The 72,089-nt window shown below is 36.0% G+C and overlaps 1 protein-coding gene and 1 long non-coding RNA gene across 5 annotated transcripts; one reads left to right on the top strand and one right to left on the bottom strand.

The window, feature by feature from the left end:
- The first annotated feature begins 14,003 nt into the window (after positions 1–14,003).
- LOC110803819 (inositol hexakisphosphate and diphosphoinositol-pentakisphosphate kinase VIP2) lies at positions 14,004–38,199 on the top strand. Of its 2 annotated transcripts, none has more exons than XM_022009349.2 (30): positions 14,004–14,417; positions 14,595–14,654; positions 14,775–14,821; positions 17,827–17,910; positions 18,469–18,532; positions 18,757–18,910; positions 20,259–20,329; positions 20,905–21,009; positions 22,697–22,789; positions 24,428–24,502; positions 24,644–24,729; positions 25,544–25,750; positions 26,103–26,202; positions 26,279–26,349; positions 28,804–28,885; positions 29,617–29,775; positions 29,904–29,946; positions 30,736–30,818; positions 30,933–30,995; positions 31,081–31,155; positions 31,730–31,855; positions 32,754–32,995; positions 33,251–33,295; positions 33,863–33,929; positions 34,349–34,420; positions 35,445–35,746; positions 35,875–35,932; positions 36,091–36,258; positions 36,954–37,028; positions 37,780–38,199. In XM_022009349.2, the coding sequence occupies exons 1-30, from the start codon at positions 14,316–14,318 to the stop codon at positions 38,041–38,043; spliced, it is 3,243 nt and encodes a 1,080-aa protein (XP_021865041.1). In that variant the 5' UTR covers positions 14,004–14,315; the 3' UTR covers positions 38,044–38,199. The 2 variants fall into 2 exon arrangements, with proteins under 2 accessions (XP_021865041.1, XP_021865040.1); XM_022009348.2 differs by having other exon boundaries at positions 14,024–14,435.
- Positions 38,200–44,085: 5,886 nt separating this feature from the next.
- On the bottom strand, positions 44,086–48,331 carry LOC110803815 (uncharacterized). 3 transcript variants are annotated; one of them, XR_002537582.2, is made up of 5 exons: positions 47,926–48,331; positions 46,152–46,487; positions 44,783–45,009; positions 44,506–44,703; positions 44,086–44,427 (listed from the first exon to the last, which is right to left on the bottom strand). It is a non-coding gene; the product is annotated as an uncharacterized lncRNA (long non-coding RNA). The 3 variants fall into 3 exon arrangements; XR_002537581.2 differs by adding an exon at positions 47,298–47,509 and having other exon boundaries at positions 44,506–45,009; positions 47,926–48,291; XR_002537580.2 differs by having other exon boundaries at positions 44,506–45,009; positions 47,926–48,284.
- Between the last annotated feature and the right edge of the window lie 23,758 nt (positions 48,332–72,089).

Here is a 72,089-nt window from a genome sequence, read left to right as displayed (position 1 = left end):
CGCTCGCTTTATGCGGGCCAGCGCTCGCTGCGCGCGCTATCGACGCTGGGCGTAGCACTCGTGGCACGCGAGCTTGTGCTCGCTGCGCGCGAGGCTCCGCGCGCTTGCGCGAGGCAGTGCGCGTTGTGGCGCAGCTCGCTTGCTGTCCACACGCGACTGATGTGCCTTGCATTCGCCCTCGCCCATTCGTCCATTGCTCATAGCCCACGACACAAGGCAGGGCTGCTGCCTTGTGCTCGTGCACCATGGCCTTGCTCATTGCATTCGTGCCGCATGGGCGACGAGCTCCCTTGCTCGTCGTCACATGCCCGCACTATACAACACCCCTTAAGGGTAACACGTAGCGTCCATTGCTTTGTGCGTGCAAGTTATATGAACAAATCGCATAAAATTTAAAAAATTTATATTTAAAATTAATGACAAAATAATAAATAATATTAATTTCATAATTTTAGGGCGAAAAATCGAAAATTTATTATTCAATTGATTTCCGATTAACATGGATTCAAGTCTAGGTCATAAAAATTTAAAATTTATCATAAATTTACAATTTTTATGGTGGTTTTTAATCATAGGTATCTAATTAAATTATAATTAATTATGAAAATCAAATTAATTCTAAATTATTCTAATTTTCAACAAATTAATCATAATTACAAATTAGATTGCATAATTAACAAGGCTAGGCATTCAAACTTGTTAAACATATACAGTAGGTCAATCAAAAATTCAAGATTTATCAACAAGAATCGCAAATATTTAATTTAACATCTTAAATTTACGAAATTTTGCATTCGAAAAACTAAAACCTTCGAAAAGTCATAGTTAGGCTTCGAATTTGAGAATTCTGGGTTCGGCAGAAAAATACTCTTTTTGTCAAAATTTTAGAATGCCTTTTACATGCGGAATTGACACAAAAATCACTCGATTTGGATGAGTAACGAAGAAACTGCCGAAAAACTGCGTACGTATAATTAAATAAACGCAATTTGCAATTAATTAACAATTACGAAAATTAATCCCCCTTTTAATTCTTGCAAATTTGTAATATTTAACCATGTTCATGCAATTTAGATTATGAAAATAATAAGAGGCTCGTGATATTTTCACTGTTAGGTTATGATACATATGACAATTCATAAATCATGCGGAAAAACCATAAAGCCAGGAAAACATATTATTTACACATAATCATTTAGCATAGTTTAGATGCATACTCTTTGTTGCGTGCCTTCCCTAGCTGCGCCCGAACCGAACAAGAACAAGTCTTTAGGACTCCAAGTGTCGTCCCTCCGTAGATAGTCCACAGCACGTCCGGATCCGCCTTAAGATTGACCAACTAGAATCGCCCTTAAGGTACTATTATTTTCGGCACTTTATAGGCAAATGTATGACTGAATTTTGCTCTCAAAAACTCACTTTGAATACTTGAATAATCTATGTAAATATGTGACCCTAGGCACCTATTTATAGAGTTATGGAAAAGGATTTGGAATCCTATTAGGATACTAATTTATTTAATTATAATCCTACTAGGACTCTAATTAAATAATCATTATCTAATAGTTTTAGGATTTAATCATATTTCGAATCCCGATTTCTTTAGGATTCCCGCACAAGCATTGCACGAGCACCGTACACCCGCGCAAGCCTTGCGGCCCACGCTAGGCGCACAGCGCTCGGCCCACTGCCGCTGTGCTCTCGCGCGCGCGCCCCAGGCCTTGGTTGGGCCTGGCCTTGCGCTGGGCCTGGTCGAGGCTTGGCATGCGATGGTGCGTGTTGGCTCGCTGGGCGATGGCCTGGCTTCGTGCTGGGCCTTCGTCTAGCGGGCCTCGTCCGATGCTAATTCGTACGATATACTTCCGATTAAATTCCCGATTCCGGAATTCATTTCCGATACGAACAATATTTAATATTTCCGATTCCGGAATCAATTTCCGTTTCGAACAAATATTTAATATTTCCGTTTCCGGAATTATTTTCCGATTCCGATAATATTTCCGATTCTGACAATATTTCCGTTTCCGGCAATATTTCCGATTCCGGCAATATTTCCATTTCCGATAATATTTTCCGATACGTACCATGTTTCCGTTTCCGGCAACATCTACGACTTGGATAATATTTATATTTCCGATACGATCCATATTTCCGTTTCCGGCAATATCATCGTTTCCGGAGTATTCATTTCTTGCCTGTGACGATCTCAGCTCCCACTGAAACCAAGATCCGTCGATTCCGAATATCCATAGATGGAGTATTTAATGCCATTAAATACTTGATCCGTTTACGTACTATTTGTGTGACCCTACGGGTTCAGTCAAGAGTAAGCTGTGGATTAATATCATTAATTCCACTTGAACTGAAGCGGCCTCTAGCTAGGCATTCAGCTCACTTGATCTCACTGAATTATTAACTTGTTAATTAATACTGAACCGCATTTATTAGACTTAAAATTGAATGCATACTTGGACCAAGTGCATTATTTCCTTCACAGCACCCTTCCTGGTTTACTTACCCCACAGAGGGGTACGGAGCCCCCGGTTCCATGGGCACCTTCACGCCTACCCACTACGGGGGGTTTGGAGCGGGCAGTAGCGGCTATGGTGGCCAAGGTGGTGATGGTGATGATGGTGATGATGGTGATGATGGCCAAGGCCATCAGTGATGCTGTTGATGATGATGATGGTTCGGTACCCCTTGAGCCAATGAGGACATTGTCTGATTTAGTTTGGGGGGTTCACATTACCTGTATATATTAGATATGTTTTTCTTTTCTTTTCGCATTTCTTTATTTTGGTGTGTTTCTTTGGTGTGTTTAATGCTTTCTAGATTAGTTTATTGCTTTGAAAAAAAAAATATACAAAAATACGTTCCGATGAATACAATATCATGCTTCCCTGTGCCCCTTGAGCGGAAATTGTTTTGATTCTTGGTATTTGATGATGGGCAATGTTGATGTGTTAGCCATGATTTGATATTCGATTGCTTTGATGCCTAAACATGAGTCAACTCCGACTAACTACTTGTGGACTTGGTGCTTGACTAGTTGACTTGGTTAGGATGTGTGATAGCTTCCTGGTGTGTCGTTGATTTTGAGTATTGGTTTGCAACTATTAGTAGTGTTTTATGACTCATATACATGCACATTGTGGAGGACGAAGACACTTTTCTATTTAGGTAGCCTTCAGATGAAATTAGATACATTTGTTCCCTCTTTTTCTACCCATGTTGTGCTTGTGCCCTTTATTCGGTGACTAACCACATTACAAACCCGTGAATTCCCCATTGGTTACTAGTCCCAAGCCTAGCTTGGGGGAGCTAATAGTAGTGAGGTGAGGGAGTTGTAGTGTGGTACATTTTGAGCACATTGAGTATTGAAAAGGGAATTTCTTCTTATCATGATTGTTGTTGAAAAAATGAGCTGAAAAATGAATGAGATGAGGAGAATAAAAAAAAATTGTGAAGGTTCCAAAAGAAGAAAAAAAAAATTGAGATTGAGCAAGAAAAAAAAAGGAAGAAAAAAATCGTTATTCTCAAGTCGATTCAAGCTTTTGTCACTCCGGTATTACAATTTCTTATCTTCATGAGTGATTGGTTACAATTGTGAAATCAAGGCAAGAAAGTATAGTGTGGTTGTTTGTTGTTTTTATTCATGTGTCGAGTGGGAGATTATGGTCATTGTGTTGATTGATCACGGTTGTTTTTAGGATTTATGCTCCCCAAAGCCAAGGCTTTAAGCTCACATTTTACCCAAACTTACCACACCCTTACCTAAGCCTATCATTACAAGCTTGAAAGACCTTCCGACCTTTGTGCATAGAGTTGTATTAATGTGAAAGTAGTTGTTTATCAATGCAAGTTATGACATGACACATTCCGAGTCGACTACTAGGTTGAGTGTATGTTTTTCTAGACACACGAGTGTGTGAGTTTGGGAGGGCATTGTTCACTTATATGTTGGGAGGGGAGCGAACGGGTACATCTTTTATCCGCCACATAAATGAGTGACGAGTGTGTGAGCACTAGTCTTGAATTCCATTGTGCATTTGTGGTTCGCTTTGCGTGACGATTGTTAAGGAGGATTAGCGATTGAATGGACTTGATTGGTTGACATTGATGCATACTTGTTAGATTTTACCTTGGATTATGTTTTCATTTTGAAATCTGTTGGGGGTGAAGTTGGTCTTGTGTTCATCGATGATTTCCTTGCTTAGGGACAAGCAAGGATCTAGCTTGGGGAGGTTTGATATGTGCGTTTTATATATTGTTTTCACCCCCGTCCCTTAGTACTTTTATGCGTCAAATGAGCTCCTAGGAGCCATTTTAGTACTAATCTGTGTATTTTAGTGTGCCTTGAGTTTCAGGAATACTTAGTGAGAAATTGGTCTTTTTAGGCCCGTTTCTTGATGATTTAGGCCACCACATGATCCCGAGGGAGTTCGGGACGACTTTTGTCGACTTACGGGAGCCCTAGATGTTCATGATCGAGCCCCGGAAGTTAGACTCGGTGTTGCGGACGAAGGGCGGATCACTTAGCCCTCCGCCCGGTGGATTTCCCCTCGCCCATCGGGCGAGCAAGCATAAAGGAGCAAGCAGCAGGCGCCCGACGGGCGGATCTTCGCCCGGTGCCCATCGGGCGCCAGTCAAAGGCAGCAGCAGCAAGTTCTCCCTCCGCCCGACGGGCGAGTGGCACTCGACCGGGCGCGTGCAGATGTTTTCAGAAGTTTCTCTCTTCGCCCGCCGGGCAGCCTTGCGCCCGTCGGGCGGGTTTCGAGCTGGTCGCCCGTCGGGCGGTTGGCCGCCCGACCGGGCGACGACAACCCTGGAGCCTTTAGCGCGCGGTTTATTTTAGTTTTATTCCGGTTTTCTCTTGTGTTTTTGGGCTAAACTATAAATACAGCCCTTAGTTAATTTAGTTGGACATCTTATTATATCATATTCTACATTCAAACACTTAGTTTTATTTGCTCTTAATCTAGTTTTCTCTCAAATTTGTTCCAAGCACTTATTTTTGGTTTCAATCAAAGTTACAATTTTTAGTTCATCCTTTTGTTCTACATTTAGGTATTGCTTTCTATTTTGCTTAATTAATTATTTTTGATCATGTTTTCCATTATGTTGATTACCTTGTTATTTGTTATTATGCTTGAGTAATTTATTTTCTAGGGTTTGGGGATCCTTGAATAGTATGAAGGGACGTTGAATAATTGTGATTGTTGGCATTGTAATTAATTCCTATTGATTGGTTTATTTCACTATGCAATTAGATTTGCGCAGGTTTAATTGTGGTAGTTATGCAATATCAGATTAAGATTCGAGAGATGCAATTTGATGTTTAGGCTTGTGTCAATAGGTGGAATTAGAGTTAATACGTAGCGAGAGCCCGTTAATTCTAAATCTATGATTAGTACCGACTTGAGAGAGCATGCTAGACTAATTGATTACTATGTTTACTATCGCGATTGTTATTTGTCATGGATTGTTATTTGTTGGTGAACCTACACCCTAGATTCCTTAGTTTATTGATTCTTTGTCGTTTAATTGTCGTAGTAGTTTTAGCAAACCATCAAACCAACTCTTGTTCCCAATAGTCTAGTCTGATTGATTAATAATAGAAAGAACACTGTTTCCCTGTGGATTCGATCCTGACTTCCCTTGCTACCTAGCTAGTGGACTTAGGTTATTTTTGATTAGGTGATACGACTTTAGCCTGTCAGCTGTCCATAAAACATGGGGCCTTGGCCCGAAAACATGAGAGCCTTGGCTCAATGGGCGGATGCCCCATGGGTACATGCATGACCGAGAATCGTAACCTGTGAACATATACTGCCAAACAGACTAGGTCTTTCACTTTCCTTTATCATGTTTCGTTTAATTTTACATTTTAGCCTTTTACTTCAGTTGAAGTAACATCATTGCTTTAGATCATGTGATCAATAAAATATCATTTCTTTCATGGCATCATATAAACATCATTTCTTTCATGGTTTCTTATACATATTATTTTATAAGAATTTCAATCAATCATATTATAAGAAATAATCAAATCATATTATAATAAATAATTCAATCAAATCATATTTCATTTCCCGCAACTCTTAAAACATTCAGTTCATAAATCAATCATAACGTTGTAATTTCATAATCGCATTTATAAGGGAATTGCGGGTACTAGCAATAGCCGTTACCTCACTTTCGCGATTTACTAGGGATTTTCCTTGGTTAGTTAGTCCTGAGCTCCGAGTCCGAATTCTTTCAAAATATTAAATTATTGAATTAATATTAAAACGAGAAATGTTGTAAAATTAATATTTCTTTAAATAATATTATTAGTTTATAATTCATAAATCAATTTAATATGAAATAATTAAAAATGTAAAATTAAATTTAAGGTTTACGTGAGTACATATATTTGAAATTTTAAATCTAGAATAATTACTATAAACAACAATATTAGAGTGAATAATCAAAACATTCATTTTAATAAAGAGTGTTGGGCCAAAATAAAATTGGGCTTACTTGGAGTTATAATAAAACCAAGGCTCCAAGATGGGAACTTGGTTCCTGAAATTTTCACGCACAAACAGAACAGAGAGAAAAGCAGGGGAGAGCAGAAACGACGAGGGAGGAAACGGAGGGAGGAGGAAGAGGTGGCGGCCTAGTCTGGGCGGTTCTGCGCGCCGGAGGTAGGCGGCAGAGGTGGCCGCAGCTGCGGTGGAAGAGAGGGGGGTTGAGCGCGGAGCCACGGAGGGAGAGGGAGACAGGGGACTGCGCGGAGGAGAGGGACGACGAAGGGGAGGTTGGGCGCGGGGGAAGGGACGTCGAAGGGTGGTGGTGGTTCTGGGTTGTTGTGGTTGTGGTGGAGGCGGTCAGTGGTGGTGGCGACTGGCGGCAGTCACGGTGGTGGTGGTTATGATGTTTCCAAAATCTTGAATTTATTTTAAAGGAATTTCAATGGTGAATTATAAATTGGTGATTAATCTGACTTGTGTTTCATTTGGGATGATTGAGCAGCTATTTATAGTTGTCATGGGGCTCCATGGATGCAACAACTCAGCTTGATTGCATTGACAAGTGGAAGAGATTGAATCAAGGAAATTGATGATTAAGATGAGCTATTCTAGTTCTAGATTTCCAGATATTCAAGTAGGTTTGATGAGTAAGGTTTGAATTGCAATGTGGTGGTGACAAGTAGATTGAGTTGCCTTAAGGTGGTGACAAGTAGAAAGTGAAGGTTTTGACTTCCATGGCCAAAGTGACGTGAAGAAGAAGGAGGAAAAATAAACTAATTTTGGTTTCTTTAGTGAAAATAAGGGCAAATTAGTAAATATTGAGTTCATTTTCAGAATTTAATTACTAATAACTAAAATTAAAATAACGATCTTGACTAAACTAATTTCCGAAAATAATATTTATAAAGTGCAAGTAATTAAATTTAGTTCCCGAATAAGTCGTTAATGAAAATGTTATTTTAAAATCTTTTATAAGTTACGAAGTATTTAAAACGTAATTATTCTCGAAAATACGAGAATAAATTTTTATATTCTGAAAAAATAAATCGTGAAGTAATATTAAAATTTATAAATAAAACTTTTGTTAATAAAATATGAAATTACGATTTAAAACGAAATTTAAGCAAATAAAATAATTAAATTTAATTAATCGAGCTTTGAAATATATTTTGGGATATTACATCCTCACCCCCTTAGAAAAAGTTTCGTCCTCGAAACTGGAGCTCAGTTGAACTTGCCATTCTTAGAAATCATACTTAATCGTCCTATCCGTCATACATGTCATAACAATCATTTGATCTCACGCCTAACCATGGTTGATACATTACATTTTCACGGAAAACATAGTGGTTCGTACATAATATCGTTCTTAGGTGATTATTTGAAGATGTTTCGCTTTCATTTGTTATTGGGCTCCTTTGCTGCAGGAATCTTGTCGTTGACTTTCATTACTTGGTTCGTTTTGGTTTCGATCTTCGATCTTTTTTTCTGCGTCAGATAACTTTGTTGACTACATTTGTTGCAAGGGTTCGAGTCCAATCATGTGACTAGGAATACATCGTTAGACATATGACTTTGTTACTTATCCTTTATATTCTAAGTCGACAAAACCTCGAATTTTGCGGATAATGTTAAGCCATAGCGTGCCTTTATCAGAAACAATCTAACTCCCAAAAACTTAGTTCAGACTACCTGGTCCTATAGACATGTCATTTGTTGCTTTTTTCTAATCTCAATTCCATTGCATTCCTCAATCATTCTTTTCGAATTTCTAACATTCAAAGATATCACCAACCTTATTGATAGATTAATTCTTGATAACTTATTTTGGTAGAATTCCTCAAAATCTTATTCATGTGTCAACTCATAACATTTCTGTTTAACTTCTTAGCTTCCTCAATAGAGGCATATTAATCATCTTTTAGTCCTTCAGCATGTGTTTCTTTGATTTCACTTCAAAACAATGGTGTTCAACATATTCTATCCTAAGTCAAATTCCTTCAACAATGGAGGCTCAGCCCAAATTACGTGACTCGATCCTTGAACATAGCCTGGTTGAGGTCTCTACATATACTCAAAATATGCGGTAAATACTTTAGCATAGATTAGTCTAGGTTGTTCACTCTATATTGCCATTCCATAGCCTTCGAAACTACTTTCTTGCCAACTTGACATATTTCGAAACTTCCTGAACTCCTGTATTTTCCTCAAATTTGTTCCTTAGGGTTCTCCATAATTCTTAAACTGTCCATAGGTAGGTTTACTAAATGTATCAAAGCACGGGCCTTAATTGTGATTCATCAAGATCTCACATACAATTGATAATCCCAAAATAACTTCAGGTAACTTTATGGTATTTGGTTTACAACCTCTAGTATATTCTTAATAGCTCAACGAACATTCAAACATACTTTTGTACCAATTACATTGATACCAGATATATGACGCATAATGGTAAGTTATCTTGATCCTCTATAATACTCATACATTATCGTTTCTTGCACATAAGATCGGGGTTCCCAAGTGACTTCTTCATGTAATCGTTCTTCAAATGATTACCCCAAATTAACTCATCTTACGACATAATGATAGGGTGAAACCTAAAATCGTATTCGCTCTAAAGGGGTCTATCATATATCCTCTTTGAAATATATTCGTGCACTTACTATAGGTAACCAAAATTTTACTTTCCTTAGTTGTCTGATAAACTTTCAATTTCGACCTTTTGTCTCTTAGTCATCGGAGTAATTTACTCCTATTCTTTCATACGCATAAATGTCAATCTTCTTCATAATATCCAACCTATCATCCTTTCATTACATCCTTTAAATATGTCTGAACTTTCAGGTTACCTAGTACTCACTATCCTACTCATGTCAACCTAATTGGTATAAACTCGAAACATGTTAATAAATGAAGGAATACCAACGAGTATCATATAGAATAATTAGAAAATAGAATTACAAGGACCATTAGTAACATTTCTGCCTTTTCATGTGGTTTTGCCGTAGAATCTACTCCAATCATGGGTTTCTGAGGAATGCTAACAATTTCATTGGTTCTATGTTCATTGTCAATAGACGATCTTTTAGTACGTGTAGCTGATGGTGGTAGCTCAGAATAATCTCGAACCTAATGGATGACTTCCACAACGATCATTAATTTGTTCCTATCGCAAATCCTTATTAATTCACAGTTGGTCTCGTTAGTAACGCACTTAAACATTTCCTTTATTCTTAATGAACACGGATTTCATGTCTTACATATCATCTTGGTTGGCTCAGAAAAAGGTAGGATCAAATTTAGGTAAGACTTTTGACTCAAAGCATCTACAATAACATTAGCCTTTCATGTAGGTTATTTGTATATCAAGATCATAAGTAAGGTAGTTCTATTCAGGGACTTTGAGTTGGCGAGAAGCATCATCTAAGACCTTCCTTTTCCATTTTGACACATCCTATTCCATGTTTTAGAAGTATTACTATAACTAACAAATCTCTTAGTTCCGGAGGGAAGGCAAGGATATAGGCAATTGTGATACGTCTCTTAAGTTCTGGAATTGCAGATTCACAATCATCATTCCCTATAAATTTGATATTCTTTCTAACTAGTCGGGTCATAGGTAAGGCAATTTTAGAAAGGACTTGACCTTCGATAATATCCATCTAAACCCAATAAAACTTCATACTTCAGGGACATTGGTTGGTCTAGGTCATTCCACAAGTGCTTTTATTTCCACAAGATCAATAGATACACCTTTATCTGACATACTCTGACCCAAAATGACATTATCTTAAATCAAGATTCACACTTTGACAACTTGGCATCCAACTGGTTTTCAATCAATGTATCTAACACTTTTCTCAATTGCTCCTCATGTTCCTCATTACTCTCTGAATATACCAAGATATCATCAATGAAAACAACTACAAACTTATCAAGGTATGGTTTAAAAATGCGGTTCGTTAAATCCATAAATACAGTTGATGCATTAGTTAACCCAAAAGGTATTGCATGTTGTCAACACACTCATGGTAACCATAGTTGGTTCTAAAGGTTGTCCTTGGAATATCCTCAAGTTTATTGTAAAGTTTATAATAAATAATTCAATCAAATCATATTTCATTTCCCGCAACTCATAAAACATGTTAAAACATTCAGTTCATAAATCAATCATAACGTTGTAATTTCATAATCGCATTTATAAGGGAATTGCGGGTACTAGCAATAGTCGTTACCTCACTTCGCGATTTGCTAGGGATTTTCCTTGGTTAGTTCGTCCTGAGCTCCGAGTCCGAATTCTTTCAAAAGATTAAATTATTGAATTAATATTAAAACGAGAAATGTTGTAAAATTAATATTTTTAAATAATATTATTAGTTTATAGTTCATAAATAAATTCATCATGAAATAATTAAAAATGTAAAATTAAATTTAAGTTTTACGTGAGTACATATATTTGAAATTTCAAATCTAGAATAATTACTATAAACAACAATATTAGAGTGAATAATCAAAACATTCATTTTAATAAAGAGTGTTGGGCCAAAATAAAATTGGGCTTACTTGGAGTTATAATAAAACCAAGGCTCCAAGATGGGAACTTGGTTCCTGAAATTTTCACGCACAAACGGAACAGAGAGAAAAGCAGGGGAGAGCAGAAACGACGAGGGAGGAAACTGAGGGAGGAGGAAGAGGTGGCGGCCTAGTTTGGGCGGTTCTGCGCGCCGGAGGTAGGCGGCAGAGGTGGCCGCAGCTGCGGTGGAAGAGAGGGGGGTTGAGCGCGGAGCCACGGAGGAAGAGGGAGACAGGGGACTGCGCGGAGGAGAGGGACGACGAAGGGGAGGTTGGGCGCGGGGGAAGGGACGTCGAAGGGTGGTGGTGGTTCTGGGTTGTTGTGGTTGTGGTGGAGGCGGTCAGTGGTGGTGGCGACTGGCGGCAGTCACGGTGGTGGTGGTTATGATGTTTCCAAAATCTTGAATTTATTTTAAAGGAATTTCAATGGTGAATTATAAATTGGTGATTAATCTGACTTGTGTTTCATTTGGGATGATTGAGCAGCTATTTATAGTTGTCATGAGGCTCCATGGATGCAACAACTCAGCTTGATTGCATTGACAAGTGGAAGAGATTGAATCAAGGAAATTGATGATTAAGATGAGCTATTCTAGTTCTAGATTTCCAGATATTCAAGTAGGTTTGATGAGTAAGGTTTGAATTGTAATGTGGTGGTGACAAGTAGATTGAGTTGCCTTGAGGTGGTGACAAGTAGAAAGTGAAGGTTTTGACTTCCATGGCCAAAGTGACGTGAAGAAGAAGGAGGAAAAATAAACTGATTTTGGTTTCTTTAGTGAAAATAAGGGCAAATTAGTAAATATTGAGTTCATTTTCAGAATTTAATTACTAATAACTAAAATTAAAATAACGATCTTGACTAAACTAATTTCCGAAAATAATATTTATAAAGTGCAAGTAATTAAATTTAGTTCCCGAATAAGTCGTTAACGAAAATGTTATTTTAAAATCTTTTATAAGTTACGAAGTATTTAAAACGTAATTATTCTCGAAAATACGAGATTAAATTTTTATATTCTGAAAAAATAAATCGTGAAGTAATATTAAAATTTATAAATAAAACTTTTGTTAATAAACTATGAAATTACGATTTAAAACGAATTTTAAGCAAATAAAATAATTAAATTTAATTAATCGAGCTTTGAAATTTCGGGATATTACAGTTACTATATTATTTATATAGTTACTATATGTTTGAAATATGTATTATGTTTATTTTATAATGATTTGTTACCATATGTTTATTTTCTTTAATAGTTATTGTATGTAGTTATTATATGTTTGAAACAAGTACTATGTTGGTTTATTATGTTATGTGCATGTTTTTTATGTTTATTCTACATTTTTAGTGATGTAGTTACTATATTATGGATCGAGTTACTATATTATTATCACACCAACTATGTCTGCAACTTTGTGACTAAATGATCATCAATAATATTTATAGGTACTATATCTTGTATTATAGTAACTATATGTTTGGTATAGTTTTTTATGTATATTATGATGTTATTTTTATGTTGTTTGTTGTCCTCTATGTTATTAGTAATAAGAGTTATTATGTAATGCAATAACTATATGATCATAACAATAACTTTATCTACAACCCTGCTCGTATATGACTATCATTAATATTAAGAGATACTATATCATGTATAATAGTAACTATATGTTTTTAATAGTTACTATGTTATCATTATGTTCTTTTTATGTTCTTTCTTTGTACTCTATGTTATTAGTAATAAAAGTGACTATATTATTATGACAGTAACTACATGACTATAACAATAACAATAACTATATCTGCAATTCTGCGAGTATCTTACCATCGTTAATTCTAAGAGTTACTATATGCTGCATAATATAAACTATATGTTTTACATAGTTACTATGTTATTTTTTTTATATTTAAACGTTACGGAGTAAATCATTAACTTAGTTTAAATATTATTGATTCAGAAATACAAAGATGATGCACCCAGAATTGAAGTCGTGCAAAGAATAAATTTTGCTAGGAAAACAAAAGGAAGAGAAGAAGAAAATCCTGACAACAATGGAAACCAATGACGTGGTAGAGGAAGGAGAGGACGTGCTGGTGGAAAAAAGAGACATGGACGTGTCGATTAGTATTTTTTAGTTCAAAAAATATTTGATTTTAACCTGGTTTATTTAATAGATGCAAATAATTAGAATGTCGTAGCTAAAACAACTAACCAAGTAGTTAATGTTTTCTTTATTACTGTTCAGGAGTTGTAATTACTGTTACTTTTTATATAGTTACTCTTTTTTATTTCAGTAATTATGTGATGTACAATAGTAACTATATAATAGTAAAAGTTACCATATGACCTCTAAAGCGTCTATATATCATATTGTTTATTTTATAATATAGTAATTGTTCTACAGCTAAAGTTATTTTTCTATATGATTTTTTTTTGACGGGACTTTTCTATATGATATAGTTACTTTTTGGATAGAATAATTATTCTGATCGAAATGACTATATTATTACTTCATAGTTACTATTTTGAAAATATAGTTACTTCAGAACCTATAGTTCATATAATTTACTATTTTTGTCTGCAAGAATGAATATATAATTATTCTTATTTTTATAGTAATTGTTTTATAGTTAAATTACATTTCTATATGATATAGTTACTCTTTGCATAGAATAATTATTCTTATATTATTATTATTTTTTCATAGTTACTATTTTGAAAATATAGTTACTTTACAGAATCTATAGTTTTTATAATAGAAGACGCCAATTACCCGGTTCACAATAATTTACAAAAACACCCTGGTCCAGGTCCACACAAGTGGGATTGAGGGAGATGGGGCTAATTTTATTTAAAAAGGTAAAATTATCCTTTCACCATAAATACAAGTGCGTTTTTAACAATTGAAGACGTCGAATAGCATACAATAATTACTGTCTGTTCTGCAGTGCCAACGCGTGATACTCTGCCTTTTTTCAAGTAACGAAAACTTCAAGCGTTTCTTTCCCTTTTTTTTTTTTCCTTTTAAATTTTAACTCGGACTTCTTCTTCCCCAATCTCCACTTTTTCTTCTCTCTCCTCTTGCTTTTATAATCCTCATCATCATATACATATAAATACTGCAAACCCCAAAAAACTTGGCGGTGACACCTCCCATATTTTCTCATTTCTGATTGAATTATAGCGTCCGAAGAGAGAGAAACTTGGTCAGAGAGATAGAGAAATGGCGGTGGGTTCGTCGCCGAAGGTGGATAATGGCGGCGGCGCCGGTGGCGAAGATGTGGATTGGAAGATTAAACTTGGTGTTTGTGTGATGGAAAAGAAGGTGAAATGTGATTTTGAGGTTGTTTCTGCTTTGTTTTTCCAGTCCCTCCCCTTGCCAGAATCATAATCACATTTTTTGCAATATTTTTTTTTGTTAATTGTTTCAAAAATCGCGTTCGTCTAATTGTTGAACATTTGATTTTTGGAAAAAAATATTTGAAAAAATAATAATCTGTAGGCATCTTCGGCTCCGATGAAGCAAATACTGGAGAGATTGGACGCATTTGGCGAATTTGAGGTATTTTTGGAACATTTGTTTTTGTGAATTTACGCATATTCATTGATTACGATTACATGGAGTACAGTTTTTTTTTTTTTTTTTAATAGTTTAATCCGTATTTATTTGCTCTGTTTCTAGGTAATACTTTTTGGCGACAAAGTAATACTTGAAGATCCAATTGAGAGGTACATATCACACCTTTTCTGGTAGAATCCAGTAATATTCTGAAAAGTGCGACTATATTGTTTAGCTGTTTGCTTTTAGGTTCATTTACTATGAGCTTTTTGCTTTTGATTGAGTTTCTTTTTTCTTTTTGAGGGTAAAGAATAGAAAAAGGGGAATATTGAATCGGTGGCCGTTATTATTTGTTAATCGTAGCTACTCCGTATTTGAAGTTGACCTGGGAAAATAACAGTTGGTGTAGTTGATACATGAATATTACGTGGTTGACTGGTTTGTAAATTATTGTTAAATAGTAGTCAAATATCGAGTGTGGATGTACTATTAGTGAGCATGATAGCTATCGAGCATCGTCCAACTCTGTACTAACAGCAGGTAACTTTTTGTACCATTTTATATTTGTGCATGAGATGGAAGAATATACTACTCCGTCCGTCCTTAAATGAATTTTACACTGGGTGTTATGCAGTAGGCGATTACGAATATTTTGCACCGGGTTGTTATGCACTAGTAGTCAAATATTGGGTGTCGATGTACATGATAGTTCAGTAGGAACACTTGACAAGAGGGGGGGTGAATTGTTTCTTGGGAACTTGAGTAAGTTTCTTGCGGAATTTAAACAATAAAGAGACTGAGAACAATGAGCGAAGAAAGATATAAAACGGAGGAACCTTCTTGACCCTAATCAAGAAGAACCTCACTACTCTTTTGTATTAATGCAATAACTCTATTACAAATACACTCTTTAACTCGAGTTCCTCTCGAACACGAGTTCCCCACAGCAATCCCCTTCGATTACTGTGCTACTCTTTCTCTCTCTTAACTCTAAGTCGCTCCTTTTCTCTTTGACTTAACTCTAAGTCACAGTTTTTCTCTTTGACTAAACTCTTAGTCGCTCTTTCTCTCTTTGACTTAACTCTAAGTCACTCAAGGATCACTCAATCCTTAAACCCAAAATACAATATGATAGATAGATTCTAGTACGTAATAAAGCTCAAAGTAATAAGGAACTCAAGGGACACTCTTTTGAAAACTGATTCTCTTTTAAAACGTTTAAGCTCTTAAGATATATTTTACAAAGATCAGTTGTGTGTTTTGAAAAGCTAAAACTCTTCTCCTTTTATAGGAGAGTTTATTTAGGGTTGGGTACCCATGTTCTCCTCAACTTCCCACTAATAGTTACTGCTCAGTAACATGGGCATAGTTGGAGAGAAACAAGGGAGACCAAATCAAAACACTAAATGTACGTTAAACAGAAATACGTGGGGAGAGTTTCAAGGAACATGGAAAATCTTTTACTTGAGAAACAAGGAGAATAAATCAGAATCCTATGTTTCATTTATTAATTAAATTCATTTTATTTATTAAAAAGATTTTCCAAGTTAAAACTCTTTTATAATTACAGTTAACATATTTCATTTAAAACGTACCAAAATACTATGTCCCTTTCATACCAAATTACTTATAAACCTTATTAAATACTTACATAAATCCTAAAACATAAACTCATATGTTGTAGTCTTCATGTTGCACCTTTAGAAGCTTCACTCGAAGACTTCCCAATTTGTTCCTTCTCTGGAACGTCGAGGATCCACATAATATATGAGGATCTCGCCTTAGGAACTCGCCTAAGGATCTCGCCTTGCTTAATGATTATTTCTTCAATGTAGTGTCTGACATGGATCAATTACTTGCTTATATTCCACGTTGCTTAGTTTATCCAACCCAAGATCTCCTTAACTTAGCATTATCCCTCTAAGGATCTCGGAACCTATTATGCAACATAACTTAACCAATTGTCAGGAGTTTGCTTTGTCATCATCAAAACTTTAGGGTCAACAGTACAAGTAATTGAACTCGGTACTCTTAGTGAGCATGATAGCTATCGAGCATCGTCTGAGTTTGTACTTACAAGATCTAAATTGTTGAACCATTGTACATATATTGTACATCAGATAGAGGAATATATACTACTCCCTTTCTGTCAGTCCCTAAATGAATTTTACATTGGGGTGGGTTTGAAGATTTAAAAGTATTTATAGATGCAGAATAAAAAAAAATTTAAGGTCGATAAGAAAATAAAGTAAGAGAAAGCATTCAGATGAACCGATGAAGACTGAATAATGATTTCTAGCTCGAAATAGAAGGGTGGAAACTTTTTGGGACTAAAAAGAAAGACAAAAATATACTGAGATTAAGGTCTGGAGGGAGCGCACTTTATGCACCATTGATTTTTTTATTTTATTTTATTGCATAAGTATTTCTGGTTCACATACTTTCATTGGCTAGTGATACACCGATGCTAAGTAGAGATGTTATGATTAGTAATTTAGTACTAATTTCTGATGTGTTTACAGTTTATTTCTAGTTTTAAAAATGTTTTGGGAGTATTTTTAAGACTATTTGGCAGTGGAGTTAATGTTTTCCTTGGGTCATACGGAGTAGTTTTGGAAGAGGTAATACGTGCATTAAAGATTGAATATTTTTGGTAAGGATTTATTTTATCCTTCTACGATATCAACCCCCCCCTCTAAAATTTAAAAATCTTGTTCATTTTAGTTTGCTGGGTACTTACCGTTTTCCTACATTATTGTAGCAACATAAATAAGGAGAACTCTGATGAAAATTCGCCAACATAATTACTTCTTACTTAGTTATCTCTTTAATATTTCTATGAACAGCAACACTTACCTGTATGCCGTATTTTTTGTAAATGGTACGGAAAATGAATGCGATCCAAAAAAATTGTTGAATTGTTTGCATTTTTAGAAAAAGATAATAGGAAATCCTCCAGATTGGCAATGCCTGTTATGGTCGTTCCATGGCCTCTTGGATTTGATTAACGATTGCTATTAGTTCACATATGGCCTTTTCATTCTCAAATATATTTCTGTTTGTATCTTGCAATAATTAATTTTACTAATCTCATTATCTCTAGCATCTATAGCACCACTATTACGAAGTTTATTATTTTTATCTTATTTTATCACTGATGTATATTCTTATGCAGTTGGCCTCTGTGCGACTGTCTTATAGCTTTCTATTCGACTGGCTATCCTCTTGAAAAGGTTGAGTCTTATGCAGCTTTAAGAAAGTAAGTTCCTAACTTTCCATGATCTCTTTCCTTCGTCTCTCATCATTGCGAACTGTTTAGTTAACTATTTCATGGATGCCTTGCGTTTTGTGTTAAGATAAACTGTTATTGTTTGTAATGATCGTTCTGTTATAGCTGACTAGATTTGATGGCTTATGATAATGAGTTAGGGGAATGCTCTTGTTTTTTGGGTGGAATTTGGCATGAAATGTCCCATATGGATGTTTTTTTACTTAGTTTTCGCTCCCACTACAGTAACCTCATTAATTAAGACACTTGTTTTCAAGTAGAGAAGCACTACCTTTGACGACCATGTGGGACCTTTCATGCCAAAATTTGCGTTAAGATCCCTACATTCTATAACCTCATAGCATTCCTTATGCGAGTATGGGTAGGTGCAGTAGTTGCATTATATTGTGGTTAGAGTATATTTAATTGCTAAGAGCATGCTTATTTTTGCTAATTAATCTTTCATGCATTCAAACAATTTCTTCTCTTGTCTTGTATATAGGATGTAGTATATATGCTTTTGTTCTGAGAGTTTTTATTGTGTTTTAGGCCCTTTTTGATCAACGAACTGGAGCCACAACACTTGCTGCACGACAGAAGGAAGGTGTATGATGTATGTATTACAATGTTAAATAAGCCATCATATGTTGTTAATGGAGACGGAAAATATATTAACATTCACACTGTCTGTTTTTATGGATTTTTTGGTATTCATTTCTATGCTAAAAACTAAAACTTAAGAATAAATCAAAAGCAGTGCAGGTGTCATTTGCACTAGGATCAGTTAGGCTTATTGCTGTGGATTGATGCTGTCTTTCCTTGTTTTGCATATGTTAGCGTCTGGAGATGTTTGGTATTCCTGTTCCTAGATATGCTCTTGTGAATAGAGAATTTCCATTTCAAGAAGTGGATTATTTTTCTGAAGATGATGATTTTGTAGAAGTCCATGGTGAGCGTTTCTCGAAGCCGTTTGTGGAGAAACCTGTTGATGGTAAGCCAGTTAATTGTTTGTGTACTTTGGCGTGTAGGGGTTCTTTTTCTTTTGTTCATAGTTGGACTCTTTTTTTTTTTTTTCTTCAAGTCAATAGAATATTATAGTTTTCATAATTATTTTTCTTGTTATATATTGTGTTCATTGTTTTATTTTTTCTTTCATTTACCAAAATGTTTTTGTTAAATTTGATGATTATGTTTTATGGAACATGAAGTGACTTTTATGAGTGACCTGTTTGGGGGAGTGGTTACTTTTTGTGGAGTATTTGGTGACCTGTTATAGGATCTTTATAGGATGACATGACAGTGGAGCCTTGTTGAAGATATTTGCAACTTTATTGTTTGGCTACTTTGGATCCAGAATTTAAGTTTATGGTCCAGTTGTGTAGGGATATAGCATTAAATTAGCTTACATGGAGAACTGGAGTTGAACTTAATTAGCTTACTCATGAAGCTCATGAAAGTAAGCTCATGGTAACTTTTCAAGCTGGTATCGAGGATGTATGAATCCAATTCAGGTGAAGGAGTCTGGAATTTCGACTCCTTGAAGTTGATACGAAATATGGCATATCATCTCATAATTTTCTTCCGCTGTTCCAGACCTTTCACTCCAACTTTTAATGATCTCCTGATATTGTTTCCAAGTGTAGCATCTTTGTATAGGACTTCTGCAATCATTCTGCTCAACTCCTTGATATTTGTTTTTTCCACCGAAGAAAAAAGACTGAAAAGGGCGCCCCAATCATTAATTGCTTCAAGATTAAGTGATTGTAGTTAAGAATGCTATTTTAGTTTTTAAATGATTTAGAGACTCAGCGGAACATCCAAAAAAGTTCTATTCTCTCATTTGTGTTCAAGTTCATTGAATTTTGTTATCATCTTGCTTATCTGTTTCTCCCCCCTTTTTTTTTTCTTTTTTTAAAATTTTTTTAAACTTGTTTTAGTATCTAGGAACTTCTATTTTCGTTTTTTCTTCAGTCAATCACCTGTAAGTGGATAACCTGGAGATGTTATTCATATAACCATACCTTAACGTAATGATTATATTCAACCGCTCTTCAATCTTATTCCATCTTCTCATAGGCACCCCTTGAATCCAGGGTGACTATGAGAAGACGAAATAAGTCTCAAGGGTGGTTAGTTACAAAAATTATAGTTAGGGGTGGTTATGATAATATTTCCTCCTTTAATGAGTGGTTATTATCAAAATATTCTTTTATTTATGGAAACCTCTGTGAATGATTCAGAGATATGCGCCTCCTTTAGTTGATAGTGTTGTATACTTGTATAATTAACTATTTCTCAAAGTAATATTATGCTAACAGTTTTTATTTGCATATAATTAGGTGATAATCACAGCGTAATGATATATTATCCCAGTTCTGCCGGTGGGGGTATGAAGGAGCTATTCCGAAAGGTGGTCTATTTAATTTCATGGCATTTGGTCCTCTTCTTTATGAATTCAGCTTAAGATCACATATAGGTTACTAGGACACGGTCCAAATGAATTGATTGTTAGAATTAATAGGTCTTCTGATCAACAAATTTGTGAAAAGTGAAAGCATTCTTATTGGATGATCATGATCTATGTTACTCAGACTCGGGTACGAGTCCAAGTGTCCAACACGGCTAAATTGTGTAACATTTCTTGATTTTAGACCAAAATGAAGTGTCAGTGTCCATGTCTATGTCGAAGTGTCAAGGTATATATCACGATACTTTCAAAGAATCAAACATTTGATCGGTGGATCCATGAATGGTTGGCTAAAAGTCTTCCTTGGATACCTCAAGACTTGTATTTTTTAATTTTTTTTTATAGTGATGGAAAGTAGAGATGAAACAGATGATTATCAGATACATGGCTGGCAATTATAATTGTCAAATATCTGAATTGTTAAAGCGGTAAAAGGAATATGTTACTTCGTATTATCCAGGTAGGCTGGTATTGTCAAATAGTTTATGATGATACTTATTTGTTTTGGTATTGTTTAGGTTGGGAATCGTTCCAGTGAGTTCCATCCCGATGTCCGAAATGTGAGACGTGATAGCTCGTATATATATGAAGAATTCATGCACACAGGTGGAACAGATGTTAAGGTGGGTTAACAAACAACAGCAAAAAACTTGCCTAGCCGTGCATTTAGTTTTCTGAAGTTTATTCCAATGGTTTTACTGATCTTGTTGCGCATGTACATAGTTAAATACATTTATTGTCATAGAATAGATTATTATGTGACTATCCACAAGTAGTAATTATAATTTTGAGAAGTGAAGGTTCATTTTCTGTTTTAGTATCCTTAGAATTGCATTTAGGTAGTTTATAAAGTATTTTTCAGTATCTTGTTATTCAGAACATGGGAAGACTATTATGTCAATTATAAATTTCTACCTTGGTATGAAGCATATTGGAAATCACTGTTATTTTGCATACAATTGATGCCGCCAGGGTGCCACAATTTACAGAGTTTTCAGGTGGCTTTGTGGGGTTACAGGTTACCATACAACTTTAGCATCATAAGACAAGAAGAATAAATTACATTGTTTAAAAGGATGTTATAGCCAGAGGCTTCACAGATTGGCATTATCTTGTTTTACTCATTAGATTGATTCATAAGGTCAATGAAAATTCATAAGGTTTATTCATAAGATTGTGTTACTATGTATTATCTTTTTCTCCCAGTTTTAGGTGTTAGGGGTTGAGTGGATGATTCACTACGATTGCTGTAATGTGGCAAAAATGTTTTCTTACTCCACCTTTTACAGTAATATCATGCATATCTTACTGGTTTTAGTAATAGAGGATAGCTATTTTACTGAACTTGCAGTTCTAAGAGGCGAGTAATCATTCTCTCTCTTGTGCCTTAACTTAGTAATGTTTATTTTATCCCATTATTCTGTGCTCATGTTGCGTATTTCCTATGTGTACTGTGGTCTAATGCTAGGCCTTAATATGGGTTCCTACGTCTAGAGATACATGTCTTGAGTCCTGTTATAAGATGTTACATTGTTACCAAAAAATTCTCCAATTATCCCCAATGGAAACTTTTAGGGGCTGTTTGGATCAATTTAAAGATACAGAATGAGTCAAGAAAGAGAGGAAAGGAAAGGGATAACGAAGGGTTTGTGGGTGGTAAGGCTGACAGTGAGGTAGTGGGGATTGGCTGTAGTGTTCATGGGTTCCACTGTGTGAAAGCATCAAAACAAGGGTGCTTATTCTCTTCCCCTTTCTTGTAGACCCCTTAACCAAGCTCCTCCTTGAATTAGTTGAGTTTTCTCTGCAGCCCTCTCCTTAAACTGCAATAGTAAGATGACTTTTCTGGTATTAAAATATTACTAGTGTCTTGCTCCTCATTTTTTTTCTTTACCTGTGTGATACTCCCTCCGTTTATTTTTGTTCTTTCCATTTGGGAAAAGGGGAGAAACCAAAGAGGAGGAGGAGAGAGGGAGTGTATTTGAAGAGAGAAATTATTTAAAGAAAAAAAAATAAGTTTCCTCGCTTTACCATTATATCACATGGATTAAGAAGCAAAAAGGCGGGCATTAATTGAGAGATCCAATGAGAAGAAAGTGCGCAGATCATTGACCACAAGCATATTTGAAAATAATTTCAAATTGGAATAACTTTTTGAAATTTCATTAACCGAATACAAGAAGAACAAATAGAAATGGAGGGAATGCTCTCTATCTCATCTGACATTTATATTTCCTTGTGATATATAATAAGCTTTCTTTTCCATCCCTGTAACTAAAAGTGTGCAGTTTGCTTCCCTGCTGGTGTTCATAGGTATACACAGTTGGTCCGGACTATGCTCATGCTGAAGCAAGGAAGTCTCCCGTGGTTGATGGCGTTGTAATGAGAAATCCAGATGGGAAAGAAGTATGTATCCATTGCCTAACATTTCACTGATGTGCTCAGTTGTTCCCTATTTTCTGTAATTCCTTCTTCCTGGTTACTACACGTCTAAGCAGACCTTTAATTTTATGAGTGTCCTAATTGTTATCCTTTGTCATAATTCATTGTTCTCCATTTTTAAATGTTTTCTCTTATCAGAGATTGACTATGGGATGGATGTAAAGGAACTGATGATTGAACTACAGTTTAAAGATCACTAGTTGATGCCATGATTGAACTACAGTTTAAAGATCACTAGTTGATGCCAACTTAGTTAATCCAATAGCTGAGTATTTGTGAAATATATCATGATTGTTCCTTTGAACTTTTCTTTCTTTTGATTCTGGAAACAGAAACCAAATAAAAAGAAAATGGAACAAGTAAATAAGCACAAAATAGGAAACATTTGCTGTTTAATACGAAGTGTCTGTTAGTCCTTTCTACACTTTTCTATTTCATTTTTTGAACTTGGATTGTAAGGCAATTTAGTGCATCATACATCCATTCAGATGGAGTGTGCATAAACGAAGAAGTGAAGAACAACTTGTGTTTATCAGAGGTACTTAGCCTTGTGCTAAGTGATCAGAATGAATAGAGAATAGGTGATGGTCTTCATTCAACTTATTTACTCACTTAACATAGGTTTATGACGAGAGTATGGTTCCTTAGCACTCCATTTTTTTTCCCACTAACATGCAATTGTTCCTATCATTTTGGGACTAAGGCTTTGTTGTTGTTGTTGTAACATGCAATTGTTCCTCCCATTCCACTATGTTGATTAACGCTTTGGAGACATACTTTTGTCTGGCACCAATAGTCAAAGTATCATGGCCAAGACTCGCAGTTCGTCGACACCTTGTCCCGTTTCTGTACTTCTCTTTTTCTTGATAGACTTTTTTCTTAAAAAAAATGATCTTTTATATTTTTTATGCAGCATTAAAGTTAACAATTATTCAGTTATTCTACTTTTATTACCAGTGGTTAATTGAATCACATTTTAGTGATGTAGAATTTATATACTTCGTGAAGTATTTGTACTTCTGAGAAAAAATTGAAATATAGAAAAATTTGATAACCCGCTCTATCTTCCTTAAATGGTAAGGTGTTGAAGTCTTAAGACATCTTAAATATGTAAAGTTATTTGGCACCTTAAATCATACTTAAGGTGCTGAAATAGACTTAAATTGAGATGTTAAACTTACCACTTCATCTATCTTTACTGTTTTGTTTTTAAATTATTCAAAAAAGTTACTTAGAATATTTTAGCTTCTGCCGAACAAGTAATTTATACAGCTATCTTATCAGTTTCAGCAGCTTGTTAGTTTTAGCTATTAACGTTTGATTTTTTAATCAGTTTTACCTCCAGTTCAGTTACTGTTGCCAAACATAGCCTAAAGAGGACATGAAGGTGTGTAAAACAAGATGAGCATAATAGAGCTTGGCACTAAAGTTTATGCATTAATTACCACCCTGCAATAGCTATTATCTGTTATACAGAGTAGTTATTTATTATTTCTTGTAAATGCCTTTGGTTGAGTATGTTATTCTCTTCATTTGTGATGTGTTGTTTTCTTGGCCATGTTTACTTGAGGTAGAATTGACGGGAGTTCTATTTTCCTGCAGGTGAGGTATCCTGTTCTTCTCACCCCTGGAGAGAAACAAATGGCAAGAGAAGTCTGCATTGCATTTAGACAAGGGGTATGTATCGTAGATTTCCTCTATTTGCAATTTAGTTTTTACTTCCATGTTCTAGGCTAGCCAGGTCGTACTGTTCTCTGAAAAGTCCAGCCTTCCAGAGTTCTTTTCATTGATATTTGTTCTCGTTCACATTTATCACAGGTTTGTGGATTTGATTTGCTTCGATGTGGGGGTCGGTCGTATGTTTGCGATGTGAATGGATGGAGTTTCGTTAAAAATTCCCACAAGTACTACTTCAAATTCTTATTTTATTTTTAAGTTCTTTGGAATGTAATATTTTTTCTTGTTTCTGTATATGATATAATGATAAGGCTGCTCACTGTTCTTCGCCATGTTTTCTATGTCTAGGTCTTCAGTTCGTACTATAATTACATGTTCCTAAAATAGGCCTTTAGTTTATAACTGGTTGAGAAATAACTTGAAAGTCAACTTTCTCGCTATGTTACTTGGTCTCTGCATGTCACATCAAGTAATAATATTAGACCCTTTAACACTCTGAAGTTGTAGGACTTTGGATAATTGAGACTTGTTTGAATCAATAACATGAAAAATTGCACTAGAGAGTTGTGTATGTCATGAGCTTTTAAGTTCAAGTTAAAGTAATATGATTTATCCAACTATGTAAAGAAGGATTTCTTTTTGAGTGTTATATTTTAAGTTCTGGATGTGGTTGTTCCAGGGATTACTTACTACAAAGGGTAATGCTCATCTGAGATTGGGAATTGAGGTTGTTACTGTGGTTTATGAATTGTGGTCGGTTAGTTGTTATAAGAGACGTCGGCTACATGACAAGCTACAGCTACATCTCTGTCTTTGGAGAACTTGCTTTCCTGAAGCATATTTACGTTCTCACTTTGGAACAACTAATTTGGTGACTAGTGGGATTGATTTCTCTTTTTTGATTTATCTAAATTGTTTTCTTTTCGTGATAATTTTTCTATATGATATTGCAGCACTGTGGATTTGGAGCCTGCTGGTCTCTTAATAATTTGGTTTTTTATTTATTTTATTTTTAATGATATTGTGTACTTTCTACGGTAGGTATTATGATGATGCTGCTTGTGTATTGAGGAAGATGTTTTTAGATGCAAAAGCTCCACATCTATCTACTACCATTCCTCCAACTTTACCATGGAAGGTCCATGAACCAGTCAATGCTTCAGAAGGACTTACACGCCAGGGGAGTGGAATTATTGGAACGTTTGGGCAGTCAGAAGAGTTACGATGTGTAATTGCTGTACTTCGGCAGTAAGGCTACTTCCCTTCGCCATGTTTTTTTAGTGGCACATTTAGAATACCCTAAAAGATGATGCTATATATGGGGAGTATGTGTAGCTATTTGGAGCTCTTGGAACAGTTCCGTTTGCCTCGTCATTTTCCTGATTTACACGAAGGAAAATATTTTTCTTTTTTAATTATTTCGTTGTGTAGAGATAAACGTGCATTCGATACTACCAAACATAAGAAAGGATTTTCTCTTCTTTGCTGATTTTAGTTGGTCCCTTATTTTCCTCGTTCTTCCCTTCCACCTTTCATTTACATGAACAAGTATAGTCACTTCTCTTTTATGTCTTCTAATTAATGTCATTGGCTGGTGTAGTGGTGATAGAACTCCCAAACAGAAGGTGAAGTTGAAGGTCACAGAGGAAAAATTGTTGAATTTGATGCTGAAGTACAATGGAGGAAGGCCAAGAGCAGAGGTTTTTGCATGTCTTGACTACTAGGTTTTTGGTTCATTTTTATCAGTTTAAAGGCTAATTCTTTCTCTACCTCCAGACAAAACTGAAAAGTGCAGTACAGTTACAAGATCTACTAGATGCCACCAGGGCTCTTGTTCCTCGTTCCAGGTACACATATTCGAAACAGTTCTCTGGGGAGAACACTTGTTGGTTTCAGTTTCTACATTCTCTGAGATTGTGAAATTTATCATATTCATGGGACAATTGACGGTCACAACCTAGTTAATTTTCTGCCATAAGCAGGCTTGGAAAACTCCAAATATAAGCCACTATAGCCTTAATCTTTTTTTTGAGGGGAAAGCAACTATAGCCTTATTATTCTACACCAGTTTGGAGACTCCTAAAAAGACCCAGACTTCCAAGAAAAGGGAAAACAAAGTAGAAGCACACGCCATCCCACCAAATATATTTCTCTATTTATAGCTGCCTTATTGAAAAGAGTGGACGGAAGCTTTCTGTTTTCCATTTGTCTCTCCTGCCGTAATCTCAGTTTTCAGTCCCCCCCCCCCCTAGGCCTGTTGGGTAAGATATCTGTCAAACTTCCTCCCATCAAACATGGAAACGCTAACTTGACAGTCCAAGTTGTCTGTAGTTCTGTTTGCACACTATCAACTTGGGGTGTACTTATCAATATATTTATACAGGTTTCAGTCAATCCAGTATTTCAGTTTAGTTCAGTTCAGTTTAAAATTCATTTAGTTTTCTGTCAGCTCAATTTACACTCTTGGACTTTATTTGGTCCTTGGTATGGGTTAAAGTTGTGTTGAAATGTTCAACGAAGACAACATTCCTGCAATTATTATCATGGCATGCTCTCTGCCATTATTATCTAATATATAAGTACATAATACAAACACATCCCAGTAATTGCAGTGTAGTTACTTCAATAGGCTGTAAATGTTTTGTAGTAAACCACATATTTGTTTTGCTGGAACATTTGAAGTTACTTACCAATTATTTAATGCACTTATTTATTCACCAAAACATTTCTTGTACAGCCCACATCTTCTTTCATAGACAATTATCTGTCATTTCCGACGCATTTCATAATCTTGTGTGTATCACAGGCTCAGATCATCTTATCTCATTTTCTAGACCAAGTTGTTTTTCAGACTTTCCTCCTCAAAAGGTAAAGGGGTTATCCTTGTTAGAGGATATGATGGAAATAAAATTTGACATGAGAACATTTTGAGTACAATACTTGACCATTTCGCTAATTGTAAAACCAACTTAAATATTACATCACTGATTCTTTTTTTCTCTGAACCTCTCTCTGGCGAATGTTGTATTTGTGTGCCCAATTACATCTAACCTACTGTTGTCAACTCCATGTTTTACTTAATGGGCCAATCAGATGACACACTATGTAATATCTCTCTTTCTTACTAAAAGCGACGGAAATTTCAACACTTGCCTGAGCACCTCAGTAAATTCACCTTTTGTCCAGCAGTTGATCTTTAATGCTCACTGAGTCACTGTCCAGTGATTGATCATTGAGGACTTCAGTATCCAATTCCAGTGCACAGTAAGAGTCGCTGATTCACCAATCAGCGTTATGGACCTATTGACAGGGTCCATGTGGGTGTTGCATGTCTTCTAAAAGTGTGTCTCACGCTCTATATCATACACATACATTTCAGGATTTCCCATCTATGTCGCCGAAAGAGAGGCTAAGAAACGAGTCTGTACACTGCAGAGGCATATTAAGAGACCATACTTTGAAAACATGTTGCATTCCAGTTACAACATTGATAAAATTGTTAAACTGGCTGAATGCCGAAGATTTTACACTCCACTTTAGGCGTCATCCTTTGCTGGGAACCTGTAAGTTCACCACCATAGATACTGGAAGTATCCACCCTATCCCTATTACCTCAAGTAATTTATGACGCTTACAGAGATGATGTGTATGTTTCTTGTCTGAGAATTACTTTAATGCTTACTGTAACATTTTTCCATTATTATTGTCGTATTTAGATTATCTATTGCCATTGTCCATGTAAAAGCCTTTTCCCCTCTCTGAATAAGGTAGAGTCTGAGACCTCTTCAGTCTTCACTGACCAAACTATTTGATATAGAGTATTCCCTGCAAAGATTATGACTGAAGTCTTGTGTCTGCGATTCCAATTTTCATCTCAACCCGAAACCTGTGGTTTCCATGATTGCTTAGAAACTCCGTTCACTCCGTAGTAGGCATATGACAAAGAAATTATATAGTATATTTTGTGCTGTTTACGCAAGAGACGCCTTGGGACATCCATGTTTAATTTCCTTTCCTGATAGAGCAGGGAAGGATCATAATTTACTATAAGGGTTTATTTCTCATACTGGAGAATAAAATACCAAATTGGCATTGTTGTGAGCTTTTGATTCTTGTTTTCTCAGTAACCTATGTTACATGTAGATTGAAGTATGCTACTGTTTCTAGTTTTCTACATTTCAAGTTTGCCCATTTGTTGTCCAAGGTTGGAGCTTGATTTTTGGGCAATATGTTCTTTTCATGAGTTCTCAAGTTTAACATCCTTTCAAACTCAGTTTAATCTACTTTCACTTGTTCTGCAGACCTGACAGAGAGAGTGATAGTGAGGCAGAAGATATTGAGCATGCTGAAAAACTTCGTCAAGTCAAAGCAGTGCTGGAGGAGGTGATTTCTTTTTTATTTTTGAATTGAGTTATCAGCAATCTTGTAACAGCCCTTTTTGTGTGGTGTAGGTGTTCATCTTCTTTTACCGTATAAACTGAGACGTGCTAATCTTACTCACTTTGATGATATGATCACATAGGCTGAGTTGCTAGACCTTCCTGCTCATCGTATTTCCATTTTGTTTATATAGAATCATTTAAATGGATTTTATCATACGCCAAGGGGTGTCACCCTGTTGGGAGTGTTGTAATTGTCTCATTTTAGTGCGGTGCGCAGTGCCTGTTCTGAAAGCTACAATGATTCTATGGACGTGCTGTCTGTTCAGATGATTTTTCCAATATATGATCATTAAAATGGGGTTTCTTAATTGTGTAAGGTCCCGTCAACAATGTTTCAACATCTTGAATATCAACATTTTAGATCTTGTAACTCATATTAATAGTGGATGTCTCTTAGGAAGACTTTATTTGGTAGAGAAAACCTTGTTTCCTAGTTACATATTTCCAATATATGATAATTAAAATGGGGTTTCTTAATTGTGTAAGGTCCCGTCAACAATGTTTCAACATCTTGAATATCAACATTTTAGATCTTGTAACTCATATTAATAGTGGATGTCTCTTAGGAAGACTTTATTTGGTAGAGAAAACCTTGTTTCCTAGTTACATATTTTGTATTGATTTTACTAGAACAGAATCAAGGTTGATTGTTCTTGATACTTTGGTTTCCAGGGAGGGCATTTCTCTGGTATATATAGAAAGGTCCAACTAAAACCCTTGAAGTGGGAAAAGGTTCACAAAAATAATGGTGAAAGTGAGGAAGAAAGACCTGTTGAAGCTTTAATGGTCCTGAAATATGGAGGTGTTTTGACACATGCCGGAAGAAAGCAGGTTAGATATTATATCTTTCCACAAAGAACATTTATGTGTGTTGGGTTAGCCTACTTGTCATGAAAAGGCTATCATTAGTGGTTTGAATTTTGACATATTATTATAATGTACTTGTCCTTCTGTGACAGGCTGAAGAGCTTGGTCGATATTTTCGGAATAATATGTATCCAGGTACCTTAGATCCCACATTTACTGCCTTTGGTTTCTCCTATTATCTGACCTTGTTTCATTAAATCTTTATATCCTTGTTCTGTGATTATGATTTCGCTGTCCTTTCATTTTTTTCGTTCTGTACTTTGTTTGGGATTATAATCTTGCATGACCTGTCAAAAGTCTGTTCCTTTTCCATTTTCTTTTGAATTTTTGATATCTAGCTTTTCATCTATATGTTCATTGTAGCAAAATTTCCTTTTTAGTCCCCTGGGGTATAAAAAAACATATTACCGTCTAGTATGATACATTTTCTTTTTTCTTTAGGTGTAATTGTTTTGAAAATATAAAGGCCATTGGCATTGTCTGAGAAATTCAATGACTAAATTGGGGTGAAATACAATTCCACAAGTTCCCAACCCAGACATGAACAGCTCCTCATCTGAACATGGAGATTCCAAACTGAATTTACCTAGCCAACCCCGATTAAACACTCACTTGCCATCTACAATTTTTCTGAATTTCTTGGTTTTTATTTTTAAATAATTAAATCGGTAGTCTGGACTCTGGATATCTTAGAACTATGGTAGTTATTATTTTAATAATTTGTTAGAACTTTTTTTAGTTAAAATTTGCGTCTTCAATTGGGTTGTGAAACTTATGAAATGTGCTTTCAAATCATAGTATAAGCATTGCTGCATCAGCATAATGGTAAAGTTCCTTGTTTGAAGATCTGGGATTGTTTGTAGGCGCTGCATTTTCTTTTGATGGAATGACATTCTGTAATAAAATTAATTTGGAATGTTGTAGGTGAAGGCACAGGTCTTCTCCGCCTCCATAGCACTTATCGACATGATCTAAAGATATACAGCTCTGATGAAGGCCGTGTGCAGGTGAGCTTTTTTGGTCTTGCTGACCCAACATTGTTAACTTTGACTCTCTTTTACTGGTGAACCCACTGCTCAAGTAACGCTAAACTGAAGTAGTAGTTGCATTATTGATGCCAGATGTCAGCAGCTGCTTTTGCCAAAGGTCTACTTGACTTAGAAGGGCAACTCACCCCAATTCTTGTATGTCATGTTCCTTCTTTAACCAACTATTTCAAGGTCTATTTGTTTTATGACACTATGTGGAAGTTGACATTTACTATCACAGGTTTCACTTGTGAGTAAAGACTCTTCAATGTTAGATGGACTTGATAATGCTAGCATTGAGATGGAGCAAGCAAAGGTTTTATTCGAATCTTATCCCATTTCCCGAATAAATAGTTTGACTTGTAATTTCGGATGTCTCCAAATATTGTCTACTTTTGGTTGCCATGAATACTTTTGTTTTAAGGCTAATATATCGTTTGGTTGAGTGAGTGTTGTTTTCTCCTGCAGAGATTTTAGAATTTTGTTATGCTCATTAGTCAATTTAGTTAAACCAATCATACCGGTGTGGCGGTGTCCATAGGACCCACCTTGTTGCGAACACGAATACTGGTTGGACGTGTGAGAGAGAAAAACCACTGGTCTTCTTTGATTTCTGGTTGACCAACAGAGGAGCAATAATTTTGGCCTTTACTTGAAGAAGTCGTTTTTAACATTCTTCAAGATATAGAGTTTTTATTTTAAAACCCTAGATCTGATAATCAAGGCTTGCATGGAATATAATGGAACCTTCCGGCACTTACTGACTTATTTGTAATTCGCCTTAGTATTTGCTTATTTTGTGTACTGCAGAGGTAGTTCTTTACTATGATGTATTTCTGATATATTACATTGTGGTTCATGTGTATTCATTTGAGTAACCTCTAATACAGGCAAGGTTGAATGAGATTATAACTTCAGGAGCACCGACTTCCCACAATAATGGATCACCTGAATGTCCGTGGATGGTTGATGGAGCTGGACTCTCTCCTAATGCATCCGAGTACCTACCTAAATTGGTATACATATGATACCTAATCTGATGGACTTATTTTTTCCTATTTCACGTTTGTTTCTTAGCTTTAGGATTATGGTTCTGTCATTCCTATTGATAACAAATGTGCTTTGTTGGAAAAACCTAGGAGTTCCCTGATAATGCTCTTATTCTTTGTAATTTCTTCATAATTCACACCTACTGTTTTTTTTCTTCTCCCAAGGATTGTCTGAGGGGAGTTCCCACGCCTTTGGAATATCAGCTTTTATATTTTTATGTGTTCTAATTGTGTTTAAGTTAGGACATCTGATATTTGACTGCATATATGCGATATTAGAGGAGTTGATTTTTGAAGTAGTTCTAGCTGTATCTAAATTAGGAACATCTAATATTTGACTATGTATGTGAAATTGTGAAGGGATACTTGAGTAGATGATTTTGGAAGTATACATGTCAATTTTCTTAATTTCTTCCTATAAAAGACGAGTAGGATTAAATGATAATGTTATTATACCTTACATAAGTATTTCCTTTTCAGTAACTCTGATTCTTGGTTGAATGGTACATCAAACTATTTGGTTTATTAACTGAGATATGCTCCATTTTACGAATTATGTGGTTCACATAAGAATTAAGTGTCTTGTACTTGGCATATGATAACTCATGGGATCATGGCTTAATGCTTAGAAAACAATAGAATGAAGAAGTCGAACACATGATTTGGATCAATGTAATGCAGTGTGGCTATGTTTACTTGATATGCGAAAATTCATTGTTAATTGCATAATATAAATCCTGTTCTGGGTTGATTGTGAAGAGAATTTTTCATCAAATGCTTGAATCTTTATGTGTATTACTTTTTCATGCATCTGAATCTGATCATAAATTTCTCTTACTCCTTTGGCTGAATCCTGGCTGTCTAGGTGGAGTTAACTAAGAAGGTTACTGAACAAGTGAGGCTTCTAGCTAAAGATGAAGATGAAAAACTTGCAGAAAAAAGTTCCTACGATGTCTTCCCTCCATATGATCAAGCTAAGGCTCTGGGAAAGACCAATATTGATGTTGATCGGATTGCCGCCGGATTACCTTGTGGCAATGAAGGATTCCTTCTTATGTATGCCCGATGGAGAAAACTGGAAAGAGACTTGTATAATGTACGAAAAGCGTAAGTGTTTGCATCCACAAGTTGGCAAATGAAGTTGGTTTATTAGGTTAAGTTATGAGATTTCAATGGAATCTAGGAAGAAAACTTACAAGGATCAGAAGTCTAGAACTGGAGGTTTAGACATATCCATGTGACATTTTTTCTGAACTTGCCTATAGGTTCTGAGTTGTCCGTTTTGACATTTAAACTTTTTTTTGTTTGAAAATGGAAGTTTTTGTTTTATGGGAATTACACTGACATCTAATCATCTTGCAGGAGATATGATATTACTCAGATTCCAGATGTGTACGACTCATGCAAGTAAGTATTCCAGTTGTAAACCTTGTCTCCTGTTAGAAACTTAGAACTATACATGACTATCAGCTGATATGATGGTTTGTATGGCAATGGATATTACTTTTGAAGCTTTAATTGATTTCCTTGTCAACTTGACATAGAAGGTCTTGTGAGAGTTTTTATTTGTAAAATCCATCCCCTGTCAAAACATTAATATGGCACTCATTTTGTGCATGTTCAATTTCGAATGGGATCCATCTATAGCAAACAGAACATGCAAACTGTCATTACATACTGCATCCCAGTTTGATCCATTTCTGGTGTCAAGATGATACTATGTTGATCAGTCGAACCAACTAGGTTTTTATCATGTCACTGCGGAATTGGTGAAAGTCATTCCTTGCATAGTTCGCATATCCAACTGTGTGCTTGATTCTTGATCCTCCTTGTGAATGTTGGGTGATACATGACGCCTGCATTGATGCAGCCAGAACATTTAAATATTGCATGATGTTCTCTCCTTGTTAAATGATGCTTTGTGCTATTTGACATGCCAGCATCAACTAAGATAGTTGGTTCTCCATTTGACAGATATGACCTCTTACACAATGCTCACCTCAATCTTGAAGACTTGGGTGAGCTCTTCAATGTTGGTAAGGTATGTGGAATTGGTCTCAATTTAGCTTCTGATTAGTTTTGCAATACTCCATGTTCCAGACTATACTAAGACTGTGTTCATCTGTCCTTCCTACAAAACTAACATGATTATTTATTGCGGTGTTGTTAAATTTTAATATTGGTTAGAACTTAGTTTACTTGTTTTATTTTTTTTCTAATTTTTTTTTTTTGTAATGAGATATAATTGCTTTTTCACACAATAGCCCAGTCCCTTATGCAGTGTCTGCAGATTTTCCAATATGCTCGTTTGCTAGTTTCTTGAGTGCTAATTTATAACTATTTGAGACATTGTTCCTTTGCGCTTTATATATAACTGATAGGCAAGTGGTTAGGCTATACCAATGTCATCTTCGCTCAACTGCCTTAGTTATTCTGACTTATCTATGTTTGTGGTTCTAGTTACTTGCTGATGGTGTTATCCCTAATGAGTATGGGATCAATCCCAAGCAGAAGCTGAAAATTGGTTCAAAGGTATTTTGACTAGACTTGTAATTTTAACCTTATTGTATTCCATCTTATGCTTTACCTAGAAAATAAATCCATTTTAGTTTGAGGACTGTGGTTTGTTACCATTTGGTTAAACTTCGCTTGAGCTTATGCCTTATATCTTGACTACTTCAAGCTTTAGCATTCTAGTGACATAGATGTCCTGTAATATTTCTATCAGGCAAGTACTATGGGAGTATATGTAGTTTTGTCAAAAAGTGTGCTAAGTAATTCCAGTGCCGTTTTACTGCCTGGTGACAATAAGTTGCATTTTTTCAAGTGACATTTCCTTTCCGGAGTAAATGTAATAGCATTAAGGATAAAATTGAAAGAACTTGATTAAAACAATTGACATTTGCCGATAACTAAGGATTGCAATCTATCCATTCCGTTAACTGAAATCTTTAGGTAGCTTGCTTATGCTTTATGTCTGCATTCTTAACTTCATTCCAGAACCTTGTTAATAAGACTATTGTGCAAAAATGGAACTGTAGAAAAAATTTCATTGCTACTCCCTCCGTATTTTAAAAAGAGATACACTTTGACCGGCACATAGTTTTAGGAGAGTGAGTTGAATTTATTAAAATAAGATGAAAGTGGGGTAGTGGGTGAATTATTTATTATAGTAAAAAGATGATGTGAGTAAGTGTGGGGAGTGGGACCACAAGAAAGAGAAAAATATTAATATAATGGAAGTGGGGACCAAAACATGTCAAAAAGGAAAGTGTATCTCTTTTTAAAATACAGCCGTTTAAGGAAAGTGTATCTCTTTTTAAAATACAGAGGGAGTAGTTGATTACTAATCATAGAAAACGAACGAATGCAAGAGATATGTACAGTTTTCAATTTTCTATTAGTGAAAGAGGAAATTATATGCAAACATAAAATGTATACTGATGAAGCAAACCATCCTATTTCTTATGGGCTTTGGGAAATCTGTACAAGATAAACGGGGATCAATGGACTATTTTACAGGCTAAAAAAGTTATTGTCTTGTGCTTGAATGCAGATTGCACGTCGTTTGTTGGGTAAAATATTGATAGATTTGAGGAATACTCGGGAAGAAGCTATAAATGTTGCTGAACTGAAGAGTAATGATACGCAGCTTACTAAATCTGGCAAAAAAGAAGATTCTAATATTCGATCGAGTAATGATACCCAGCATACTAAATCTGGCAAGAAAGAAGATACTAATACTCGATCAAAAACACACTCAAAGAATGAAGATACAAGGAGATCTAGTGCTACTGATATTTCAATTGATCACGAAGATGATGATGAAAAGGAGACTGAATACCGCTTGGATCCAAAGTGCGTTTTTTTTTATTATTATTGTCATCCCTTCGATTTTCTTTCAATAGATTATGCTTTTCACTTACAGGCAAAATTCTTTTCCTATCTCGCCTCTAATAATATGATACGTTGGAATCTTCTATCAGGTATGCTAATGTAAGGACACCAGAACGGCATGTCAAGACTCGACTGTATTTTACATCGGTTAGTATCTTTTTTGCGCATCAGCTCCAATCAAGATCAGCAGCTGGGTGATTTAGCACTAATCAGTTTTCTTTATAGTTTATACTATTATGATAAAATGTGGAGCTCATTTTCAGTCATGATGCTTATGTAGGTTCTGTAATTCTGTGTATTGACAGGAATCTCATATTCATTCTTTAATGAATGTCCTTCGTTATTGTAATTTGGATGAATCATTACAAGGAGAGGAGGGCCTTGTTTGTCTCAGTGCTCTGGAGCGGCTGTTCAAAACTAAGGAGCTTGACTACATGAGTTACATAGTATTGAGGATGTTCGAGAACATAGAGGTTAGCAACGTGCTTCTTGTTCTTCTTTTTGAACAAAAGTTGATGATGAAGCGGATATTATGAAATGAATGAAAAAGGAATTAAGCACATGATAAATTGATAGAAACATTCTTCTATCTTCATTCAGCTTCCTTGTTTTTTAGTAAATAAGAATGGATCTTATGTTTTTGTGTTAGTACGCATTTGGGTGACCTTTTCCTGAAGACTGCAATTTCGCCCTGTTTCAATGTGGATCCTTGCAATTTTAATTTGTTAGTGACTAGAAAAGGGCAGAGCCCTCCATCAATGGTCAATTATTTGGACGGTTATACCTGTTCTCAGATGCATTCTTGAATTTAATGATTAGCACTACAATAAAAAAAATTCTAATGTTCTATTTATGGGGTTACCCTTTTCTTGGTTGCATGTGACAATCCAGTGCTTTCCCACGGTGAAGCTGTTTCATATTGACTGCAGTATTTGTTCTGTTCTGTTTCTACTTGAATTTAAGGCACATTTGAAAATTCTATGAACTTCAGATTGTTTGACAGAGTCAGGGCTTTATTTAAGTGTATGCTGTATAGTGATGTCATTGATGTGGCTTCTGATAATTTTGATCCTATATAATGCTTGGATTTATGAGTGTGAGGATGTATGTATAGAAACATAATTTCCAACAGCATGGCCAATGAATGATGTTGAAAATGGTCTTGCAGGTAGCTCAAGACGATCCGAAAAGGTTTCGCATGGAATTGACTTTTAGTCGTGGTGCTGATCTCTCGCCCTTAGAGGTAACAACTCGTAATTTATAATTGTGTTCCAAATTATTATTTGCCTTTTATAGAAAATGTGGTACTTCTAGGGTGTTAAATATATTAGTGCTCAAAGGTGTTAGTAATTGAACTTCAACTTCCATGGTCTAATTTTGAGCCTTATTCTCTTTCATCCTTTAGAAAGAAGTTAATTCCCATCAGCACAAAGTTGTATGTTTCCTTCATCTCATATCGATGCCTAAGGAGTAGGGACTAGTGTTCAATGGTTGTTAAAGGCCAGTTCTCCCCTCCGTATATCCAAGACATTGTTTTACCTTGAGAATTTGTATAGTGATTCGGAATCAAAGAACTTTCCACCTTTAATCCGTGTTATATAGTCTATTCCGGTCTCCATCCCAAGATATATTTTGCTTGGGTGATAATAATTATTGTGTGTACAATTACATTAGGCAATAGTTGCGTGTAGGCGTACAGTGATAAGTGGAATGGTGTAAAATGATTGGTACATATGCATTTTATCAACTGGAGAAAATCAGAATGAGACAACCCAAAAAAAAAAAAAAAAAGGTTAACAATATCATTGGGCCAGAGGCAGTACTATAATTTAGCATTTTCCAAAGAGATTACTGTTAAGAGGAAATATTTACTCTGGTGTGCTTAATACTTATGCTGAAGAAGACTCAAAAAAGGATTTCACTAAAGTTCTTAATGAGTGAGATTTTGTATGTCCCATTTGTGAGCCTCATGCATGTTTTCTGTTTCTTTACAGAATAAAGACAGTGAAGCCAATTGGTTGCATCAGGAGCATACTTTACCAATCATGGGTCCCGAGAGACTACAAGAAGTAGGATCCTGTTTGACTTTTGATAAGATGGAGGATATGTTGTGCCCATTTGCAATGCCTGCTGAAGATTTCCCACCCCCTATAACGCCTATAGGCTTCACCGGTTACTTCTCCAAATCCTCTGCTGTTCTTGAGCGCCTTGTGAATTTTTGGCCTTTCAATAAGCACTCCCATGGCAATGGCAAGTGACCTTGTATTTTGAACATGACCTCTATTGTGAATATCAATTTTGGCCCTGTTTTCGTTTTTTTATCTCATTAATTTCAATTTTTTCATCGTTATTTCCCAACTTTTGTACTGGTAAAAATTACGAGTTTGTGTATTAAAGTGAAGGAACATTCCTGATTTCCGGTGTTTAACTGCTGCATTTTGATTATCGTTTGACTACCATTTACAATTTTTCAAAAGTTATCGTCTTGCAAGTACCTCTGAAGTTCAAATTTTCTTCTTGTAACTAAGGCATGTTTTAATTGTGATCTTCAAACTCATTTGGTCAAAATAAATAGAATTAAGTAAGTTATTACAAAGTATCTATTTCCTAAAAAAAAAGTTATATCTGGTTGAATAAAATGCAAATATATGTGTATTTGTATTGGAAATTTAAATTGAGGGGTATTTGATACACTTTTTGGCTTAAATGTTTGTAGATGGAAAATTAAAAAAAAAATGTCTGTTTTCAATAAATTCTCAGTCTATCGTCTACCTCAACAAAGAATGCAAATCTACTTTCTTTGAGTCGGCACTTAATCGTCAATCGAATTAGCGATTTAGACTACTATATCGCTAGTGAGTTGACTGATGTAAGAGGCTTAAATTGCTAATTCAAATGGCAATGTAATACTTCTAACTTATTTTAGGTATCTAAAATTGATGATATGTCTTTTTAGCCAGTATCCAAAGTGGAAATATATCATACAAAAATCTCCAATTGAAATGGCGAGTTACCCCTGCAAAACCACCATTTTAATTCGTGATTTTGCTATGGTACCCATTTTAATTGGCGATTTGGTGTTGGATCGGGAACAAAGTTACTCTCATCCTATATTAATCCTATATAATAATAAAAATGTCAGTGGCTATTGTGAGGCTTCCAAAACCTCAATCAGCTTTCTCATTCACTCCCTCCAAAAACCATTATCCATCATTTGCAAAATTCAAAATATGATAAAAACCCTTAGGAAGTTAACCATAGGAAACAACCCACTTCCACTCCCTTATTTAACCAACAATAAAAAATAATTATACCCTATTTCCCCTCTACCCGCCTCCATCAATCCATCACTCCTTCTGATTAGTTCCCTGGGACCTTCTCTAATTGTTCTCCAAACATTGAAGGTTAAAAACTTAAAACATAATTTGGAATCAAGAGTCGTGAAACAAGGTAACTCGGTGATTGAGGTTGTATTGTTTTGCTTCGTTATGGACGATCCTATTGTTTTGTCAGTTTTATCTCTTTCTCTTTTCATATTTGTTTTTATTTTGAGACAATTAATTTGATTTTCTTCGTTGATTTGATAATTGCGGTGTGACTTACTGACTTGGTTGACTCTTTGGAACATATTTTGTGTGAAGTTGGTGGAAATGGAGTCGGAACTTTTAACCTGTTTTGGTGATTTTTATTTAACAATACACTCTGTACTTAATTGAAATAGTTCTTCTTTTTTCTCTAATCCCATCCTGCTTTCTTATCTCACTTCTCTCTTATCTCCTCTCCAGTTGATTGTTGTAGATAAATGGTTGGAGTCAAAGAATCTCATTTCCCAAAACCTCGATGTAAGTAGTCTATTTTAAAATTCTATAGTTTTTCATATTCTTATTTTTGTATTTGAATCTAATCTAATTGTAAAAAAAAGAAATAATAAATTGTACGGAGTAAACTATTCTTGATAAATTTCTTCTATGTTATCTTTTGTGCTTTTGCAGACTCGTCACATATTCACAGGCTAAGAAGAAGAGATGCTAAAGATGTTTTCCGCATTCGATTTATAGTTGGATTTTAGGATTAGTTTTTGTTAATTATATTTTTCAGCATTTGAGTAGGACTTTGTTGGGTTTAGTTTTTTTTTTGGATGAATTAGTAGCAGACTATTGTTTGAATTAGGGTACCTTATTTTTTCTACCGATAATATATGTATTTTGTAGTATATACCCATTACATTATATTCCGTGCACGTACGAATATTCGAAAGTCATTTCATTTTTTATAAAATATTGAATTGGAATATTTTATCCTTTAAAGCTAATGTGTAATTAATAAATCTTGAACATGTTCATTTAATCATCTACTGTTTTCGTCATACTACATATTATATATTTTTATGTTTAATATGATAATTTGACCAACATATATATTTGATATGCTTAATAGGTTAATTTAACCAAAATCTTAAGTTACTGAGTAATATATTTTATTATTGATATGATGACTTGAATAAAATATTACCAAAATCGATAATACTGTCATATTCTATAATCCTATTTTTCTTTCCATACATAAACAATTTGTACAAATAGAGAGAAAATAAAATTAAATAAAGTAGATTTTTTTTAGGAAAGTGGTTTTTGGCGGGAATATTTTGCACCAGAAAATGACATGTGTCATTCTTGGTGTTTGTTTTAGTATAATGTGTGTACTGAGTGTAATAAATTATTTCCATTATTTTATATATTGATGTTTTGATAATCGAAAGGAACGATAGTTTTCATTGTCGTTCTTTTTTGTGTTAATGGAGTGTAATATATGTTGCACATTAAAATAAATAAATAAATAAATTGAGTAATTAATATTGACGCAACTTTTTAGATTTTTTTGTAAAAAAAAATAGAGAAAGATCAACTAAGATAATAGTTCTCTTTCCTAAAGGAAAACATAGATGTTAAGTATGGTAACCGTGTATTCGTTCTTCATTTTCTGGAGAAGTTGATGCTACCACTACCAATGGTTCAATTCAATGAGAGATTTTGAACCTAATGAAAACTTTTTAATAAATTGTGTCTTATTACTTAAGTATTACTTATTTCGTATTGTGTTTAAATAAATACAAAATTGCGTTATTTCTATTCTCATGAATGTTCAATTATTCAAAGGCCAACATACAAGGCGACTTCTATCTCCGTAGTTTATTCTGTATTTGCAAGCAATGTATTAGTTAGTAGAACTCATGTTAGCAACTTTGGATGTGTTTGGGTTTTCTTTGTTGGATATAATGCAAAGAGTTAGTTTTAAACTCCACTATTTTGTGAAAAAAGGCTTGTCCCACATTGGTAGAAAACCAAAAGGATGACTTTGAAGCCTACTATTTAAAGTTAATGTGGTTGTCCCACAATGATGGAAAAATGATGTTTTATCTAGTTTAAATAAAGTAGCAAGCTTTATTATATTTGAAGTGGACTAGAAGGAGGCATTCCCACGCGCGCCGCCGCTGCCGTCCGGCCGGTTCGTGGCACGTGCGCGGTGGGGTGGGGCCACCTTTTTGGGCCGAGTTGTAACAGATAGTCCAGCATTTATGAGACATATCAGTTACAAAGTCCACTTCGTAATTGTCGCCTGATTTACGAAAACGGTTCCTTGATTCTCGTTTCCGTTTTAATTGCAAAGTTAAACTTCAGATTTTCAGTTACAAATGTTTTAAATCTCCCATTTGAATTCTGATTCTCTGTTTTAATTACATTATTAAAATCTGATTTTCGGTTACGAAATTTTGTTCCTATATAAATCAGTTTTGGGGATCAGTTTAAACCACCGAAAATTAAAACTCTCTTTCTCTTCTCTTCATCAAAAATCTGAGCATTCTTATGAGTTCCAAATTCCTCCTTAGTTGAGTGCACATTTCGGAGGAACGCTGTGTTAAATCTTGGGGGGCAACGCCACTTCCGATTGCACCATAGTCGGGGCGAATTTTGCTTCTAAGACAGTGTTTTATAACACGTCACAGCTTTACATACATCAAATATTCGGCCCACAATTTATCATCATTTTCAGATTTTACGGTATCATTTCCTACATTCTTTGGCCCCCAAAGTCTAACTAATGAGTTTTGTTGTAATTTGTAAACTCTTTCGTTAATGTAAGTTTATCCTATGTCAAAAAAAAAAAAGTTCAACTATTCACTATATTAACAAAGTGGGAACTTGAAAAAGTAATCAATTATATTACTACCTCGTATGTTAATATTTCCCGTGCATTAGCACGGGCATATACTAGTTTTCCATTAGTAGAAAAGTCTGTCAAGTGCGGCTCATTTAATAAAAAGGCAGCACTTAAGGATACCAAAAAATTAAAATTAAAACAACATTTTCATAAGTGCGCTCAATTTAGAAAACAAGCTGCACTTGAGTAGCCCAAAACCTTTTACGAAGTATAACCTTTTATAACACACATTTTATAACATTTTCACTATTCAAATGTTGCTTGTCTAATTGGTAGTAGCCCAAAACCTTTTATAACACACATTTTTAACACACTTGAACACGCATCGACATTTTAGTTTTTCCGCTCCTCTGAACTTCTCGCCCTCCCTCTTGTCGCGCCACTGCTCTTCCCCTTTCCCCCACCGACGACGCAACGTTCATGGCCAACTACCTCCGGTGCTCTTCTCTTCCCTCATCTTCCTTGAATTCTTTGCTCCCTGGAAGTTTTCGATGCTCCTCCTTTCCTTTTTCGCTGCTCCTAGGTTTGTATTGCAAAACCTTAACTTATTTGGATTTTAATTGACAACCAGTAACTTATTTTGTAGTTCGAATGCAAATGAGTTTCTAATTAGACGATTGCCGCTGCTAATTCATATTTTTTTGGATTAAATTGAATTGGTGGCCATGGAGGTTAAGGGAATAAAAAGGTTTTTGGCTTACCGATGAAGAAATAATGTTCTATCGTAATTGATTTTGTTATTTTTGTCATTTGATGTAATTTATTATGTTTATGTATGAAATATGTTCTGATTTGCGTTGTTTATATTCATATGTATTTGATTGTTTGCCTTGTTCACGATGCATACACTACTACAAATCATCACGGACTTGTGCCACGAATTATGCCACGGGAATTTTAAATTCATGGCAATTATACATCTTGCCAAGGGAAAATTAACATTCACTAATGAACTAAGAATGACAACAAAATTTATTCCATGGAAAAAATACATTCGTGGCAAACATACACTTGTGCCACGAATTTTTACACAATTATTTTCGTGGCTAAAAAAAAATCACATTAATTTTCACAAAAGCGGGAATTATTTGATATAAGCGCGTCGTACTATTCATCTCTATTCTGAACTATTAATTCCCCTAAAACCGTAAAGAAACCTTCAAGGCTTCAATTGCCGCTAAACTGTAAAGAAACCTTCAAGGCTTTAATTCGCTGCTGCTCAAGAACAACAACGAATTTCATCAACACCGATTCTCCGCTGAGGTAATGCCCCTGAATTACTTCAACTTATTAGAATGGGAGTATCAAACTGAAATTTCCGTGGCTACATAGCATAGCCACATAAATTTCTACTTGTGCCACAATGATTACCGTGGCACAAGTGACGATTTGTAGTAGTATATAAATAGGAAATTTGTTTCTAAATGAAATGTTGAGTTGTTTTGCATTAGATTGATGCTTAAAATTGTGTTTTGCTGCTGATTTGAGCTTTACTTGATGCATATTTAAATTCATGTATTTGTCTTGTGATCTTTTGGGCTTGGGATCAGATTTCGGTTTGTGTGTTTTCAAGATGGTTTCTAAGGAAAAATTATGTCGATTCGCATTTGAATATTTTAAATCAGTGATAATTGTAGATTTTAATGATTAAATTGAATTGGTGGTCATGGTGGTTTAAGGAAGAAGTTTAGAGTTACTGATTATGTCAACACTATGGAAGATACAATATGTTTTAGGATCAATTCGTTTTACTGTCATCTGTTGTATGCATGGATGTTAATCCTAAATTGCTATCTTTTTAAGCTACAATCTTTCACTCACTCATAATAATTGAAATAACCATAATGTATCACTAGTAGAAAAAATGCCATTTGCAGCGCGCGTAAAAGGGGCTTTTTGGAGCGTTTTTGAGCGCTGCAATTGTGATGGTTGCAAATAGTTGACTTTTATTTGCAACGAACAAAAACGCTGCAAAAATCCATTAATTACAACGCACGGTGTTTCACACGCGTTGCAAAAAGTCTATTTTTCACAACCTTTTGCAGTACATAGGCGTTGCAAAAAGAGATTTCAAAGCCACATTTCTGAAACTATTCGCAGCATTCACCTAACAGTGCGCGCTGCAAATAGTACATTTATTTTACAAAAAAAATCATTACAATAATAATCCATTTTTTATTTTGGTAAATTAGCAAAATTTATTACCAAAAGGTAGGAACTAAGAATCCAAACAAGGAACACCATAAAAGATTCCGTACATGTACAGATGCAGATTCAATTAATGGAGCTGCCTCCTCTCTCTTAGCTCTCTTAAGATAATCCATTTGCTTGCTCAACTTCTGTAGTTTTTTCTCCATTTCTTGTTTCTCCCTCAGCTGCTCGTTGAGACCCAACTCCATCAATGCTTGCTTTGTCAACTTATCCTGAAATGAAGTAGATAACACACTTTATAACACCAACCAACAAACATCGAGAAGTATTTTCAGAAAATAAACAATTACCCCTTCTATAAGTGGTTTCTTCTTATTTTTGGAAAACTTTTCCTGAAGTAGGGATTTGGCTTCTTCAATCTCACGTTCTTCTATTTCCTTTTGGATGCGCTGAATTTTCCTCTTCTCAAGTTCAGAAGAAAGCCTTTTTTGTTCAGCTTCCACATTACTTTTCTGTAGCTGTAATATCTTCGACTCTTCCTCACGCTCCTTTTAAGACACCAAAGCAGTCAAGTCTCTAAAACAGAACAACTGCCTGAATTAAAGGTACATCAATGAGTGAACAAACTTTCTCTAAAAGCTGGCGTTCTTGTTCCTCTTTGCGCTGTTCAATGATTGTTTTACGAGCAAGAAGCTTCTTATGTTCCTTCTCCACAAGCTCAGCTAAACCAGGCAAAGTATCTTCGATTTTTGATGCTTTGTTAGGGGGAGGATCGGATATATCGTGGACCTTGCTTTATTCAAAGATTCAGCAAGCACTGTAAGGTGATTTCTCACGGTATCAGATTCAAGATCCTGCATCAAACATCATCATTGGTCAAACTACTTTACCTGGTGACATCAATATATATCCAAGATCCTGGATACCACAATCCTAACCGACGCGAAAGACCTAAAAGACCATCAATAAATCTGAATGTTTGACGACTTAGAAGCCATTGACTCAAGAAAACAGTAGCTTTGAACATCCTGAAAGGCTTCTCTTAATAATGGTGATTCATAAAGTGGTAACATCAAATCACATGAAAGCCGATCAGAGAAAAATTCTCGTTGTATATGGTTATTCTAACTCTCCCTTGAGAGATAAGCCAAATAACAATGACTCATTTATTTTAGATGATTAGTAAACAAACACCGGGTATAAAAGCAATTATGATAACAAAATATGAAACTGATGTGAGGCTGAAAGAATGTCCAATAACTCCTAAAGATATAACAACAACTAAATGTACAAACCAAAAGAAAGAAAGAATGAGAGGTGGAAAAAAACACTAAATTCCTTAGTTTTAGTTTTGGTTTACTGATGTCGAAAAAAATGTATAGTCTTTCTATAAATGTATATGGCTAAATGAAAGTTCAATTTTTAAATAATATTACTTATGATACGTTCATTACTCATTAGTACTTTTTAGTATTAACAGCTTCAAAATTCCTATTTTGTAACACAACAAGCGAAAGACAAGTGGTTATTGTATTAATTTATTCAATATTATTATAGTCTCATCAGGCAACCAAAAAATCAAGTACTCACAAAGTATTTTCACCCATTTCAAATAATACAAAATCAAACAGATCTGAGAACTTTTCCCAAATGGGCATCCAAAAATTGCAATAAAATGCTCAAAAAATCATACAAATTATTGAAAATTATTAGATTTTCAAACCCATATATTATGAGTTGGATTTATCACAACATGTCTAGCAGTTGGACAACAATAAGGAGATGAACATGACCAGCAACACTTTCTAAAATAATATATTTCAACTCTAATGTGGTAAGAATATGGAAAACAAAGATTAAAAAACCACATAGGTGAGCCAAACACATCACCTATAAATTCTCTACAATGTCCAATCAGGCAGAGGCTCTAGAAGTAAAAGTTGTCGATACACAAAAATAAGACACCGTGAACATTTTAGTGTGAATAGAGATATACCTGGGTTTCTTTCTTGGCGGCGGCTGCAGCAGCCTTCTTCTTGCATCCACTCTCAACATCTTAGTGCTGGAGATACCACTACTTAAATGTTGCAGCATCAACTTGAACAATGACACTCTTCACCTAAGTCTGGGTCCTAACCAAGTCATAGTTGGATGCATTGTATACAACATCCAAAAGACGAGTCTTGCGGGTCAAAGCTTCACCACCCCATGAAAATTTGTTTGTATCCAACCTCAGTGCACGCCACATGACATTACCACCACAGACCCAACCCTCCTAACTGTCTTGTTGCTTGACAGTTTAGTGTTAGCTGGCTGTCTTCCAAGATCATACCTTTTAAACCACAAGACAAAAACCATTAATCCTTAGATAATGAAGAACATTTCCAATTATGTCACAGAAATTAATGGAAGACAAGAAAGTAGAAATTATGTCACAAAATAAAGAATTTGAGAGCTGAGGAACGAAGTAAATAAACTCATTCGGCAAATCCCAAATTTCCAATTCAAGAAGCTTAATACCAAAATTCCAGAAGAGGAATTTTATTATTGAGATAATCAGTTTCTTATGTTCATAACTACTTCGCTACTTTGCTGTTATTTTCCATGAAATCAAAGAACTAGAATCAGATAATGAAGAACATTTGAGTGAGAGACTGGTAAAGATTGAAGAGGAGAGTGACATATGAAGACTGATTGAGCAGGAAACAATCTGTTACCGCTAGGTTAAGAGCGGTAATAGATGGGTGGAATAGATTACACCTAAGAAGCAGTAACGGTTACCAAACATATAAACGAATCAGTGTCAAATGGAATCACTTAACTGTATCTGTTTCAAGCCCCTTTAAAATATCATACCAAACACGATCTTAGTGGAAAATAAATATGCAAAGCAGCTACGCTATGAATAAGGTAAGCCTCGGCAGAGACAAGAGAATCAAGACATATTCAGGAAAAAAGCTATCACAATAAACAACCCGAGCAGGGTAAACATATGCAAACACAAATCAATATGCCAGCATTGAGATGCACGAAATTAGAAAAATGCATCCAAGTGATGAAGCACATGATTATTAATTGCAAGAGCAGGGACAGAACAGTATCAATTCATTAGCACACCAATTTCATAAAATGTATATCGAACCATGATTAATATATTCAAAACTGAACCATTTGAGGAAGGGGGTTGTTATTAAAAAGGTTCCAATCAGAGAGAATCCAAATTGAAGAAAATTGTTCAAACTTGGACAATAAATCCTCAACAAAATTTGGAAGTTAATTCGTTCCCCTAGAACAAAGCATCCAAGAAATCGATCTGAAGATCTCACGCCTTGCAGCCGAAAGATGAGGCAATTCCTAAAACCACAATTCAAAAAAAATAAATAGAGAAAACTATGGAACCCCCAAATAACCAAAACTTTGAGAACGAAGCAACCGAATTACACAAGATAAATTAAATAATAGTTAATTGCATAGGGAACAATGAGATCCGAATTGCAAGGGATTCAAATATACAGAAATAAACCAAAACAAAATCGAGTGAATACCAAAATCTCGAATCAATTAGGCCCCAGATTAAAAAAAATGACTGAAATAACATTATAAAAAAAACAAAACTAACCCTAAAATAGCCTGAATCAATCAAAGTTTTATTTAAGTACCAAATGAAACGAAGAACAATAAATCACATACAAAATAATCAAATAATCAAATCACCCAAATATCATAAATCAAACAAAATTCGAATAAAAAGAGATAACTTGTATCCCTACCGTGAAGTCAACGACGGAGATTGAATGTAGATCTCAAAGAAGTTCAGCATCTTTCTCTCTCTTCCTCCCTCTCTTCATCTCTCTCTCCTGGTTGAATATATACTTGATGCAAAATCGAAAGATTTTGAGGTATCCTTAATGAGTAAATCTATTAAAGGTTTTGGAGGAATATAGTATGAATGAGAGATTTACATAGAGATTTTTTTAAGGGAATTTGCATAGAGATTTAGAGAGAGAGAGGCTTCTTAGGGTTTGATATGAAATGGACGGAGAGTTCTAGGGAGAATGGGGGAGTTGCAAGGTGCAGCGCGTGTGTTTGGAGGGAGTTGCAATACACGACCTATTCACAGCGTTCGCTGACTGGGTGCGCTAAGAATATTGTTTTAATTTTTTGTTTCAAAAATTCGCAGTGTTCATATCCCGGAAAAAGTTGCAACAAAATCATTTAATCTTTGACCCGCGTTGACCCACGATTTTTTGCAACATTCGCAGATTAGGTGGGTTATAAGAGGAGAGTTGCAAATGATGATTTTTCTACTAGTGTATTTCTGAATTAATTCAAAATCAAAACCCTAAGAAAACCAAATCCTCAAATAAAACCAACTTAATCCTAACTAGATGAAACTCTCCATTAATCCCGTATGTAAGCATGACACATCGTCACATCAAGTTCCTGAAAGCTGCTCACCGAAAAAGGTAAATAGGGTCAAGCCAAAACAAATAGGTAATACGGGTTAGCAAAAGCTAAGTATGAATATATGCAAAACATGTAAAATATTTATTTATACTTGAACATACTTTCATAAGCCAATTTAATTCAAAACTTGCATAATTGAAATCGTAGAAGATTCATATTTCAAAATTAGAAACTTTCCATAAATAGTAACTTCCAAAAATAGTAACTTTTCAAAATTATAAACATTTTAAGAATAAAGACTTTTCAAAATAGAAACATTTGAAGAATAGAAAAATTCCAAATATATAAACTTTCCAAATATAAAAATATACGAAATTAGAAACTTTCTAAAAACTAGATTCCAATTAGAATATGAAAATCAAATCCTCTTCTTATCTCCCCTTCCTTCCTAAATGTACACACCCACAAACTTTTTGTTGCACTCGGGTACAGGCAAGCTGGCTATACCCTCCCAAACGACATAGTGTAATGGGGTACAGCCAGGGCTGGTTGTATCCCTCCCCCCAAACGACGACATTTTTGTTGTTTTTCATCCCCTCCGTAATTTGCCTTCTTTTCCGAACTTACTTACCTTTTTTTTTTGTTACTTCTTCTTCAAGTTGCTTGCTACATTTTTTTGTCAAAAAGTAGGGTTACTTTTCATTTTTTTCTCCCTATTTTCTCTATCCTCTGTTTGATGGAGCTTTCAATTATGGAAGATTGTGAAGCTATACTTTACTCTAATACTGGAACTCTTAGTGCGTTGATGGTAGAATGTAAGTTTAAATCGTTTTTTTAATGTTTTGATTTTAATTTTTTTTGATTCGATATTGTGATTTTGATTTAATCATTTTTTTATTTCAATGTTTTTTATTTTTATCGTTTTTAATCCTATATTGTGATTATGATTAAAATTTTGTTAGGATATGACTGTACATGTTTTTGCAGGATATTTCGTTTTGATTATTTGTAATTATTTTGTTTAAACTATTTTGCAGATGAACGTATTTTGAAAAACTGCACGTTAGTATTTGTTCATTATTTATTTATAATTTTATTTATGAACAACGTAGATATTCATAATGAACATTACATATTTTGATAATTTTCATAGTTTGTTGAATCTGTTTTATGTTTTATTATAACATCCTTAAAAAATATAATAAACATTCTATTTAAAGATATTAAACATAACTTATTTTAATAATAAACATTATATTTAATCATTTGTTTTTGTTATCCACATATATTCATAATAAACATTTATTTTAATGCAAATGAATATGAAGGTCAAATGTCGTGAATATTATAGAATAGGATAATATTCATTATTAAGATGAATATGTTTATGGTTTATGAGGAATATCAACTATAATCATAATGAACAATCTATATAAATAAACTGAACATTAACCATTTTATTAATGAACATTTGTTTTATTTGCTGTGAATAGAGAAATAAGTCTTTTTGTTGGAGGGTTAGAATCTGTTTTGATGATGAAGGAATGTAAAAGTGAAGAAGAAGCTTATAATATGTATAATGATTATGGTTTTAGTAAAGGTTTTAGTATTAGGGTTTGGAAGGGTAGAAAACGTCAAAATAGTAAAACTTATATTATGAAACAGTTCTTGTGTAGCTGACTAGCTGTCAAGGTCAAAGATGAAAAAAAGGAAGAGAATAAGGTCTTATCACTAGTAGAAGCAACATCAAAGGTGGCGCTGAAAATAGGGGTATAGATGGCGCTTTATAAGTGCATCACATGGGTTGGACACATTTTGAAGAATCACAAAGGTGACGCTGAAAAAACACCACCTTTGAAGTTCAAAGGTGAAGCTTATTACCAATAAGCGCCACCTTTGAGCTTCACAAAGGTGGCTCTTGTTGGTAATAAGCGCCACCTTTGAGCTTTACAAAGGTGGCGCTTATTACCAACAAGCGCATCCTTCGTGATTTTTTTTTTTTTAAAAAAAGTTCTGCAATATAATTTCTGAGCCTGTGCAATACATATTAATTTATAGCAGACTCTTTCACCAAACATCCCCTTTACATTTAAATTTCAAGTTTGCAATAATAGTACCACATTAATTCAAATGTAATTAAATCAATAAATAACAAAGTAATTTTAGAGTCACAGCGAGGGTATTTCACAATCGGTGAAGTAAGTAGCCCACTTGTCTCGAACTTAATGCATCTTTTCTTTGGTAAATGGCCTCTCCCTTGGAGTATTGAAAACCTTTTAAAGAAAAACATGCAAAAATGAATAAATTAAATTAAGTTAAATATAAGATTAGTTGAGAGTTGGGAGCGAAAACAACTTTTATAGTCAAAATATGTCCTATAACGATCAAATGAGCCTTAAATATGCATAACTTGACCAAAGTAGATGAGAATGAGTGTTTACAACCTAATAATAAGTATGTTAAATATTTAAAGGGTTAAGAATTCCTATTTTGGTTCATTGGGTTCGTTTTGTAAAAGTTGGGAGAAAAAATGGCATTTTAGGCTACATATGACCTATAACGACCCAAACGAGCTTTAGATGTGCATAAATAGCTTGCAATGAGTTTTATAAACCTTATACTAATCATATTACACATGTAATTGGGAGTGTTTGGTTAGGAGAAGATTGGAAGAGAGTTTTGGGGTGAAAAAGCTAATTTTGAAAAGCTCAATATATGAGCCTTTTGCAATTAGAGGTTTGAGAAAGTGGATGAAAATGACTATTTTATCCTACTATTGCCTATAATTACAACCACTAACCTTGGTACCCTACATATTTTTCTCCTAAAAACATTACTCACACTTTCTTTTTCATTTCACCTTATTTACTAGATTCGTTTTTTGTTGTAATAAATTTTATATTAGTAATCTGAAGCAATTGAAGTACTCCGTATATTGCAATCATGCTTGAAGTATCATTAGCAATATTTCTCTATTTGAAAAATCTATATTATTAAAAAAAATTAAATTAAGAATATTTTGTTTAAAAATAAATTTATTTTATTTAGTCAATGCTTAGAAAAATATAAAGAGAAAAAAGTAACACAATAAACTATTTGTCTAATATTAATAAGAAATAAAGTATGTCAATGTCCTTAATTGTCATTTTACATATTAAACAACTAACAACTATCAGCTAATTTACCAAACACTTTTACACAAACAGCTAATGCAACCAGCTAATGCAAACAGCTAACCGCTAACAGCTAGTCAAACCAGCTATCAGCTATCAACTAACAGCTCCTAACCAATTAGGGCCATCTCGGTGTTGAATTTGATTATTTCCTTTAAATTCCATTTTTTGATGTTGAAGTACGGATAAGAGTTTGGTTTTATTGATGGCGGGCAGTAGCAATTGGATTTATTGATGTAGATAGTTCTTGTTAGAGCAAGAGGTATGGATTTCTTATTTTGCAGCTACGAACGATTATATTGAGAGACCATGACCTTCAATGGGCCTTTTATCTTCTGAGTGGGGTTGCATCAAGCCAGTCTTGAAATTTTATGTGTAGCAGCCTGGGTACGTGCATATTTTGTATTTTACGTGTACAAGGAATTTCAAAGAAGATTCAAGAGAAAGAGTTTAAAGAACGGAAGTATAATGAAACCCATAGTTATGTCCACAAAGAAAAATCAGGGTACATGAGTGAGAATCAAAGAGTGAGTATCACACTGAATCATAGCATACATAGAACAAACTGAGAAGGTACCATCTCTTGTAAATTTCCGGTACACAAAATTATCCTTAAGAGCAGAAGACCACTCCTAAGATAAACTAAACTTCGACTGCCGTCGTATTATCAAAGGAACGATGGACGCTCGTAACATCTATAAGAGAAGAAATGTTAGTTGAAAAGACGACCCATGCAAAGAGCACTTAAATAACATCTTTTCTTTATCAACCAAGACATCGTCGAGGATACAAACCTGATTAATCATACCAACTTTATCCCTTGACAAAGAACTTTAAAGCCTTCTCGAAGCTGATAAGGAAAGCTTCAAAGATGAATATGTGAGAAATAATTCCCTTGCTTTCATTAATTTGTGAAACCAATATATATTAAGCGTACATTAGGGTTAAGGTTAATGAGGTAATTAACTACATTAATTACAATACATAATAATACATATTCTATCACACCCCTGCAGTCGAAGCGGGAGATTTTCGTACGATGAGACTGTCCCTAAAATCATCAAAGAGTACGCGCGCAAGTCCTTTTGTAAAGATATCTGCAATCTGGTAACGGGACGGAACATGTAGAACACGCACTTCACCGCGTGCAACCTTTTCGTGTATGAAGTGTATATCCATTTCAATATGTTTAGTGCGTTGATGCTGAACTGGGTTACCTGAGAGGTATATGACACTAACATTATCACAGTAGACGAGTGTAGCTTTCTTGATCGGACAATGAAGTTCTAGGAGTAGGTTGCGGAGCCAGCAAGATTCAGAGGCAACATTGGCTACTCCGCGATACTCGGCTTCTGCACTTGATTTAGAAATAGTTATTTGACGTTTTGCGGACCATGAAATCAAGTTATCACCTAGAAACACACAGTAACCGGAAGTGGAACGCCGAGTGTCCGGGCACCCCCCAATCTGCATCTGTGTAAGAGATGAGGGATGCACAAGATGATTTGTATAGATGTAAGCCAAAATCAAGAGTGCCCTGAATGTAACGAACAATACGCTTGAGGGCATTCATATGCTCAATTCTCGGGTCATGCATATATAGACAAACCTGTTGTACTGCATAGGACATGTCTGGTCTAGTAAATGTAAGATATTTCATAGCACCTGCAAGACTTCGACATAGTGTGGGATCCTCTTAGGACGCCCCACCAGCAGCTCGGAGCTTAGACTTCGTGTCCACGGGGGTGTGACACGACTTGTAGTGAGTCATTCCATCACGTTCAATGATTTCCTCCGCATATTTCTTTTGAGATAGAAACATACCATGCTTATTACGGGTGACTGCAATACCCAAGAAATAACCCAGAGGACCTAAGTCCTTCATTGCAAATTCGGCACTCAGAAGGGACATAATAGACCTGCGTAGAGCATCCGAAGAGGCAGTGAGGATAATATCATCAACATATAATAAGATGTAGGCAATGTTCGAGCCACGGCAATAAATAAAGAGAGAGTGATCAGATTGGCTATGAGAGAAACCAATGGTGGAGACATATTCTGTAAACCTGTGGTACCATGCTCGAGGAGCTTGTTTGAGCCCGTACAACGATTTCTTAAATAGCAAACATAGCCCGGGGGACTCGGATCCTTAAATCCCATAGGTTGGTGCATATATACTGTCTCGTTGAGAGTGCCATATAGAAATGCATTTTTGACATTCAATTGGTGAATCTGCCAATAGTTAGATAATGCAATACTTAAAACAGTACGAATAGATGTCGGCTTAACAACCGGACTAAATGTCTCATCACAATCCACCCCAACCTGTTGTCCACTACCATCACCTACAAGACGGGCTTTATGGCGCTCAAAAGAACCATCAGATTTCTTTTTATGGCGAAAAATCCACATAGAACGAATTAAATTCACATTAGATGGTCGTGGTACCAATTCCCACGTCTTATTTTGTATGAGAGCATCATATTCATCAGTCATGGCAGCTTTCCAATTATGGTCATTAAGTGCATGTAAAGGATTTCGGGGGATGGATGAGACATATGGGGAGGTGGATGCACCACTAGTAGAAAAATAATGATTTGAGGCGTCACTTTTATATTGATTTGCAGCGTTTTAGGCGTAGCAGCAAATAGAGTGGCAGCAAATGAATGGAATTGATTTGCGTTGTTAAAAAACGCCTCAAATCAATCATTCATTTGCGGCGTAATTAAGAAAAAACGCCTCAAAATAGTTGAATTGTATGGCGGCGTTTCAACCTGAACGCCTCAAACTTTGGTAAAATTACGGGAGTTTATACGCCGCGAATAATTTGTATTTTTTTTAATAAATAATATATTTTATGTAAACTAAACAATCCCAAAAATATAGAACCTGTACTCACGCCACATTTATACAACGTTCAAAAGTGTCATCAACCACCAATAACTTCCAAGAAACTTTGATTTTTACATATAAGTTAACCATCATATGTTTACAAAAATAAACCACCTAAATAGTTTCAAGTCTATAATAACTATATCTTTTACACTTCCTACGTTACAAAATTGCACCAAAAATATAATAAGGCGATTATATATGATTTTAATAGCATGAAACATCCACAAAAAGAGATCGATGAAGCGTTAATTACACACAATGTTCGGTGAAGTATGATGCCCATTTGTCTCGTATTTCATCAATTTGCGCATCGGTGAAAGGATCTCCACTTATTGATGTGAAAACCTAACAAAATAATATATATATCATAAAATTATTTATCTTCGATTAGATGATCTAAAAAGTTGTTGTCTCCTACGTCCTCGGACCATGGCAAAGCATGGAAGGGCGAAGCCCTTAGAATCAAGAACCTTGACAATATGACAACAACATTATTCATGACAATAAAGGAACCAAATATTGTGTGTCTTTCCATCAATAAAACTTAGTCCAATGAAATAATAAAGGTCATATTTTGACTGTTATAGTCATATTCATGACAATAAAGGTCATATTTTGACTGTTATAGTCGTTTTTGCTCCCAACTCTCACCCGTGAACTTAGATTGGTATTCTAAACCCTCTAAATGTTTAATATACTTAGTATTAGGTTACTTAGACTCATTCTAATCTACTTTGGTCAAGTTATGCGCGCTTAAGGCTTTATTGATCATTATAGGTCATATTTTGACTGTTATAGTCGTTTTTGCTCCCAACTCTAACCCGTGAACTTAGATTGGTATTCTAAACCCTTTAAATGTTTAATATACTTATTATTAGGTTACTTAGACTCATTCCCATCTACTTTGGTCAAGTTATGCACGTTTAAGGCTTTATTGATCAATAAAGGTCATATTTTGACTGTTATAGTCGTTTTTGCTCCCAACTCTAACCCGTGAACTTAGATTGGTATTCTAAACCCTTTAAATGTTTAATATACTTATTATTAGGATGATAAGACTCATTCTCATCTAATTTGGTCAAGTTATGCACATTTAAAGCTTTATTGATCGTTATAGGTCATATTTTGACTATTATTGTCGTTATTGCTCCCAACTCTAACCCGTGAACTTAGATTGGAATTCTAAACCCTTTAAATATTTAATATACTTAATATTAGGATTATAAGACTCATTATCATCTAATTTGGTCAAGTTATGCACATTTAAGGCTTTATTGATCCTTATAGGTCATATTTTGACTATTATAGTCGGTTTTGCTCCCAACTCTAACCCGTGAACTTTGATTGGTATTCTAAACCCTTTAAATTTTTAATATACTTAGTATTAGGTTACTTAGACTAATTCTCATCTACTTTGGTAAAGTTATGCGCGTTTAAGGCTTTAATGATCATTATAGGTCATATTTTGACTGTTATAGTCGTATTTGCTCCCAACTCTAACCCGTGAACTTAGATTAGTATTCTAAACCCTTTAAATGTTTAATATACTTAGTATTAGGTTACTTAGACTCATTCCCATCTACTTTGGTCAAGTTATGCGCGTTTAAGGCTTTATTGATCAATAAAGGTCATATTTTGACTGATATTGTCGTTTTTGCTCCCAACTCTAACCCGTGAACATAGATTGGTATTCTAAACCCTTTAAATGTTTAATATGCTTATTATTAGGATGATAAGACTCATTCTCATCTAATTTGGTCAAGTTATGCACGTTTAAGGCTTTAATGATCATTATAGGTCATATTTTGACTGTTATTGTCGTTTTTGCTCCCAACTCCAACCCGTGAACTTAGATTGGTATTCTAAACCCTTTAAATGTTTACTATACTTATTATTAGGTTACTTAGACTCATTCCCATCTACTTTGGTCAAGTTATGCGCGTTTAAGGCTTTATTAATCAATAAAGGTCATATTTTGACTGATATAGTCGTTTTTGCTCCCAACTCTAACCCGTGAACATAGATTGGTATTCTAAACCCTTTAAATGTTTAATATGCTTATTATTAGGATGATAAGACTCATTCTCATCTAATTTGGTCCAGTTATGCACGTTTAAGGCTTTAATGATCATTATAGGTCATATTTTGACTGTTATAGTCGTTTTTGCTCCCAACTCTAACCCGTGAACTTAGATTGGTATTCTAAACCCTTTAAATGTTTAAGATACTTAGTATTAGGTTACTTAGACTCATTCCCATCTACTTTGGTCAAGTTATGCGTGTTTAAGGCTTTATTGATCAATAAAGGTCATATTTTGACTGATATAGTCGTTTTTGCTCCCAACTCTAACCCGTGAACTTAGATTGGTATTCTAAACCCTTTAAATGTTTAATATACTTATTATTAGGATGATAAGACTCATTCTCATCTAATTTGGTCAAGTTATGCACATTTAAGTCTTTATTGATCGTTATAGGTCATATTTTGACTATTATAGTCGTTTTTGCTCCCAACTCTAACCCGTGAACTTAAATTGGTATTCTAAACCCTTTAAATGTTTAATATACTTAATATTAGGTTACTTAGACTCATTATCATCTACTTTAGTCAAGTTATGCGCGTTTAAGGTTTTATTGATCATTATAGGTCATATTTTGACTATTATAGTCATTTTTGCTCCCAACTCTAACCCATGAACTTAAATTTGTATTCTAAACCCTTTAAATGTCTAATATACTTAATAGTAGGATGATAAGACTCATTCTCATCTAATTTGGTCAAGTTATGCACATTTAAGGCTTTATTGATCGTTATAGGTCATATTTTGACTATTATAGTCGTTTTTGCTCCCAACTCTAACCCGTGAACTTAAATTGGTATTCTAAAACCTTTGGCCTTGGATGATTAATTGGATTTAGTTTGGAATGAAGAAATGGAGATGAGAAAAGTCATCCCTGCTCAAATTAACAAAAGATAACTACGGGTTTCTCATTTCCCTTTGCATGGATCCATTAGTTAGGTTCTCAGAGGACCAAACTTCATACAATCATCTAGGATTCTAGACCGAACTGAATTCCAGAAATAAATTAAACTATATAACAAGGATAACACCCTTACCTTCTCTAAATCTGAAACATCATTGCAGCAGGAGACTAAATCAATCATGTACCGCATTACGAAAAATCCACACTCAAGGCCTCCCTTTTGTTGAGCGCACTAGAAACAAGGGTAAGATTTAGATTAAGTATTCTCGATAAAAGAATAGCCAAGTATTCTCGATAAAATAAAGGGACCAAATGTAGATTACATAGAAGCCTTGAAAGATTTTCTGACAAATTAAACCAGTTTGGGAAGTCTGAACAGATTCAAGTATCTCCAAATCCAAATCTAAATCTCAGCATAACTTCTGGCTATGAAAAGCATGATTTTAACTCTACAAAAGTTGAACTGAAGAATGAGGCTGGAATACACGTTATACAACTGTAGTTTCTAAACAAACCCAGAACACGAGACACAAACTAAAACACTCAGATAATTAATTATCAACAACCATCAACTGTACTAAAACTAAACTACAGTAATCCAAAGCTAATGTGAAGCTGCTGCCCTATATCTCAAGCCTTAAACAACACCGACAGATGAACCAGTAATACAGATGTGAGTGAACAAAACAAATAACTAAACTACTGAACTAGATGAACCTGCAGCCCCTATATCTCAAGCCTTAAACAACACCGACAGCATTAATTGCCAAGAGCATGTCAAGCAATCGAGTAGAAGCAAGTATTGTAACACCCTAATAATTCCTTGCTTTTTATAAAACATTTTCCAACTTAAAAAACAGGAATTACCAAGATATTACCGCCACCGTGATAACGGCTAAGGCTATTTAGCAGAATTACGCAGCGGAATCAACTAACTTTCAAAACATAAATAAATAGTTAATGGTCATTAAAACAAGTTGGAACCGTTGAGGCCCAAATCCAAAGTATTAAACCATTTAAAATCCATTAACTGAAAATAGTATTAGTAGTAGTAGTAGTCATGACTAAATAAATAGAGTTTATAAATTACGGAAGAATAAAACTCTCAACTCGAATCCCATGATAACTTCCCCCGCAAATTATCTCTACAAACCTGCTTTATTGAAAATCTACTCCCCAACAACGCAATTGCAATTGATGGATCATCATAGGGTCATTAAGGCAAAGGCCATGACCAGAAGACATGAAGCACGAAGTCAGCAAAAGCTGAGTACGAACAAGCTAGAATAACATTCTATCCTAACATGCTTCACTCGACAAATTAAATAATCCACATGCAAAAGCCATATAATAAACGAATAGACAAACAAACATGGGGACAAGACTCGACACTTGACACGACTCTTGACTCACAGATTAATAAAAAGTAGCTTCGAACGGGTAAAGTAAAGTATCCTCAAAAGGAAAGAAAAGGGTGATGGGAGCTAACCATACACCAAAATAAGTCGGGCTACTACCGACAGTCGGGCCATACCGACAGGAATTCCAATGCACAACGGCATAAAAGAAAATGAAACAACGTCTTGTATCATTCTAGGAGTACAAGTTTTCCGGCAAGACTCCCCCCCATTGTTCATACTCAAGGTATGTACGTTCCAAGAGTTTTGAAGCTCTTTGGGTTACACTTTACGTTAATTAGTATATTATGTTCAAGGCGACTCAAGACTCTACTCAAGACACAACATACAAACAATTGAGCAATTAAACAATTCAACAATGACACTTCATTATTTTACTTCTTTAGGACTTGTGATCAAACATAGACTCAAGTGAAATTACTCCCATTGTTCCTTCTCAAAACACTGTTTGAGATAACCCGACATTGCCTATTAACAAGCGGGGTGTGCCCTTAGCACGAATTGTCCTTAATTCAATTCACATAGACTCTCGAACATATTCTACCCCTTGGTAGGATATATATTGCTCTTCGGCAATATTCAACTGGCTCAATATATATGCTAGACATCCTGTACTATAGCATAATAATAATAACAACTTGCATGCGCACTACTCATACATGCAAACCAACTTGAACAACATGCTTGACATAATTCAACGATTATAAAAGTCCATAACATGATAGTTCAACAGAATCTATAAAGCATAATTCAATTCATAACATGCTTGTTCACATAGATTCAATAATAATAATAACATGCTCGTTCTCAATATCAAACATGAATTCACAATAACATATTCGTTCCCAATCATCAAACATGAATTCATAATAACATATAAGTTCACATGATTCGCATTCAATACACTTCACAAAGTCCTCAAGGGATGGGTGATCACTCTAGTCTTGTACATACCTGGAATACCTAAGTACGGGGGCCACTGTGCGAATCACGACTCACTAGAAATCAACTCCTATAAACAAAATAAGAGAACTAAATTATTATCATGTTTACTAAATTTCCAGCAACTATTTAAGATTCTAAATTTCTTAGTTTAATTAGAAATTAATCATTAATCGTTAATTTAATAGTCTCAAATAGTCAACTCAAGCCCTACCATAAAAACATTGACTTTTTAGCTTTAAAACCATTAAAAATCAACTTTTTAAAGCTTATAAACAATCTGAAAATTTTAGTTTATTCCTATAATTTAAATTCATTAAATTATGTGAATCAATTGCTTAATTAATTTGAAATCAAAAGCCTAACAATCGTTTATTCCAAAAACATGTTTTGACTTCAAAAATCAACACTTTATAAACTTATTAAATCTGAAAATTATAAATTCAATCATCAAAACCAATTTCTTTAATTAGAACACAATATTAACCCAATGCGGTGTTCATAACCGATCTAATTAATTTAAACAACCCAAATATTTAAACTAATCACAACAATTAAATCAATTTAAAACAGAAAACTAATATTTTTGAAAATAAAATTTGATTAACCCAATTAACAACACACACACACACAACAATTAATTGTGTTGTGTATGTGGGCGTCGAGCAAAACAACACAACAACACGCACCGCAGCACGCAAGCACGCAAGCAGCGCGACAACACGCAACAAGGGCGAGAGAGGAGAGGGCGCTGGCGCGGGGCACTCGACACAAGAGCAGTAGTGAGCACGAGGCTCTGTGCTGCGGGGCTGCGGGGAGGGACGAGGCACACGCGACACACAGCAGAAGCGAGGGCACTGCGCTGCGAGACGAGGCAAGAAAAGAGGGGCAACGAGGGCTTGCGCGCACGGGGCTGGGCACGAGTGCCTTGGGCTGCAAGCAAGGCTGGTCGGACGAGAGGAGAGGGTGCCGCAAGGAGAGAGAAAAAGAGGAGAGAGAGGGAGTGCTAAAAATTTTGTGAGGGTTTAATGAGAGGGTCTATTTATAGTTTTTCTCTCCCATGTGGGCTAGGTTATGGTAGTTTGAGTTGGGCTTATTTTCGGGCTCAATTCATTAAACTCCTTGCAAGCTTTGTTGGGTTTGATCATGGAAAATCAACTGGGCTTTAATTAAATTAAATCCGTTTTTGAAATACGACCCAACAAATCCTGATTAAATAAATTCATTGAATTTAATAAAAAATACGGTTTTCGAAATAATTAATATTTAAATTAATTAAAAATAAAAAGAATTTAATTCTCATTAAATGGAATTAATTTATAAAAATACTTTATGAATACGAAGAAATGCTTTATAAATATAATAAAATATATTTATAATTATAGAAAAATACGAGGTATTACAGTCTACCCTCCTTAAAAGAAGTTTCGTCCCGAAACTTGGGCACGGAAATCACAACTTTAAAACTAGACTTGAGACTAATGTGAGACTTTAGTGCGTTTTCTTTGCAAAAAATTTTAGTTGCTGTACTCTTTAAGTAATGCAACATGACAATAAACAGTAAAACTTCATTGGAAACAACGATTCAAGCATATCTTAAAGGATAAATTGGGTAAATAAGGTATAAAGCGCGAAATTCTACCGCACTCTACCCCCCTTAAAGAAAACGAGTTACGGCCCCGTAACTCAACTAACCTCGGGAAAAAGCTCGGGATATTTCTTTCTCATTTCCTCCTCCGCTTCCCAGGTAGCTTCCTCGGACTCTTGGTTAGACCACAACACTTTAACGATCTTAACATCCTTAGTTCGTGTACTACGCACCTTGCTATCAAGTATTTTGACAGGTCTTTCCTCAAATGTCAAACTTTGGTCTAACTCTATGGTCTCCGGTTGCAGTACGTGAGACTTATCCGGGACGTACTTTCTCAACTGAGATACATGAAACACATTATGCACTCTATGCAAGTCCATGGGCAAGGCTAATCTATATGCTACCTTCCCTATCCGTTCTAGGATCTCATATGGGCCTATATACTTTGGGCTAAGTTTTCCTTTCTTCCCAAATCTCATCACACCTTTCATTGGTGAAAACTTAAGCAACACATTGTCACCTATTTGGAAATCTTCGTCCCTACGCTTTAAATCTGCATAGCCCTTTTGGCGATCTTGCGCGACTTGGATTTTGGATTGAATAGTCCTAACCTGATTCATATTGTCCTCTATCAATTGGGGACCTAATACAACGGTTTCACTAATGTCACTCCAACATAGTGGACTTCTGCATTTTCGTCCATACAGGGCTTCGAATGGTGCCATTCCAATACTGGCATGATAGCTATTGTTGTATGGAAACTCAATTAGATCTAGGCTATCTTCCCATCCACCTTAAAAATCAATCACACAATAAGCTCTTAGCATATCCTCTAAGGTTTGAATAGTTCTTTCGGTTTGTCCATCTGTGGCTGGGTGGAACGTTGTACTCATTTTCGATGTGGTACCAAAGTTCTTCTGCACACTTTTCCAGAAATTCGAAAGGAATCTAGAATCTCTATCTGATACGATATCCTTAGGAACTCCATGTAATCTCACTACATGCTTGATGTAAGCTTTGGCAAGTTGTTCCATTTTCCAGGTTTCTTTCATTGGTATGAACACTGCCGACTTAGTCAACCTATCCACCACTACCCAAATGGTGTCATTTCCACTCTTCGACTTGGGTAAACAAGTGACAAAGTCCATTGAGATACAGTCCCACTTCCAACTCGGAATCTCTAAAGGTTGGACCTTCCCTTGAGGTCTCCTATGCTCAATCTTAACTTTCTGACAAGTCAAACACCTTGCCACGAATTCAGCCACTTCTATTTTCATCCTTGGCCACCAATAGACCTTCTTCAGATCCTTATACAGCTTGTCACCTCCCGGGTGAACAGAATATGGCGTATTGTGACCTTCTCTCATCAACTTCTCCTTTAGTTCACCACACTTTTGAGGTACACACCATCGTCCTTTATACCTCAAACTTTCATCCTCGTGGATCTTAAAATCAATCTCCTTTCCTTGCGAAATCTTTTCCTTGATCCGCTCTAAATTAACATCACCAGCCTGATTCTCCCTAATTTCATCAAATACCGACGACTGGATGGTTAAGGCATTCATCATACCCTCAAGGCATTCTCCACTCACTATTTCTAGATTCAATCGCTGCATGTCCTTACACAGCTCGTTAGCAACTACTAACGCATTTACACCATGACTTGATTTCCTACTCAAGGCATCTGCGACTACATTGGATTTTCCCTCATGGTATTGAATATCCAGATCATAGTCCTTGATTAACTCCAACCACCTTCGTTGGAGCATATTTAAGTCCTTCTGTGTGAAAATGTACTTCAAACTCTTATGATCCGTAAATATCCTACATTTCACACCATACAGATAGTGTCTCCATATCTTTAATGCAAACACTATGGCACCTAAGTCTAAATCATGGATAGGGTAATTGGATTCATATGGCTTCAACTACCTCGATGCATACGCAATCACCTTCCCGCTCTGCATCAACACACACCCTAAACCACTCTTAGAGGCATCACAATATACATCATAAGTACCGCTCTCATCTGGCAAAGTTAACACCGGCGCGGTTGTCAAACGCGTCTTTAAGGCTTGGAACGCCTCCTCACACTGGTCATTTCACTCAAACTTCGCTTCTTTCTTCATCAAGGTTTTCATTGGTTTGGCGATTCTAGAAAAGTCTTGCACAAAGCGTCTATAATAACCCGCTAAACCAAGAAAACTCCGAATATCGGTGACACTCTTAGGTGTAGGCCACTCACTAACGGCTTTATCTTTGCAGGATCCACTCTAACTCCTTCCTTAGATACGAAATTGAAGGAAATAATGCCCTTGGTCCAAGTATGCATTTAATGTTAAGTCTAATAAATGCGGTTCAGTATTAATTAACAAGTTAATAATTCAGTGAGATCAAGTGAGCTGAATGCCTAGCTAGAGGCCGCTTCAGTTCAAGTGGAATTAATGATATTAATCCACAGCTTACTCTTGACTGAACCTGTAGGGTCACACAAATAGTACGTAAACGGATCAAGTATTTAATGGCATTAAATACTCCATCTATGGATATTCGGAATCGACGGATCTTGGTTTCAGTGGGAGCTGAGATCGTCAAAGGCAAACAATGAATACTCCGGAAGCGATGATATTGCCGGAAACGGAAATATGGATCGTATCGGAAATATAAATATTATCCAAGTCGTAGATGTTGCCGAAAACGGAAACATGGTACGTATCAGAAAATATTATCGGATATGGAAATATTACCGGAATCTGAAATATTGCCGGAAATGGAAATATTGTCGGAATCGGAAATATTATTGGAATCGGAAAATAATTCCGGAAACGGAAATATTAAATATTTGTTCGAAACGGAAATTAATTCCGGAATCGGAAATGTAAAATATTGTTCGTATCGGAAATGAATTCCGGAATCGGGAAATTAATCGGAAGCGCATCGTACGAATTAGCATCGGACGAGACTTGCTAGACGAAGGCCCAGCACGAAGCCAGGCCCGCGTCCAGCAAGCCTAGCGCGCCAACACAACGCTGCCAAAGCCTCGCCAGGCCCAGCGCAAGGCCAGGCCCAGCAAGGCCAGGCCCAGCAAGGCCATGGCGCGCGCGCGGGGGTGGGCTGACGCTCGTGGGCTGCGAGCAGCGCCTGCTCGTGTGGGCCGCAAGGCTTGCGCGGGCTGTGCGGTACTCGTGCTCGTGCAACGTTTGTGTTCGCTACGAATCCTAAAGCTAATGGAATTCGTTCTATGATTAATTCCTAATCCTAAAAGATAGAATTAGTTTAAAAGAGTTTTAATAAAATTCTAATTAACTAATTAGTATCCTAATAGGATTCTAAATCCCTTTCCATAGCCCTATAAATATGTGCCTAGGTTCACAATTTATGGACGAGTTTTTTAAGTATTCAGAGTGACATTTTGAGAGCAAAATTTCAGTCTTATTGTTGCCCTATTAGCCAAAAATTCTAAGTACCTTAAGCGCGATTCTAGTTGGTCAATTTTAAGGCGGATCCGAACGTGCTGTGGACTTTCTACGGAGGGACGACACTTGGAGTCCTAAAGACTTGTTCTTGTTCGGTTGGGGCGCAGCTAGGGAGGGCACGCTACAAAGTGTATGCATCCTAGACTAATTATATGATTATGTGCAATTAATATGATTCCTGGCATTAAGGTTTTTCCGCATGATTTATGTTGTTCATATATATCATAACCTAACAGAAATGACCTAAGAACGCAACTCTCTCCAGCCAGAATTCACACTTCGAGAATTTGGCATACAACTGGTTGTCTCTCAGGGTACTCAACACTGACCTTAAGTTTTCCGCATGATCCTCCTCATTCTTAGAGTAGACCAGAATATCATCTATGAAAACCACTACAAACTTGTCCAAGAATGCATGGAATACTCGGTTCATTAAGTCCATAAAGATTGTAGGTGCATTGGTTAACCCAAAAGGCATAACTGTGAACTCATAATGACCGTATCTAGTCCTAAATGCAGTCTTTGGTATATCGTGCTCTGCGATTCTCTACTGATGATAACCTGACCTCAAGTCAATCTTTGAAAACATTCCCGCTCCTTTAAACTGGTCAAATAGATCATCTATCCTAGGCAAAGGATACTTATTCTTGATTGTGACTTTATTGACCTCCCTGTAGTCTATATAGAGTCTCATAATACCGTCCTTCTTCTTCACAAACAAGACTGGCGCTCCCCAAGGCGATGCACTTGGTCTGATATAACCTTTCCCTAGAAATTCCTCAAGTTGACCTTTTAACTCACTCATTTCTGCTGGAGCCATCCGGTATGGGGCTTTCGAGATAGGTGCAGTTCCGGGTGCTAAATCTATGGTAAAATCCATTGGTCGATTGGGCGGCATTCTCGGGATCTCTTCCGAAAATACGTCCAGGAATTCACTCACCACTACAATATCCCCTGGTTGCTCTTTCATTACATGGTCTAGGTCTCTTACATTGCATAGAAAACAGGGTTCTCTTTGTGTATTAACTTCACGAGTTCCATTGCCGTGAGGATTCCTACACTCCTAGGCTTCCCAAAACGGCGATACGACACAACCTTTTATAGACTAGACTTCAAGTGAATCTTCTGCTTCTCACAGTCAATCTTTGCTTTGAACATGGCCAACCAGTCCATTCCCAAAATCACATCTAAATCTCCTAACTCAAACTCAATTAGGCTAGACAAGAATATGGTCTTGGCTATGGTTAACGGTACATTCCTATGGATCTTAGTGCATTTCACAACCCCACCGGTTGGTATCACTATGGGTACTTCAATCTCTTCCGGTTCTTCCAATCCTAACTTCTCTAAGATATCCCTTGATATAAACGAATAAGTCGCACCAGAATCAAATAGTACTTTAACTAAAATGGAGTTAATAGAAAAAGTACCAGCTATGACGTCAGACGAGTTTTCGGCTTCCTGCCTAGTGATCACATTCAGCTTTCCTTGGGCAACTCCCTTGTTATAGCCACCTCCATTGGCATTTCCATTGGAATTTCGGTTCCCATTCTGCTGATAGTTCCCTCCGGGATTTCCATTACCCTGGCCATTATTGCCATTGTTACCATTCTGGTTACCCCTTTGGTTTCCACCATTGTTCCCTCCATTCCGGTTTTGGTCATTCCTATTGTTGTTCTGGCGGTTGCCTTGGTTGACTTGGTTGGGTTTCCCATTCTTGGCCCAACACTCAAATTCTCTATGGCCTAGATTCTCACAAAACCTACAGACAACTTGGTTTCCATTACAGTCTCGACCTGGGTGATTAGTATGGCAACATCTACACTCATAGACTCTCGTTCCATTCCCTGCAGACTGATTCTTATCTCCATTGTTATTGTGGAAATTGTTCCTGTTTCCACCCTGGTTTCCCCTGAACTGGAAATGGTTGCTTCCTTTGTTTTTCTTAAAGTTTCCCTGATTCTGCTGGCCACCACCTTAGTTTTGGTTACCAACATCCTTCCTCTTTTCACCAATTCCATTCTTCCTTTGCTGAAGGCCATACAAATGGGTAGCTTTTCCATATAGGGTGTTGATATGTGCGTTTTATATAGTGTTTTCACCCCCGTCCCTTAGTACTTTTATGCGTCAAATAAGCTCTTAGGAGCCGTTTTTAGTACTAATCTGTGTATTTGAGTGTGCCTTGAGTTTCAGGAATACTTGGTGAGAAATTGGTCTTTTTAGTCCTATTTCTTGATGATTTAGGCCACTACGTGATCCCGAGGGAGTTCGGGAAGACTTTTGTCGACTTACGGGAGCCTTAGATGATTCATGATTGAGCCCCGGAAGTTAGACTCGGTGTTGTGGACGAAGGGCGGATCACTTAGCCCTCCGCCCGGTTGATTGCCTCTCGCCCGTCGGGAGAGCAAACAGAGGGACAGGCGCAGAAGGCGCCCGACGGGTGGGATCTCGCTCGGTGCCCACCGGGCGCCCATCAGGAACTTCACAAGCAAAAGTCGCCCCGCGCCCGACGGGCGAGGTCCGCCCGACCGGGCGCGCGGAGAACGTTTCATAAAGTCGCCCTACGCCCGTCGGGCAGCCCTGCGCCCGTCGGGCGGATTTCGAGCTTCTCGCCCGTCGGGCGGAGAGCTGCCCGACCGGGTGACGACAACCCAAGGCGCTGTGCGCGCGTCTTTCCTTATTCTTTTCTGGTTTCCTAATTTTAGTTTGGGCAAAAACTATAAATACCAAGCTCTTATGTTTTAGTAGGACATCTTATTTTCTAATATTAAGCACTTAGATTATTTTCTTAAGCTGAGTTTTCTCTCAAATTTGGTTCAAAACAATTAGTTTCAAATTCAATAAAAATTCAAGCTTTCCTTTGCCATTGTTCTTCAATTAGGTATTGTTCTTTATTTCAATCATTTATTTTGCTTTAATTATGTCTTCAATCATGCTAATTTCTTTGTTTATTGTTAATATGCTTGAGTAGTCTAATTTCTAGGGTTTGGGGATCCATGAATAATATGAAGGGATATTGAATAATTGTGATTGTTGGCATTGTAATTAATTCTTATTGATTGGTTTATTTCACTATACAATTAGATTTGTGCAGGTTTAATTATGGTAGTTTTGCAATTTCAAATTAAGATTCGAGAGATGCAATTTGATGTTTAGGCTTGTGTCAATAGGTGGAATTAGAGTTAATACGTAGCGAGAGCCCGTTAATTCTTAGTCTATGATTAGCATCGATTCGAGAGAGCATGCTAGTCTAATTAATTACTTTGTTGATTATCGTGATTGTTCATTATCCTGGATTGTTATTTGTTGGTGAACCTATGCCCTAGATTCTTTAATATCTTGATTCTTAATTGTTTGATTATCGTCGTAGTCTTAGCAAACCATCAACCAAACTCTTGTTCCCAATAGTCTAGACTAATTAATTAATAGTAGAAAGAACGCATGTTTCCCTGTGGATTCGATCCTGACTTCCCTTGCTACCTAGCTAGTGGACTTAGGTTTATTTTTGATTAGGTGATACGACTTAAGCCTATCAGGTGTCAAGAGATGTAAAGGTCTCTCCAGCAAGCATCAGTTGCAAATCCATAGTCAATCCGCTCTCAAATCTTTGGGCTCTAAGCTCCTCCGTTGCCACCACTTCCGGTGCAAATCTAGATAGCTCTATAAACTTAGAATAGTACTCTATCACAGACATACCATCCATTTTCAACTCGATGAACTCTTGGGCTTTCTGCTTCTTCAGATATGGTGGGTAAAACTTGTTCCTTAAGGCTACCTTGAATGATTCCCATCCAAATCCAGGTGTAGCTCTCAAAACATTCTCACACCTTTGCCACCACAGATCAGCTTCTCCCCTAAGGTAATAAACAACACTATTAACCCTAAGGTCTTCCGGGCAATTGACAGCTACGATAATCTTATCGAACTCCTTTAGCCAGTTCTCAAGTACAGTTGGGTCTATTTCCCCTTGATACAAATGAGGCTTACTTTGGGCCACCTTCTTAAACATCTCACCAGCTAGATCAACTCCCTGGTTATTCCTATTCTGTGCTAAGTTCTGCACTACTTCAGCTAGTTGCCTAACCACATCGGCAATTCCTTGGGTAGTCATCTCCCTTCTCCTGAATAAAACAAAAAACTAACTTTAACAACTGAGTTTGGATACTGCCTTGCTAAAACATTGCACTAACTAGCCATACAATTATTACACATACATACTAGCGGCCAATGCTCAATCTGCCCAACCTGTTAGTGTAGCTGCTATGAGTGCCCAACCTGCTACTATTTGTGAAAGTTGTGGAATGTCTGGTCATTATGCACAGGAATGTAGGAGCTCTATTGAACAATGTAATGCATTTCAATCCTACAAACAAAACAACCCATTCTCCAACTCTTACAATGAGGGCTACAAAAATAACCCTCTGCTTTCCTACAGGAGCAAAAATATCCAAAACCCTCACCAAGTTCAACATCCACCACCACAACCATATCAACCCCCACACCAACAATCTTACCAACCCCGAAACAACTACAACCAGCAGTCTAGTGGGCCACCTGGGTTCTCTAGACAATATACATCACCCCCACAACCACAACCTCAAGCCACACAGCCCGACCCTATGCTAGTAGAGATGAGAAACATGATGCTACAAATGCAAAAATCTCTAAGTGAAAAGGATGCAAAGATCGATGCTCTTACTGCTCATAACAAGATCATTGATACACAATTGGCACAGATGGCTACAACCATTGCAGGGAGGCCCCAAGGCCAACTTCCTTCGCAGCCTGAAAATAGGGAGACTGCAAATGCTATTACATTGAGGAGTGGGAAGGGTTATGATGGTCCTTCTATGCCGGTTGAGGTTGATTCTGGGTAGTCTGGTCATGGTCTGGTCAGTAAGGAAGTCCCAGAAATAGTCATGGATGGTCAGAAAGATGAAAAGGTAGTCAATGAGAATGAGGCTACAACTGAGGTTAAGAAGGGGACAGATATTCAAGTACCACCTATTACACTCCCCTTCCCTAACCGATAACTCAAGAATAAGCTAGATAAGCAATTTGGCAGATTCTTGGAAGTGGTCAAAAATTTGCAGGTAACGGTTCCATTCACTGAATTAATTTTACAAGTTCCTGCTTATGCTAAATTCATGAAAGATATTTTGACCAGGAAACGTGCTTTTTGTGAGGTAGAGACTGTAGCTTTTACTGAGGAATGTAGTGCTTATTTGCAAAACAAGTCTCCGCCTAAACTTAAAGACCCCGGGAGTTTTTCCATCCCATGTAACATTGGCACTGTTTTTATTGAAAAAGCTTTATGTGATTTGGGTGCTAGTGTGTCTGTTATGCCTTTGTCTGTCTGTACTAAACTAAATATGGGTGAGCTTAAAGTTACAAATATCACTCTGCAAATGGCCGACCGTTCTGTCAAATACCCCTTAGGTGTTTTAGAGGACGTCCCTGTTAGAGTAGGTAAATTTTATATACCCGTGGACTTTGTAGTACTAGATATGCAAGAGGATTCTCAAATTCCCATTATCTTAGGTAGACCCTTTCTTCACACGGCGGGGGCGGTAATTGATGTTAAAAGTGGGAAATTGACTTTGTCTGTTGGGGATGATAAGGTGACTTTTAATCTGAATAGTGCCTTAAAAAGTCCCATGCTAGAGGAAGAACAATGCTATCGAATTGATGTGGTTGATTTTATTACGCGTGATAACGTCTCCCAAGTTCTCGAAAGAGATCCTTTGGAGGCAGTGCTTTGTTGTGAATCTTCTGCAGGTGATAGTTGTTCTTGGAGTGCTGAAGTGGATGCTCTAGAGATGGCTCTTAATGTTGTAGACTCTGAGCCGGAGAGCACCAAATTGAAGAGGTTAGTTCGGCCGGTTTGTTCTGTTAAAGAGGTAAAGAAACCCGAACTTAAGCCTCTTCCTGCTAACCTTAAGTATGCGTTTTTAGATGATGAGCATCTTTACCCTGTGATCGTCAGTACTGCACTTGATGCAGACCAGTTATCCCAACTTCTAGTTGTGTTGAAAAGGCACAAAAAGGCCATTGGGTACAGTATTGATGATTTAAAGGGTATTAGCCCTGACTTTTGTATGCATAGGATACATCTAGATGAAAATCATAAACCATGCATCCAACCCCAGCGTCGTTTGAACCCTGTCATGCAAGATGTTGTAAAAGCTGAAGTTATGAAATTGCTTGATGCGGGTATTGTGTATGCTGTGTCTGATTCTAAGTGGGTGAGCCCTGTTCAGGTAGTGCCTAAGAAAGGGGGGACAACTGTGGTGAGAAATGAAAAAAATGAGTTGATACCAACTAGGGTAGTCACAGGTTGGCGCATGTGCATTGATTATAGGCGTCTTAATATTGCTACTAAAAAGGACCATTTTCCCCTTCCCTTCATTGATCAAATGTTAGAAAGGCTAGCCTGTCACAAGTTTCTCTGTTATCTGGATGGTTATTCTGGTTTCTTTCAAATCCCCATACATCCAGACGACCAGGAAAAGATCACCTTCACCTGTCCCTATGGTACCTTTGCATATCGTAGGATGCCTTTTGGTCTATGTAATGCACCTGCTACTTTCCAACGTTGCATGATGAGCATCTTTTCTGAGTTTATTGAGTCTATCATGGAAGTGTTTATGGATGATTTTAGTGTCTATGGTACTTCCTTTGATTCTTGTTTGCTAAATTTGACTAAAGTATTGAAAAGATGTGAAGAATGTAATTTAGTCCTAAACTGAGAAAAGTGTCATTTCATGGTTACTGAAGGGGTGGTCTTGGGACACTTAATATCTGATAAGGGCATTCAGGTGGATCGAGCTAAGGTCCAAGTGATTGAACAATTACCCCCTCCAGTCAATGTGAAGGGTGTTAGAAGTTTTCTTGGTCATGCGGGGTTTTATCGCCGCTATATCAAGGATTTTTCTAAGACTGTTAAACCACTTACCCAACTCCTCTAAGAATGATAAGGGTGAACGATTCAAGGTAAACGGGCAACGTCTGAAGTTTTACCATGATGGGGCTACTGTAGGAGTGGTT

This window comes from Spinacia oleracea, chromosome 1 (assembly GCF_020520425.1).
Source record: "Spinacia oleracea cultivar Varoflay chromosome 1, BTI_SOV_V1, whole genome shotgun sequence".
Lineage (NCBI taxonomy): Eukaryota > Viridiplantae > Streptophyta > Magnoliopsida > Caryophyllales > Amaranthaceae > Spinacia > Spinacia oleracea.
Note: the sequence above shows the minus strand (reverse complement) of the source record. Positions and strands in the feature narration are given on the sequence as shown.

Excerpts from the sequence above, each read along its gene's own strand:
- LOC110803819 (XM_022009348.2), top strand. The coding sequence starts at position 14,316 with ATGGCGGTGGGTTCGTCGCCGAAGGTGGATAATGGCGGCGGCGCCGGT. Across the intron at positions 18,911-20,258 it reads TGTGGAGAAACCTGTTGATG|GTGATAATCACAGCGTAATG; the intron begins GTAAGCCAGTTA and ends GCATATAATTAG. Across the intron at positions 29,947-30,735 it reads TCGGAATAATATGTATCCAG|GTGAAGGCACAGGTCTTCTC; the intron begins GTACCTTAGATC and ends GGAATGTTGTAG.